Here is a 72,089-nt window from a genome sequence, read left to right as displayed (position 1 = left end):
CAGGATCTGAGCAGATGGAGGATTCCCACACAGAAGCATGCGGATCACTTCTACAGTCCACCACTGAGAGCCACAGAAACATCTGCTTCTTTTTTCTAAGGACCAGCTATCACCATTCTTCACCACTGGAGTAATTTCTTCTGTAAGGAGGGAGTTCAGCCCCCTCAGCCCATCAATCTCAGCTGTGGGATAGGTATGGATACAGACTGCCTGTCCTGAAGTGATGAGTGTTAATAGCTATCAGTAGGACATGAATGTCATATGCTCCTGTGTGTGTTTATGGTGAGGGCTTGGTACATTAGGCAGCTATGTAGCTATGGGGCTGTGCCTAAGGCACATCACACATATGGCAGTAGCCTTTCTGCAACAAGGACACATATTTTTTAGTTTTAGATCAACTCATTGATCCGTTTTTTTCTCAAGATTCAAATTTCCATGTATCAGCTTACTGTATACATAAACAAGACTTGTCATGTATCTCAAAGTTTCAGTCATGGAGGCAGCGGGTCATCTCGAAGTGTATTTCTACAAAGCATGGAAGGCATGGAGGGTACCAGAGGGCCCTCAGAACCTAGATCAGTGGGCTATGCCCACAGCAGGAGACCAGTGTCCGTGGGCTGGTGCAATACCCAAGTGGCTTTGACATCTGCGTGGATGTAGTCGCCACGAGCTTGAACCTGAGTAGCCAATCAGACCCTTCCATTGGCTACCTAAACACTGACTTCTGAACTAAGGAAACCTCCAAGCTGTTTTCACAGAGGGGAGGGAAATGGGCGTCTCTGGGGGGAAATGGTAGATTTCCTGCTTTGTAGGAGGTTACGACATCAGAATTTAGTTACAAAGGAAAAAGAATATGGCCATGTTACAGTGCACAGCAGACCATGAGAACCACACACACACAAACACATACCACATTTCTTTCTTACATATCTAAATGTATACGTGTGTGTGTGTGTGTGTGTGTGTGTCTCTGTGTGTGTGTGTGCATGTTTTTATGTGCATGGGTACTTATGGGGGTAGCGTGTACATGTGTGCCTTGAGGCCTGAGATTGATTTAGAGTCTTCCTTGATCATTCTCTATTGTATTCAACAAGTTATAGTCTCTCACCTTTCCAGTAGAGGTAGCCTAGGTAGTCTGCTTGCTCCAGAGATTCCCCAGTGTCTACCCCCGAGCACTGAAATAAAGGCCAGCTACCACACCCATCAGGCAACCATATGGGCTCTGGAGATCCAAATTCATACCTTCATGCTTATACGGCAAGCATTTTATCCGCTGAGCCATCTTCCCAACCCCTGTTACATTACAAACAAATTAAATACATAGATTTCAGAGGTGGAAATAAAGCACAGTATTTAGAATATGTCTTTTAATAATTTTTACAGTTATTATTTGTGTGTGTGTGTGTGTGTGTGTGTGAGAGAGAGAGAGAGAGAGAGAGAGAGAGAGAGAGAGAGAGGAGAAATTGGAAATTGGGGGAATTGGTTCTTCTACCTACGGTCCTAGGGAATTGAACTCAAATTTCTAGACTGGGCAGCAAGCATCTTTACCCACTGAGCCATTACACTATGACCTTGGAGTATGCCGATTAAAGAGGTTTCTCCTATGGCAGTATACAGCCTGAGGCAGCACAGGCTGGAATCCACATGGATTCTCATTGTTAGCTCCATGCGACTAGGCTTGAGCTTGCTCCCAGGTGATGGTGAATCCTATGTTCATCTTACATCTCAAAAGCGATCTCACACCAGAGCTCAGGGTCCATTTGAACACAGTAGAGTCAGTCTTCATTTTCAAGGACAGAGCTACGTCTCATGTCTGACCTCACTCATGTTGGAGCCAGCCTCTCCTTTACTTCCACCTCCCCATTTCCATGCCAGTGAGGAGTGACTAGATGCCATTGCCTATGGACTGATTGCTGTCTTCAATGAGACCTCACCATGTTCAGGCTCCCACACCAGAGGAAGTTCCCCTGCCCACTTAACCCTGGCGAATGTGGTCACAGTGCTGTCTGGACACTTGCGCCACACATTCAGCTCCTGCTGCTGTGTCTGTCATCCATCAAGGCAATTCTATGAGAAGTGACCCTACATGATGATTTAGCAGCTTTCATGAGGCTCCTTTTAGGCCAGGAAACACTGATATGTCCCTTGCTCCAAAGACTTGTAGGTATGCAAAACCATCCAGGCATGTCTGGGCTTTGCCTGGGCCCACTTCATGTTTCTCAGAATAAGCTGGGCAACAGTCCTCTGAGCTCTGTTTTACTGCTGGAAATACCCTATGTGAGAGACCAGGAATGGGGCTCCCAGGACACCTGTCCCAAGGGAGGAAGGGAAGCATAGGAACCTAAATGGACAAGAACATCTCAAGGAAGCATCTCACGTCCTCTGGATTGGACACAACCCACCAGAACTTTCCAAATGCCTCTCACCAGAATCAGTCACAAAACTGCTTGATCCCCTCTTAGGTCTTCTGTCTGGTTTTGAAGTTCAGGACTCAGAATCCATTTGCAAAGTTCCCACCTACAAAGTTCACATCAATATTTGCCTCCTGTTCATTTCAAATATCTGACATTTACATTCGTGGTTCTTCCATTTTAGAACCAGTCATACACATTAACAATTTTTAACAAGATCTGAACTTATTATTTGAAACCTACATTTATTTCTAAACATATTATCTATTCAGCTTTCGATGAATAATCTCTGTACTTGATGTGATTAAGCCAGAAATTGGTCTAAGTAATAATATAAATTAGCTGGCATTGACTTATTCTATGTATGACTGTGGGTATACATGTGTATGTATGGTCTGTGTGAGTGCGACTGTATGTGATGGATATGATGTGTGTGCTCTGTGTATGTAGATGATATGTGTGCAGGTATAAGTGTGTATGAGCCCAGAGCTCCAGGGACTAAACCACCAAGCAAAGAGTACACATGGAGGGACCCGTGGCTCCAGCTGCATATGTAGCAGAGGATGACCTTGTTGGACATCAGTGGGAGGAGAGGCCCTTGGTCCTGAGAAGGCTCGATTCCCCAGTGTAGGGGAATGCCAGGACAGGGAAGCAGGAGTGGGTGGTTAGGTGAACAGGGGGAGGGGGAATGTGATGGGGGGGGTTGGAGGGGAAACCAGGAAAGGGGATAACATTTGAAATGTAAACAAAGAAAATATCTAATAAAAAAGAAAAAATAAATAAATAAAAAATAAGTGTGTGTGAGTATGGATACATGTATGCCATAATGTGTATGTTATGTGTGATATATGTACATGTGTTTGTGTGAATGCACACTTACCATGATGTGATGTGTACATGCATGTATGTGTAATGTATGCATGTGTATATGAGTATAGATGTATGCATGCCAAGTGTATGTTGTACATGTGTGATGTGTATGTGAGTGTGGATGCACACATACCATGACACACATGTGAAGGTCATAATACAAGCTCAGATGTCAGTCTTTGCTTTCTACTATGTTGTTCTCATTGAGTAAGCCTGACTAATTTCCAGCAGTCCTCCTTTCTCTCTTTCCCAATCCCGACAGGGTCATGATGCTGCAATTACTCATGTGTGTGTGCTGCTGCCTCTGCAACAGAAGTTGTCAGGCTTGTGTGGCAAGTGCTTCACCCACTAAACCATCTTCCCCAGATGACTCCTAGAAGCCACTCTGTGTGCTTCATGGCTTTAAGGAGCACAGTAGACCCAGGACCTGAAAAACATAACCAGTTCACACCCCAGTGGACTACAGTGCTGCCTGCAGAACCTTTGCTGAAGCTCCGACAAACACCATGACTTGTTCAGCCTTGTTGGGGTTGGTGAATAGAGAGATCCAATGCAGAGGTTTGTGATGTGGGCCTTCCCATTATGAAATAGGTATGGAGGTTTATTGTATGAGAAAACATCTAGAAGGTGCTATTTGCAAGGATGTGTACCAATGGTATAAAATAATATTTGCAAGAACATGAATAAGTTATGAAAGTAACATCAAACACCGGCACCTAAGGATTTCATGGAAAGTATAAACAAAAAGAAGTATGAATCAGAGATGCAGTTTGGTGGTTGAGTGCATGCTTATATAGCCCGTGTAAAGTCTTAGGTTCAAGGCTCAATACTAAAAACCAATGAATTAATTAAAATTAAAAGCTACTTTCTAGACTATAATGTATTTTCTTCAAGTCAAATACTCCTAAACAGGATGGGGGAGTAGGGTGTCTCGGTGGTAGGGCTAATGTTTAGTATGCGCAAGACCCTAGGTGCGGTATCATAAACCCACACGGATGGCGTCTGCTTTTATGATTCTAAGTGATCAGGCATGAATGCAGACTCTAGCTAATTGCGTGGGGTAACCGTACAGCTCTAACACAGTTGCCCTGTGTTTAGAAATACTTTAGTTAAAAAGCAGACGTTTAGCCGGGCGGTGGTGGCGCACGCCTTTAATCCCAGCACTTGGGAGGCAGAGACAGGCGGATTTCTGAGTTCGAGGCCAACCTGGTCTACAGAGTGAGTTCCAGGACAGCCAGAGCTACACAGAGAAACCCTGTCTCGAAAAAAAAAAAAAAAAAAAAAAAAAAAAAAAAAAAAAAAAAAGCAGACGTTTTAGAGATGTCTGCATAGCTTTCTGTAAAATTGTACAAAGGAAAACACACACACATAGTTTGCAGTCCAAAGTTCTCCTGAGCCTCAGACAGAAACATAAGCTTCTGCTTGGTGGCGTGTCTCCAAGGCAACAGGAGTGGCCTGTTGTCCTGGAATCAGAAGGAATGCCATCTCCTGGGAAAAACAACAAGGGTGACTCTTGATTCCTAACACCCAGCAACTGTCCATCAAAGAGAGTCAACAATGATATGGCTCCAAAGCTCCTCAGAAAACATATGATAGGCTCAAGCCTCTCTATGCTGTGATTGCTGGAGGTAATCTTGCCTCCATATTTCACAAAATGTCACCAAAGCAACGTATAACAGATTTTCCCACAGTTGACACAATGGCCGCTTTTAATCAGAGCTTTCTGTTTAATCTTGAGGGACTACCCTGTGTGTGTCAGAATGTCCAGCAGCCTTCCTGGCCCCTACTTACTGAATGTTAATAGCAATCACTACCCTCCCCTTCCCCCAATACTTATGACAGCTTAAATGTCTCCAGACATTGCCTAATGTCCCCTGGGAGACCAAATGGCTCCACCTGCGAACCACTGACACATGGGCACCATACAGAACATAGATGTGATTCAACTCAATTCATTTTAACTCATGTTTGCTGTTACCTTGCCAGGGGCCTTCTCATGCAGACACGAGAAGGTAAATGTGAGGCTTGGCCATGATCTCTGCAATCCTGTTGCTCAGCATTGAATTCAGCTGTTGCCTGTACTAGCTGCCTCTCTCCCTGTTCATCTGGGAAGCAAGAACAGTAATAATATCTGCCTCACATGATGGGGATAAGTATTGGCTGTTCATTCTAAGTAAAAAAGCCATTCAAAATACTACTGGCATACACTTTCTCTAAACTTAGCTAGAAAGAAAGGATCATGAACTCACTGCCAAGAACCAAGAGAATGAAATCTTTCAAGTGTGTGTGTGTGTGTGTGTGTGTGTGTGTGTGTGTGTGTGCGTGCATGTGAATCATGTGGATGTGTGGTCATCAGAAGCTTCACACTGCATCATCCATACTGTATTAAGTTGTCAAGTGCATTTTGGGGGCTTCATCTCTAATAAATCAGACAAATTAAATTAGCTTTTTTTTCCAGCTCAGAAACACAGCACACCTCATTGAGCTCTAGATAGCCCCCACACCTGCTACTTCCAAACCTTTTTTTCCTCTTTATTTTGTAGTTTAAGAGGCATTGATGAGCCACATTCTGTTTTTAGATTTTCATTGTCCAAAGACAATCCCTCAGTAAGGATAGGAAGTGAGGTGGGGAGGTGGCTCAGTGGGTAAAGCACTTACAAGCATGAGAGTCTGAGTTTCAAATCCCAGCACCCACATAAAGCCTGGCACAATCCCAGAGCTCTCGGGGCAAGAAGGGAGATAAAGACAGGAGAATCCCTTGATTCTCAAGGGGCCTACTCATTGTGACATTTGAGTGCTCATAGGCACATACAGGAATGTGCGCATGTGCACACACACACACACACACACACACACACATATACACATACACACACTCATTAAAAAGAAAAATATAATAGAAAAAATATTTGTGATTTGAAAACTAAAACATTTTGAGATCTGTTTCCCTCTTAATAACAGATAGATGTGCAGTGGTCACCTAATTTCTCAGTTTGACATAAGTTGTTCCACAAATGCCAAGGCATGGAGACATAACAGGAACCCACTGTTTCTCAAAGGTCAGCTGTGACATCTCTGGTCCAAGGTAACCTGGTATGGTGGTTTGAATGAGTGGCCCCATTTATGGGTTCATGTATTTGAATACTAGGTCACAAGTTGGTAGAATTATTTGGGAAGGACTAGCCTTGTTGAAGAAGGTGTGTCCTTGAGGGTGGGCTTTAAGATTTCAAATTCCACAGCATTCCAGTTAGCTTTTCTTCTGCCTTATAGTGTTTGTCTCAACATGTAAGCTCTCAGCTCTAGGACCATGCCTGCCTGCCCACTGCAATGCTCTCTGCCTTGATGGTTTAGACTCACCCTCTGGAACTGTAGGCAATTCCCCAATTAAATACTACCTTCTATAAGTTGCCTTGGGGATGGTGATTTGTCTTAGCAATAGAAAAGTAATGAAGACACCTGAATCACCGTAAATAGACCTGCTTGGAAAGTATTCAGAAATGGCCCAGCAGGGGTTTGTCTCCATGAGGAGACTACATCTTGGGCCAAGACAGACCTCCTGTGCATGGTACAACCTTGAGTAAATCCATTCAGTTTAATGACTGGACAGCAGTCTGCCCATCAGACAAAGTTACCATCCCTCAGACTTGCTCATTCAGGGCCACTGAGCCTTACAGGTGTGTACCTAGAGGGTCATGTGGCTAGAAGAAAGGATCTGGGCTAAGAGCCAGTGTGCAGGGCCAACTGAGTCAGTTCTTCCATCTTGAGCCCCTAGAAATTCTTCCTGACACCTCCTTCCCACTTGGCTCAGAAGTAGTCTGATGCTGAAGCCATGCCGGCTTCCTCCTTCTCCCTGATTATTTCTCCAACTAGCCATGCAATGTCGTAATGCTTCACTTGGACCTGTGTCCCCACCCCAAGTTCTCGATGATGCACTGAAATAGATAACATAAGTGGCTTGATTGACACCCCCTCTTTATTTTTATTTTAAAGGGGCATATTAACATCACTCTAGGCTAAACCGCTGTTTTGCTCCCAGAGAAATCTGTCAGGTGTTCTGGGTAATTTAATATTTTTCCTGGCAGAAGCATCTAAATGTGAAAATAGTCAATGTCTCTCAGAACGGAGTAATCACTCACTAGAGAGTGGCTGGGTGACTCCCAGCTCTCAGACAGTTGTGGTAACATTTGCCACATATCATGCTAGAAAAAAAAAAATGATGGCGAAGATGCCACACTGGTAAGATACCACAAGAAAGTTGAGGAACCAAGAGGCTAGGAAGCCTCTGAGCCCTACAGATCCCAGAGAGAGGAGCTGTCCACCCCAGCCCACCACTCACTGATCAAGAACACCTTTCTGTCCTGGGCCAAGTGTGGCCATCCTTGAGGGGTGTCTGAATTCGTCCCATTTGAAGCATGGTTATCTGCTGACCAGGACTGACCTCTTCTATGAAGGAAAATGGCTCGGCACTCTCTCCAGGGCTCCCTATGGGATCCTGACTTGCTGTGGCCTCTTCTGAAGCATCTCTACCTAGGAAAGACCACATCTTCAACTCCAACAATGGTGGAGAAGCAACGGTTTCATAACCTCCTTCGGCCTTGTCTCCCTCATCGGTAAGATGGAAATTGTCTAAAAGCAGAGTAGAGAAGCTGGCTGGGGTTCCTTCCTTGCACTGGACCACAAATTCCACAAAGGGAAGAAATCAGAAACTTTCTTTCTCAGAGTATGCATGCTTCTAGAGAGAGAGCTCAGGCTCTGCTTATCTCTAAACTGCTCAGGGCTTCTGGACAGAATCAGGCACTTTGCGAAGAACAGCCTGAACAGAACATTTCAGAGTTAAGTACAAAAAGAAGAGAGAGAATGCATTCATGTATCCTTTCCTTGATTAACCTCTCCCCAGCACACACATACACACACATGCGCACACACACAAGCACACTGTCTATTTTTAGAATATGATCGGTACCTAATTTACAAAGATCATTACTTTTCTCTGACAATCAAAACTGAAGACACAGATTATCCTTAGGAAAGATAAAAATAAGAGGTCTTAGGACTAACAGGAATCTAAGAGGTCTTAGGACTAACAGGAATCAAAGCAAAGATCAAGCAATTGCAATGTGCACACTCATCAGCTTACATATGCATGTGTGCATGCGCGCAAACCCACCTGCACACAGATGTGATGGTTCATATCTGTTAGCAACTTAGGACGGCTTGGGAAACAGCCCTCTGGGCATGTTTATGGGGGATTGCCTAGATTATGTTAACTGAGACAGAAAGACTGCCCACTCTGAGTAGCACCTGTCTCTATGTTAGGATCCCATACTGTACAAAAGGAGGCGAACTAAACAGGAACATCCATTGATCTCAACTGAAGAGGAGGCACGACCAGCTGCTTCATATACTTCTGCTACGACTTCCCCTACCCAAACTGTGAGTTAAAACAAAGCTTTCTCCTGTAAGCTGCTTCTGTTAGGATATTTTATCCCAACAACAGAAAACTAATTAAGACAGCATGTATATGCGTATGACACAGGAGAATCAAAAGTATGTGATTTCTTCTAGTTTATCAGAAGCGTTTGGAGCTGGACATGAAAATAAACTCCCCAACACCACTTTCTCCCTGAAATTCCAAACTACTTTGTTTAATTCCATCTGAGCATTTTACGAGAGGCCCCTAAATAGGCTCGGCTAGCGTGAGCATTCACTGCAAAAATGTGTGGTATTCGGAACAGGAAAAACCAGCAGCAGAGGCTGGCCACAATCCTGCTTACAGCAAAGCCTGACAAAATCATCACTGGCCGAAGGGAACAGTGTAGACAGAGCCAGTGGGCCCCACAGCACGCACTCCCTCTGCATCCCGAGTCAGAAACATCAATCAAAGCAGTTCTACACTAGATCATGATCAAAGACAGACACCGTCCGAGTACTATCCTACTTGGCCTGCCACCTGGTACTGCAAAGAATACACTTAGTGAGCCCGTTTGCTCATTTGCTTGGCTGGTTGATCTACTTGTTTGTGAGTTGATTGGTTGATTAAATAGTTCATTAGTTGGTTGGATAATCTGGATGGTTGATTTTATAAGAGGGTGGAATCAAGAGAGAATATTAAGGTTTCTCTTTTGGACTGCGAATATAGTTTCCTTGGTAGGGTATTTGGATAGAATGTACAAAGCCCTGGTTCAATCCCTTAGCACCAAATAAAACCAGTGGTGATATACTGCTGTTATCCCAGCATTCCAGAGGCAGAGGCAGCAGCTCAGAAGTGTTAGGTCATTCTTAGCTATACAGCTCAAGACCAACCAGGGTAATATAAGATCTTGTCTCAAAAAAGAAAACAAAACTACTTCCTTGCTGTTGTTTTCATTTGTAGTTTGGACTTCCTGTAGAAAAGTTTATTCTCACCTGGTTATTCCTATAAATGTGCCATACTTTCTGGTTATTGTAAATAACCAAAACATCGTTGGAAATAACCTTTCCACAAGATTAAGCTACTGATGAATGGTTGTGCCTAGGTAGAACCCACACACTGGCCCTCACATCCAATCGCTCCTCCTGAAGCTAGTAGAAATGCAATTTTAAAAAATTGTTTTATTTGTTTACATGACAAATGTTCCCCCCCTTCCCAGTCCACCCTCCAAGCGTTCTTCACCCCATCTCTCCTCTCCTTTGCTTCTGAGAAGGTTCTCCTCCATCCACCCACCCATGCCCTGCATCCTCCTTCCCTGGGGTATCAAGTCTCTACAGGATTAAGCACATGCTCTCCCACTGAGACCAGACAAGGCAGTCCTCCACTACATATGTGCCCAGGGCTGCAAACCAGCACATGTATTCTCTCTGGTTGATGGCTTAGTCTCTGGTTGATAGAAGTTCTGAGGGGTCTAGGTTGGTTGATACTGTTGGTCTTCCTATGGTGTTGCCATCCCCTTCAGTTCCTTCAATCCTTCCCCTAACTCTTCCATAGGGGTCCCCAACCTCAGACCAAAGGTTGGCTGTAAGCATCTGTATCTGTCTCAGTCAGCTGCTGGTTAAGCCTCTCAGAGGACAGTCCTACTAGGCTCCTGTCTGCAAGCACAACATAGCATCAGTAATAGTGTCAGGCTTTGGATGTGTCAGTGCCCATGGGATGGGCTGGTCACTGGATGGCCTTTACTTCAATCTTTGCTCCATTTTTGCCCCAGGATAAGAAGTTTAACAAGAAGGAAGGCCCGAGTGAGGATGCTTCAATCCCATTTAGAAGGGGGAACAAAATAATCACAAGAAGCAGAGGGAGAAAGGGACCTGGGTGGGAGGGAGAAAGAGGGCAGGATCAGGTATGGGGAAGACAAGAGAGAAGCCTGGAGGGCCAGAATAATAAATGGAAATAAGTAGGTGTGGAGGGGAGTGAGGGGGGAAACCTCTAGAAAGTCCCAGAGACCTGGGATGAGAGCAGCTCCCAGGACTCAGTAGGGATGACCTTAGCTGAAATGCCCAAAAGTGTGGAGATAGAACCTCAAGGGACCACCTTCAGTAGATAGGACCCCCAGTGGAGGCATGAGGGTCACCAAACTATCTTCAAAATTTTTGACCCAGAATTGTTCCTGACTAAAAGGAAAATGTATTTATTAAAGGTTGTTTTACAAATTAGCAGAGGAAGTAATGGGAGTTTTGTTCATCCTCTCCCTGTGCCCTCTCTCCTCCCAGACCTATCTCACTGGACTCCCTCCTGCTCTAGTAACCATCCAGTAACACCTTCATGTCACGGGTATTGTATTAATCCCCGATTCCCACTCAAAGGCCTCTTCATCCCCTGCCATGGTTCCCAGTCTAGCTTCATAACCCATACCCACACTCCCCCGCTCAGCCAGTTTTCACTAAGAAGCATGACCATTGTTGGAGGAAGAGTAAGAATGCTGAATCAATGGGTCCCACAAAGGTCACCGGTTAGCTACCACAATCCTAATGCTTCCTAGCTCTGTTCTCCAAAGGTTTTCCAAAACACTGACTTATCCAAAGAAAAGCAAAATTCCTGACCATGAAAGTGAACAGGAGGTCCCTATCCTGTCAATTATCAGCACCCTCGAACAAGGGCATGGGGCAATAACCACCATAGAGCTCAGCCATAAGGGAGAGTGGGAGAGGTCAAACTCTACTGTCCACTGAGAGAAGAAAGGATTACCTGATACACAGAAGAGCATCGGCTTGGAGCCTGGAAAGGAGATCATCTGTTTGGTCTGACATGGCTGCTGGGTGGCCCTGAGTCTGGAGGCCTGAAAAAACAAGCAGATTCTTGGGGTGCAGGAAAAGACCCTACTAAGAAGACTAGCGAATGGAGGAGGCAAACAGTAGACCACAGAATGGTACCATGGGAGGACTTTGTAAAGACTCACTCAGGGCAACCTGATGCTCACGGGATGCACTCAATGAAAGGAAGGTTACAAGGAAGAGTATGTAGAATGTGAGGTGGCCATGCTCACAGAGATCCATAAGCAAAGCCCTTTGGGCTAGGAATCCTCAGTCCAATGGGAGTCCCCAGAATGATCTCCTTTAGAGATGCCTGTGAAAGGTCTTTAATTACCCCATACAAAACCCTTGGCTGTGTTTAACTGATAGGGACAGTAGCCTCACCATGTTAATACATTATTGTTCTTTTAGTCTCAGTAACTGTAAGCACCAGACTGCCTAATCTAAACCCTTATACTGCTATAAAGTACTGGCCTCATGTCAGTGGGTAAGCTAAGCAGCTGCTGAGTGTCTCGGTGGCTTAGTTTTATTTTTGCTGCTGTGATAAAACACCATGACAAAAAGCAACATGAGGGAGGAAAGCTTAATTCTCTTAACAATTCTAGGTCTATCATTGTGGAGGAGTCATAGTGGCAGGAGCTTGAAGCAGATGATCACATAACATCCATCCTGTCTGCTCGCTTATACTCAGCAAGTTTTCTTTACTCTTTCAGTGCCTAGCCTAGGGAATGGTACCACCCACAGTTGGCAGAGTTTCCTACATCAATCAACAATCAAGACAATCTTCCATAGGTGTGTCTACAAGCCAACCTAATCTAGATAATTGTCCAACTGAAGCTCTCTCCCCAGCTGATTGTAGGTTGTGTCATGTTGACCTAAGCAGCATACTCGGTATCTACAAAGATGTAGTGGTGATTCTTATCTCCAGAGACATTGCTTTGGAGAAATATGAGAAGGATTAAATGCAGTAAGGAATGTAAAATGCTCAAAATGACATGTATGTGTAATGAGTAGTAGGAAGTGTTATCTAGTACCACTACTGTGGTACTGGTTGTGTTTGTGACTTTGATGAGATGGGGGACGGAGGGGGAGCCTGTGCAAGTCCTTGAGGCTCCTAAGTCTAAGTTTGCTAGTCAGTGGCAGAGCCAGGAATTAAGAGTCTGAATCCAGTACTTGAATGAACACTTATTTAGCACCTATTGTTCATGGCCGCGTGAGGATTTAAAGTGTAAACACAATTTCTGTTCAGGTAGAAAATACAAACCACAGAGTAATGCCATATATGTATTAAGTGAAGGCGATACAATATCATTGATTAGAGTGCAGGTGGACCAGGCATGTTGATATCTATCCGACATCCCAGCTACTATGGAGACTGAGACAGGAGAATGTTAAGCCCAGGAATTCAAAGGTAGTCTGAGCAACACACTAAGATTCCCAATTTGGGAAATGAAGGAAGGGGAAGGGAGAGGAAGAAGGGGGAAAGAGAGAGGAAGAGGAGGACCAAGGGAAGGGGACAGGGAGAGGAAAGAGAAGGGGAGGAGGAGAAAAGGGGAGGGGAGGGGGAAGGGAAAGAAACAACTTGTGAAGATAGGGAGGTGGCTTCCTCCTGTCAGTCTGGGAAAGCCATGGGAGCAGTGACCTCTGTGCTAATAAGCAAATGGACAGGATTGGGTAGGTAGAAAGGAGCAGGGCAGAAAAGGACAGGAATGGGTCACACAGGCAAATAACTCAAAAGCCCGTTGCTCAGCCAGTAAGAAAACTGAAATGTGGAAGCCGCCATCCCCAGACACCGGACAGTGTCACTTCACTATTTACCACCCAAGCCTTTGAATTTGTATACAGATCCCCAAACTGGATGGCCACTCAACCACACAGCTTGCCTGAAGATTAAAAACGCCTCTAATTTGTGGTGTTCACCTTCAAAGGGTTGGTGTCATTGGAGCAAGGGACACCACACCACAGGTGTTTCCTTGCATAAAAAAGAAGAAGGAGAAAAAAAAAGAGAGAAAAAATGGTTCTAACATGTTCGCATAGCTGAAGGATCTTATTTTACAAATTGTGTAACTAGAAAGCACTGGCTTTGCCTTTTGTATGAGAGATGTGGTGGAATTAAAGGATTCAGGAGTGCAAAGCCTTCATGAATAATGTAGAATCCTCTAGTCCTAGCAAATACTAGCTTCACGTTTCATACGCCAATATTGCCCTCTGACATTTGAGGAGAGCTTAACGGTACTGAGTGCTCCTTGAGTCAGAGTCTTCCCCACACACACTTGCACTGAGTGCTCCTTGAGTCAGAGTCCTCCCCACACACACTTGTGCTGAGTGCTCCTTGAGTCAGAGTCCTCCCCACACACACTTGCCTGTTTACAGCTGCCCATGGAACTGTGCATCTAAAAGTCCAGAATCAACTCATTTGTAATATGAGTGTTGTGAATATGAGTTTTGTAGGTGGTACAATTTAAATTAATAAACAGTCCATAGCCATTGACTTACAAACATCCCAAGTAGTAGTTCCTGGGGGCTTTCAGAACAAAATCATGGGGACAGAACAATTATGCTCTTTTTAAGAGTGAGGTCCTAAAGGACAGGTTGCTCTCAGGAAGAAAAGATTTGGCTAGAGATGCCAACTCTCTGACCCAAGGCTTCATAGTTCTCCACAAAGAAGCCTCTCACACTTCTTTAAGATGGTAACATCTGGGATCAGGAGAATAAGTGAAGAACTTTGCACATGAGCATGGGGACCTGAGTTCAAATCTGCAGAATCAGAGTAACAGCTTGGTGCACAAGGCAGGTGCCATCGGCAATCCCAGTGCCGCTACAGCAAGATGGGAAGTGGAGATAGGGGAACCTCAGAAGTTCAAGAGCCAGATAGCCAGCATGTGTGTCAGGAAACAAGAGGCCCTGTCTCAGACATGGTAGAAGGTGAGAACTGACACCACGGGTTATCATGACATTCACAGCCATGCTACACATCCATATGTATATATATGCACACACACACTACCCATCACACCTCTCCCCCCACCTCTCTCTCCCTCTCCCTCTCTCCTGCTCTCCACCCCACCTCTCTCTCCTGCTCTCCTCTCTCTCTCTCTCTCTCTCACACACACACACACAATGTACATGCACTCACCCAGTAGCAGCAACACACAAGGGTTGATACAGCCTTTCTGCCACATGCTCAGGAAAGGACAGGACATGTCCCTGCCCAATTTGAAGACGCCATTCTCAACTTAAATCTAGTGAGAGACTAATGGCTAGCATGCTACCCACCTGCAGAGAAAAGGAGATTCTTCCATCGCCTCAGCCTGCCAACAACAGGACAGACCAACAGAAACTGCCCAGGTGTCGAGGAGGGCCTGGAATCACACACAGGCCTAATGGAAAAGTGGGACAGGCTGTACTCCACGTGGGAGGAATGGTTCCAGAAAATCATGGAAAGAATTCAAATTCAGGGTAGACATTGACCATGTATGAAGTGGCCATCTCATCCTATCGGTCCACAGAGGCTCCCACGCCTCAAAGCAGACCTCGGGGGTAATTACTTTTCTTGGTACTATGGAAATATACCTGCCAAGACACAGGTCCTTCCAGGAGGGAGGATTTATTCTGTATCATGATTTGAGTGCCCAGTCCTTCTCAGTGAGGAAGTTAGGAGTGGCTTAAAGCCATGGGCAGCAGAAGCCTTCTCATTTCAGCAGAGGAGGAAAATTACAGTGAGAGATGTTCTGTTACCTAGCCAGCTGTCTTCCTTTCCCCATATTTACTGAGTCTAGGACCATGCCTCATAGAACGGCGCTGCCCACATCCAGGGTGGGTCTTCCCTTCTCAGTTCATCCTCTCTAGAAATACCTCAGGCATACTCAGAGGTGTGTCTCCTAGGTGACTTCGAGTACAGTCAAGTCCACAATGGAGATGGGCCATCACCCAACATGGAGCACAGAATAAAGGGTGAACTGCATCCATATACAAAGGAGACGATGCATGGAGACCTACAGTGTGAGTGGTGGGTGCTGCTGACCCAGCTCTGGACATCTCTCCCTAGACTGAAGGAGTTTGTACAAACAGCGGTGCAGTGGTGGTGCATGCCTTTAATCTCAGCACTTGGAAGGCAGGGGCAGGTGGATTTCTGAGTTTGAGGCCAGCCTGGTCTACAGAGTGAGTTCCAGGACAGCCAGGGCTGCACAGAGAAAACTTGTCTCGAAAAACCAAAAAAAAAAAAAGAGTCCGTACAAACTGGGGCTACTGGTCACTTGGGGAGAGAGCTGAGCTGGTGCTGGAGGGAAAGCAGAACAAAGGAGTGCACTTCAAACAGAAACCAGTGTCTCACAAGACCAAGGCCACTGGACCACAGGTTTACACAGAAAATAAATTAACTTGATAAACCTATGGATGGATTAAAAATCAACAATCATCTAGTTCTCATCTAATAGCACTTCAAATCATTATTACATTGAAAGCACCCTAAGCCTGAGAAGGGAGGGAATCGCAGCAGAGCACGCTACACTTTATTTTCAAATTCAGCACAATCAAAAAGAGGTTCAATTTTGACAACCCCCCCCACCCTCCACCCCCCACCCCCAGTTAGAGTGTGCTGAGTCAGGACTTCAGAGCACCCACCTGAAGCACTGAAACGGACTGTCTCACACACCCTGCAGACTTCATGTCGAGCACCTGTGAGCAGTGTCTTCTTCAAGTGCTTTCTATGAGATCTGAAAAGTTCTATGTCAATTTTTTTGTTTAACTTCATATAGCCCCACCTCCACACCGAGACTTGAAATTTTGCTTTTCAAATGTTTGCAAACATTCACACGGCAATGCCTGGGGTAGCAAAGACCGAAACAAGGAAGGAAGCAGATCTGTGGAAAAGATTTCTACAGATCCTTGACTATGCTTGTCTCTGCTGACCGATGTGCTTTCTCAGAGTAGAGTTAACACCGAGGGAGCGAGCAATACCTAGAATCTAAGACTCACTGTCAACTCATCTGCAGCACCCAAACCATGCTGTTCTCTAGCCTGGAGTCCAGGTCTTGCATGTGTTCATGGTGTGCCATCCTGAAGGCACCCAGTACAGATGCTCTAGGGAAACTGTAGTCAGACTAGTCAGGCCGAATACCCCTAACAGCCAATAAATGGACTCTGGGACCTCCCACTTTCAGTAACAAAACCAATGGCATTTGTCAAAACCCTCCCAATTACAAAGAAGCACACACAATTAAAACTAACATAGAGAAAGATCCCTTTTAACTCTTTTTATGGTTAACCTTGCAAGAATCTAGAGGAAATGCTGATATCTAAAAATGAAAACATGCATGAACAGAAAGAAGTAACAGCTTAGGCTTCCAGACGTAGTATCTGGCAATGTCTGGGCAGTGTAAGAAAAACAGAGGGCCAAGCCACAGATTTATATATGGTGGCTCAGAGACCACCACATAATGAACACAGGACTCTCGGGAAATAACAGTAGCAAGAAGGAGAGTGTATGAAGAGTCTTAGTATTGATTCTGGGTTTTTTTTTTTAACACTTATTTATTTGTGGAGGACCATGTGCTTGCCAAAGCGGGTGTGTGGAGATCAGAGAACAGCTTTCAGGAGTCCACTCTTCCCATCCGCCATGTTGGTTTTAGGGATCAAAAATCAAGTGTCAGGCGTGACAGTAAGCACCTCACACAATGAGCCATCTTGTTGATGCTTTGTATTGGTCTTAAGAAGGGGGTGGGGGGAACTCATATGGATTTCTAGCTAGATATTGGTCCTCACTGTGTTTAAAGCCATGGTTCACAACACTGTGTAGCCCCCTTAATCCTGGTCCTTTTTATTTACAAGCCCTAGCTAAAAACCTTACACTCAGATCTCAAATAATTTCTCATTATAAATTTAAGAATATATTTCACAATTTTAAAAAATCAGGAAAGAATACTCAGGGATAAAAATTGACATGAGTAAAACTCAACAGAAGCCCTAACATCAAAAGCAGAACCACGAGAGAGTAGTGTAGCCTGCGCGGTCCTCTCGCCGGGAAGAAGACATGCGGACACTAGGTTCCTTCTGCAGCAACTGTTTATTTGTCTCCATCCATAGTGAAAAAAGGGGTCGAACCCAAAATCCGCACTGCTTATATACACCACAGTGCAGGGTATCTGCCCACAGCGTGGTGTGTCTGCTCATGATTGGCTGTTCGCTCATTACCCTACGTAACGCCCCCGGGATGGGCCGTGACATGGCGTCCTTTTCACTCTTCGCACATGCGCCAACAGTTCTCTACGCACATGCGCAAACAGTTGTCCACTAGGAGTTAACAGTGGAAGTAGGCGCCATCTTGCCATGGCGAATGCCTCTCAAGATTCACGGCTCCCCATAGAGTAGCTAGAGTTATCAAGAGCAAAAAACAAAATTCAGGCGTGCATTTAAAGACCCCAGACTGACTCCTGATGCCAAGGTTCTGGGCAACCATGAAACTGTGAAACATATGTGAGTGGGGCTGCTAACGTGGAGAAATGAAAAGAGTGGATAGAAATTTAAAATAAAATTAGATAAAGTCAGGCATGAGTTAGAACCACATGTTAGACTTCACTGAAGAGAGCATTTGTGAGCTGAGGGGTAGATTTCAGTACTAAGGAAGAAAGGAAACGGTAGAAACTGGAAATATTGAGAAGGAATGAGAGGCAGCAGATCTTCCAGGAAGTGTGTGAAGATGAACACAGCAATGAGGAGATAATAGCTTGGAACGTTTACATTAATCTTCACATTCAAGAGGATCAAGGAGTCCAAAATGCAAAGAAAATATGGGTATACTATACACACACACACACACACACACACACACACACACACACACACACATATATATATATATATATATATATATATATATGTGTACACAGATTACTGATTCTGGTTTTGTTTTTGTTTGTGTTTTTTGGGGGGAGGTTGACATTTGTTTATTTGTGGGGAGCATGTGCTTGCCACAGCAGGTGTGTGGAGGCTGGAGAACAACTTTCAGAAGTCCACTCTCCCCATCTATACCATGTTGGTTTCAGGAATCAAACTGTCCTTCTACAGATCCATGACAATGCTCCTCTCTGCTGAAACCAAGTCCATATACAGACGCTAAGGCCCTTCTGTCTGAAGCATCCAAACTGTGCAGTTCTCCAGTTTGAATTCAGGCTCTTACAGGTGTTCACTGTGTCCAGTCATGAAGTCCTCCATATATTATTATATATTATATATTATATATTATATATTATATATTATATTATATATTATATACTATATACTATATACTATATATTATATTATATATTATATACTATGTACTATATATTATATACTATATATTATATTATATTATGTGTTATGTGTTATATTATATTATACATTATATACATATAATATATGTGTATATACATATATATATGAATATGATGTCTATGTCTATAGATGTATAAAACATTGGAGGAGAACAGAATTGATTGTTGGTATTGAGCCTCCTAGGGCATAGGAGATGACTCATTCAGTAGAGTATATGCCTTGCAATCATGAGAACCCAAATTTTGTCCCCTAGAACTCACATGAGAAAAAGCTGGTTGTGGGCTGACAAGATGACCTATGAGGTAAAATGCTTTCTGTACAAATCCATTTTTCTAAATATATAGAAGCATGTTAGAAAGAGAGAACCCAGTCCTGCAGTAGTCCTCTGAAACACACACACACACACACACACACACACACACACACAGCACCACCAATAATGATGATGATGATAATATAAATTAATATTTAAAAAGAAAGAAAAGGAAAGTCAGGTGTGGCAAAGCACACCTACAATCCCAATCCTGGGAGGCCAAGATAGGCAGTGGAGCTGGCTGGCCAGCCAGCCTAGCCTTCTTGGTGAGTTCCAGACCAATGACAGACCTTGTTTCAAAACAATAAAGCATATTACATCTGAGAAAAGGCATCTGAGATTGTCTTCTGGCTTCGGCATAAACACACACACATTTAACACACATCCACACAGTGCACTTACCCACACATGAACATATACATGTATGCGTGCACACACATGCACAGGTCATTTTAAGGTTTTAAATTATTTTAAAGAAAAAAAAGTTTGAATTTTGTTAAGTATATTTATGTTTTTGAGGAAATTACTATAAGATAATACAGAAATTCACAAATGAAGTGGGCAGATAATATGATTGCATAAGATATAAACTATCTGCAAATATTAAATTTCAATAAATGTAAAGCCATGAGTGTTACATGATACATAGTGTGTAGTAGTAAAGCAGCACTCCCCTTCATAACAACAACAATAACAACAAAGCTGGGAGGAGAAGCCCAAGAGTAGAGTCAGTTTACCAAAATGTCCTCCACTTTAATCCAGAATAGTGCCTTGACTTGCCCAAGTCTGAAGTCCACAGTTAAGAGTTGGTATCCAAAAACATTCTCTAATCAATTGCACACTTATCCCTATGCCAGCTGTCTGCTAACCTCATGACGAGGCATCTCCATCTGTGACAACATTTCACTTCGACCTTGTTCATTTCCTTCTTTTGAAGACCACTCTACCCTTTTGGATGGCATTGGCCTTAGCATGAGGCCATTCTCCAAGGATACTCGAAGCTCTGATAGCTCAAAGTCACTTTCTGATCCCACCCAACAGTGTAACGGCACTTCCATAAGACTTAGAGGTGCCTGTGGCGGCAGTCACACTTGGAACACTGTGTTTAATTTGAACAGCACTGTTGTTAATCCCAGTCCAGGGTTTCTACCCCACTTTAAGCATTTAGTTCCCAGGTAAAAGACATACATACAACCTTTATAATAAGCCTTAATCAGCACTAGAGGTAGGCAGATACCTACTCTCTATGCTGTTAGGATCTGCTTTCCTATCAATGACCCTGAGCTATTACTATGTTTCATCTGGGCTGCTCTTAACTCCAATTGGTCAGCCCGCAGAGCCATGTTTTCTTGACTCCTAACCCATGGCAACTTTCTCTTCCTCCTTACCTTCTTTTCCCGCTCTTGGTTCTCCTCCAGTCCCCAAGACCTGGGAACCCTAAAACTTGCCTATGTCTCTCCCATATGTCTTGCCTATGTCTGCCCAGCTATTAGCTGTCGGTGTCTTTATTCACCAATTAGAAATAACTTGGGGTTAAGATCACATCGTGTCACTTGGATCTGCATGCAAACTCTCTCATCTCTGAGGCAACCAACCAGGTCTTCATGAACCAGTGTTAGCATTAGAATACAAGCCACATCAGGTCAACCCACTCCACACCAAATCCTAAGAACTGGGAATGCTGGAAGACCCAACGCCACTGTAGAGTCCCAGCTTCCCTCCCAAGTCTCCAGTTCTCTTTTTCTTCCTTCACCAATGTCCTCCTTTCTCCCTCACCCAGTGAAGGACAAATAGACAGACAGACAGACAGACAGACAGACGCATGGATGAACACTCCCATGTGGCACACACAAAACCTACTTTTCAACTGACTGAGCCAGTGAGCTGGCTCTGCACACCCGTGAGAGTTGGTTGCCACAGGTATAGCAAGAGCGCATGTGTAAGAAGCATTGCATTTGGGTGAGAACATGGGGTTTTACAAGCCTACTGATACGTTAATTATTTACAAAAAGCGAGTCAGTCACACCTGCAGTCAAAACAGAACCACGTTAAGTACAATTTATGATGTGCATATGATTTCCACTCTTTTATCACCTATTTGTTTTCTTAAAATAATTATGTTAAAAGCTGCTCCCTCAGGTAATAAATCCTTGCATTTAACTTAACTCCCATTCCCATCCTAACCCGGCTCCTCTGCAATAAAACCCAAACTCATCTGACATGTTTGCAGAGCACTTTATCCAAAGAGTCCCAAAGGCTTTCCTGCTTTCACTCTATCTGAGGGAATGGAGTAAATTATTCACGTTACAGAGAGCTGTGAATAATGCTTCCTGGCTACTCCAGTCAGCTACTTTAACCAGCATGAACTAAGCCAGGCTCTTGCGGCTCTTCTTTAGGCCCAGATCCATTTGTAAGCTTGCCAGGATCCAGAGAGGCTGGACTTGCTTTCCCACGTGATCTCTGGCCCATCTTCCCTTCTCCACTCCTAAGCCACCTCTCTCTCTACATTTGATTTTTACTCAACAAGTCAAAGTGTGGAGACAGACAATTTCTAAAACTCAAGAAATAATGGATCCTGTGGTCCCCTGTTACCCTCAAAGGTTAAAGTCACCTGGGGAAATAGTCTCCACTCTACATTGAGAGCCCCTTCTTGCCATTCAGCTCCAGAACCATTAACTCACCTGCAGGTATCCTCTGGCCATCACCAGGGAATGCAAAACAACCAAATAAACAAAAACAACCAGGAAGGAAAAAGAATGAGTCCAAAAAAAGAGTGTCTAAAGATAGCCACGTTTGCATATGCAAATTATAGTGGTGGCGGTGGGGGTAATTAAAAACCTAAGAAAATTATAGCAGACAGGCAAACAGGATGGACAAAAGAGAGATCTCTAGCAAGGACCCAGTAAGGCAGCCGATAAGCACCTCTTTCTAGTGGGTGATATTTCTGAGAAGCAACCAGAATATCCCACTACTAATAAATTACTTCTTTTTCATCAGTCTATACTAACTGTAGACAACCATGTGTTCCAAGTATATGGGTAATGTGCTTTGACCAAGGAGTATTCCCTGCTTCTCTGTCCCTTCCTCTTCCCTGATTGTCTACTTTCTATTTTATGTCATTTTCCAGTATTCTGAATACAAGTACACAATGTGACCTAATGTAACATTATAATTTTCTGTGTGCCCATTTCCTCTCACATATCATCATTTTACTCATCATGGCTGAGTAGTACTCCATTGTGTAGACATACCACATTTTCCTAACCATTTTTCAGTGTGCAGGTACCTAAGCTCATCTACACCGGGGCTTTGTGCACAGTGTCATAATAAACCCAAGTGGGAAGCTATCAGTACTGTGTGCTGTGTTTGAAGACACAATTGCCAGAGTAAAGAGACAGCCTACAAAATGTGTGAGCAATTTTTGCCTACTATTAACTCTTAAATAACTACAAAAATGAATAGAGTTGAAATGAATGAATCTAGAGTTGGGAAAGTGAACTAAATAGGTGTGTGTGTGTGTGTGTGTGTGTGCACATGTGTGCACGTATGCCTGTTGTATGTGTGATATATAATCATTAATGTGGCTATTGTGCATACAGGTGCATGCAGGTGGAAGCCGGAGGTTGATAACGACTATCTTTCCTTAGTTGCTTTCAATCTTTAGTTTTTGAACAGGGTCTCTTACTAAAACTGAACCTCATCAATTTAGCTACACTGTCCAGTGAGTTTCAGGGATCTACCTGTCTTTCTTTCCCACTTCCCCTACAATACCTCTCTCCTCCCCACTGCCAAGTGCTAGAGTAACAGGCATACCATTGTACTGATATTTTAAACATGATTTTTCTGATCCAAACTCAGGTCTTCGATGCTTGCACAGTAGGTTTCTTCCGCCTGAGCCAATGGCCAGTCCAACACTTCCCAAGAAGGGGATGTCCAATAAATATTGAATCATTCCATTTTGCTCAAGGAAAATAAAAGTGGAGGAAGTATGTCATTTATCTGCATTTGTTTCTAAAAGCTTTGACATCCATCTCCCCAGAACCATCTAACCAGCCAACAGCAACACTTGCGAGTGCAAGCCCTGAGCAAAGGTGTATAATAGCTTGGTTGCCAATTCCACGCACCTTGATTGAAGAATTGCCCCTGTTAGACTGGCCTGTGGGCATGTCTGTGGGACCTGTTCTTGACTGCTAATTAATGTAGCTGGCACTGTGAGGGGTGCCATCCCTGGGCACACGGGCTTGGGTAGAATAGGAAGAAGAAGCTGAGCCTGAGCCTGACAAAAGCCTGTGATCAGCATTCACTTTTGGTTTCTGTTTCAAGCCTTCCCCTTGCCCTGGCTTCCTTAGATGGTGACTGTAACGGACTGCAACCTATAAGCTGAAGTAAACCCTATTTCCCTCAAGTTGCTATAAGTCATGGTGTTTACCTAGAGCAAGTTGCTATATGTCACAGCAACCAGAAAGGAACTCAAGCAATTTGGGAAACAGGACAGTTCTTCAAGAAGGCAATCCATCAGGTGGAGCTTCCCTGGGCCTCCCTACCCACAGGCTGTGTCCTGCGAGCAAACAGCAATCCCTTCATTCATCATTTGGGACATGCGCTCACCTCAAATATTCTCTTTACTGTTAACATTGCTTACAGTCTAGTAACACATACATGCAGAACTGCAGGGAGGCCCTTCACAGACTCCAAATCGATGCACCAAGCACCTTCATGTTACTCCCATGCCCATCAATCCAGCACATTTACTGCTGTATAGACACCAAATCGATAAAAATATACACCTCCAAATACCTATAAAATAGAGTGCTGTAGAGCAGACACTGTGGGCCTCCAAGAAGCAATTATACTGTACAATTACAGAGTGCAATACAAACAGCAAATAGTTATCTTAACTGCTCATGAAAAATGATGGGATGTTTCAAGCTACCTTGATTCCCCTTGTCTCCTGAAGGAAAGCCAGTATCGGGAAAGATGTCACAACCTTTATTCCCACATTCTGCCACTGTCACCCACACGGAAATGCTCAGCACTAAATAGGATGAACGACTGGCTCAGAGATGTGGTTAAAGCTGGGACCACGTGGGATGAGGCCAAGCTTCTAAGACCAAGCCAGAATCCTCTCCCCAAGGCCCACATAATAGGTTCTGCTACAAGACCCTAATGCCCCTCTGGGTCTCTGGGTGTCTATTTAACGCACACATGAGGAAAGCATGTCTCTCTGTACCTCACACGACTACGACTAATCCCAGGCACTCTTCTCAGTCCCTGCAACTTCAGCACTGTGAGGAAAGTCAGGGATGCGCTAATAACAATTCCTATGAACAAAACGAAGGGACAGGAAATTGAAAAGAGAAAAGAGAGAGCTCAAGATCATAGGAGGATTGGGTGGGGACAGGAGGCAACGACCTGAGAAGAAAGGAAAGAAATAAGAGGACAGGACAGGAAGAGAGAGGAGGGGAGAAAAGACAGGAGGGAGGTGGAGGGGAGGGAGAGGGGCACGGCCCACTAACTTAGAAATCATTTTTATCTGTACCAGGAATTTTGGCCACATTAACATTAGAAAGTATTTCCACATTGTAAGTCACACCTCCATCCTGATGAGGTACTCAGTGGCTTAAGTCAAGTTCTGCAGGCTGAGTCCTGAAAAGAGCCATAGCCAGATGTAAAAGTGAATGAATGATAGTAAAGATGCCATGCTCTGTTGTATTCAGGACCAGCGAGCATGTTCTGAGGAATATAACTCTTGGAAGACAAGGGTCCCTGTGTTCAAACATTCAAGCAGATGCCACAGAAGGGGGGAGGGGATGAGACAGACATCCTAAGGTTCTGCAGCCAATAAGGGGAGTGGAGTTGCTGATAAGAATTCTGTGTCAATGGAAAGAAAGACTACAGAGCCCTGGAGGACACTATTCAGGTCTCAGAGTGGAGACATTGTTAACCAGGCAAGGCAGCTCTCTGGTAGGTAAGTAGATTTTACCCTCATATCTGCCTCTGAGAGAAAGATAGAGAGGTGGGGGTGGAAGGGAGATGGACAAAGGGAGAGAGAGAGGGAGAAGGGGAGAGGGGGAGAGGGGAAGAGAGAGAGAGAGACAGAGAGAGAGAGAGAGAGAATATAGTGCCCTGCACAAGGACCATGACCAGCAGAGCACTAGACAGGGAAAGAATGCTGCCTGAGCTGCCAGTGAGAAGTCTGTAGATCCCAACAGCTATCTGCTCAGAACATCAAAGTAGAATCAGAATATGAATGAAGATTAGCTGGTGAGGGGCTTGTCCAACACAACTGAGCCCTGGGCTCACCTCAGCACCACATAAACTGTGTGTGTAACCACTCACCTGTAATCTCAATTCTTGGGAGGTGGAGACAAGAGAATCACAAGTTGGGGGTCATGCTTGCTGCTTAAGTGAGTTCGAGGACAGCCTGGGCTCTATGACTGCCTGTTTCAAAAAAAGAAAAAAAGAAAAGAAAGAGGAAAGGAGAGAAGAGAGGAGAGGAGAGGAAAGGAGAGGAAAAGAAAGGAAAGAAAAGAAAAATTACCAGAACAGAGAAATCCAAGACATTGGGTCCTTAATGACTTACTACCCAGAACAAGAAGTAAGGTGTTGGCCACCAAGACAGTGGGTAACTCAGACTACAAAACAGCTGAGAAAATCCTGAGCAGGAGACATCACACTTAAACCCTTTAGTGAACAGTTTTCTTTTATGGCTTAGTCCACAGTGTGTGTGTGTGTGTGTGTATGTGTGTGTGTGTGTGTGTGTGTGTGTGTGTTGTATGTGTTTTTGTGTCTGTGCATGTCTGTGTGATGCATGTATGTCTATCTGGACATGTTATGTTTTAACTTTGCTCCATAAGTTATGACATTATTTTTGAAGCTAAATTACATATTTTACATTTTCCTACACATCTTAGTCCATTGTATTACAATAGTCCATCATTGGTAAGGAAAAGAAATTTATTTCTAACAGTTCCAGGACATGGGAAGTCCAACATCAAGAACTTTGCACTGTGCCATTCAAGCCGAAGTTGGATGAGTAAGAGAGCCCAAGCAAGCCAGCAGTTGGCTCAACTTGCTTTTGTGACAAGCTGACTCTGTTAGGGACTAATGTGGTCTAAAGATGAGGACATTAGTCTGATAAGAAAGGGGGGAACCCTCATGATCTAGTCATTTCTTGATGTTCCTCCTGTCAACTACTGCATCTGGGATTAAGTTTCTAACATGGGAACTTTTCAGGGAATAGTCAGACCAGAGAGCCAGGACTGAGTTACTATGTCTTGGGGACACAGTGATGGCACTCCACTTCTTTTCTTCATGGAAGGTGGCCATCCATAGCCTCTTTGGGCTCTGACTCCAGACCACAAATATCATAGGCTATAGTGACCTTGGGGCTGATACTCAGGCTCACACCATAACCTTGGGTTTTCATATTCTGCACATGTATTTCTGTTTCCTTTAGGGTCCACCCATCACCACGAAGATACAAGTTCTGCCAAGGACTAGGTTTAGACAGGAGAGGACATGTCCTACACATGACACTTACCCACACCAGGTCAGCTGTGGGCTCCATTGCACTCAGGATCCAGGTCTTCCAGTGATACACAGAAAGGGATCATGACATGACAAAGCACGGATAGGCTCCTAACTCAGAAGTTATGAGCTCCCAAAGGTGGTAGAAAGATCATCCCTTCCTTGGAGTGTGAACCAAAGCAGAAATGAGCACCCTCAGTAACATCCCCAAGATGGAGTGAGCATCTCATCTGGGCACAGTCTGTATGACACTAACTGCTCCTCGCCACCTGAATTCCGCCAAAGAGTCTACAATCTAGAGAAGCCCTCAATGTGACTTTGTGTGCTGTGGCACTGTGCACACATGTGTGAGCAGGTGCAAACACTCAGGCACATGCACGTGAAGGCCATCAGGAGTCTTTCTCTCACACTTGTTTCTCTTCTTATCTACTAAGCCATCTTCCCAACTCCCTTGGGTATAATTTGTGAGAATTACCAAGCCACTGATTCCTGGGGCCTTCCCCACCCCTTCCCACCCAGGCTTTCCATCCCAGTGTTCCACTGTGAGACTTCCTGTGGCCAACATCTGTTCAGCACCTCACTCCCAGGACAGAGTTCATCCCATCATTATTTTATCCCTGCCCTGGGCAGTGCTCGTCAACATTTCAATGTCAACTGAGCCCTTGGCAGTGTCAAGAGGTGAAAGCTTCCAGACAAGATGGAGACTGGCCTTCTAACCCTTTGGTTCTCAGGCATGGCTGTCACTCGGAGCACAAACATCTGTCCCCAGATGTAATGTCTTCCTCATTAGGCTCATTATTGTGAGAAAAGACAGAAGAACTTAAAGTTTTGTTTTGTTTTTTTGTTTTTTTGTTTTTTGTCCCTGAAGGTTGGTGGAATTTCAATTTCCTCCAAGACCCCTTGGGCTGTTTTATAAATGGATGCTTTGTCTCCACAGTTTGCACTCCAGCGAAGCCTGTCGTTCAGGGTTCATCTCAACCCCTTTGTCCTGGAGGTTCCCTCGAGAAGGACTTATTAGATACACGAGGAGGATCTCTCGCCCTCCCATTCAGCTTCCCTCTCATGGCATCAGGGGCAAGATATTATTTGCAAGCAGCCAAGGTAATTACCATCCAGCAGGGTCCAATTGTTTTCAATTAAAAGCTTTACTGCAGTCTTTAGTTTTAATACCACTGTGGCCATCTGCTCTCGCTGAAGATCTTCCAGCCAAAAGCCCAGGCCACATCTTAATGCCATTAACTCCAGAGACGAGTTTCCCCACAATGTGGAAAAAAATCTGACAGTTCCAGGAAACTATGGGAATGTCCCCACATATCTCTAGTGACCTGGGACTCAAGAAGATTTTCCCACATCGACCAGCACTTGCCAAGAGTCCTGGGCTACTTTCCTAATTCTCTTCATCACTTTGGCAAAGGAGGCTCAGCTTGTGCCTTGGCCTATTTTCTACTGAGCCTTGATATTCTTCAGCATTGCTCTGAAAGTCCTCTGAACCATAGTTTCACCAGCTGGATCACTTGGGTATGGACATTTCTCATCACTGATAACCAATATTGTCATCCTCTTAGCTCACTCTGACCTAATATCTAAGCATCTGTGCATTCATTGTAAGGAGCCATCCAGTTACCTAGTAGACTCACAAACTGTGGAGTCAATGTAACAGATGTCAGGCTAAGAGCCTTCAGCTCACCTCATAGTTCACACGGTTTTGTTTTGTTTGGAAATTCTGAGACACGGTCTTGCTGGGTACCTGAGTTGACCTTGAACTCCTATATAATCCAGAGTCTTCTGGAACTCTCAATCCTCCTGCCTCTACCTACCAAGTGTTAGGATGAACATCTATGCATGGTTGGTCCCAGTGTTTTTAATAACCAGCTCAAATGTCCATTTCTAATAACTTTTCCTTTATGCCTCCTGTTCTTCAGGAATAAGAGACTCTTGAAGAAAAAAGACATCGAGTCCTTCCATCAGTTCTAGTGCTATTTGGAAGGGATTCTGCAGGAAGCCTTAACTTCTTACAACTCCCCACCCACTGTACCTCTGCCTCCCAGCTACCAGTATTCCCACTACCCCATTCATAAGCTTTTGGAAGCATACTGCACCCAAAGAAAAAGATAGAGTGGAGGCAAAAAAAAAAATGAAAGAAAAAGAAAAAAGAACTGTGTTTAAATATTGAGATTCTTTGGTCTTTTCTTGATGTATAGAGGCATGCTCAAAAACATGTCACATCAGAAGCAGGAGGAATGACTGTTAGTGAAGAAGATGATAAGGGATACAGCTTATTATTACACTTTGAGAAGTGAGCTGAAGGGCCAGTCCAATCCTTGGATGCTCGTGGACATCAGCAAGGTTACAGCCAACATCATTGCCACTCTCTCAACAAAGAAGACTTGACCATCCTATCACTTCTTTGTGGTTGCTGGCATCTGGTACAGGGCTTCTGTGGCTCTGAACTACAGACTGATCCAGTTTCCTTTCCCTAAGGTAATGGTAAAGTCAACTCATTGCAAACTAAGTGACTGCAGAGTAGCAGGCTCCTTAGCAGCACCCAAGTGAGCAGACCAGCTCTCCACTGAGGGGAGTGGGTGTCCTTGACAATGTGCTCCCTGATCACGGTGTGCTCCCTGATCACGGGGGGATGCTCAGGAGGAGCAGCCTGGCTTCATAACCCCTGACTTTGGCCCTGGAGGGAATGCAAGCACCCTGGACTCCCATGAGGAAGAACAGCATTTGACAAGCTCAATAGCACTTCGAAGTCACACCTGAATTTAGAACTCAGCCTGGAAGTCAATGGCAGGACCCTGGGGAACCGAACCAGGCCTGAGGACAGGATGGTAGGTATCACATACCAAATGAAGCATACTTCAGAGGGGTAGGGAAAGGACATCAAACTTTCTGGGAAAGGACAAAGCCTGGAATTTGCCTGGAAGAAGACAAATCACAGATCAGGAGTGACTCAGAGCTGGTTGGCTTGGGCTGTGGAGAATGTGCACACACTTAACTGCCCTGTGTCATCCATGCTGCAGGTCCATTGGTGAGCATCCTTCCTCATCTTCCTTCCTCATCCATGAGTGTGTTCCTGTTGTTTTTGCTATATGAATTAATTTTATTGAATTTTAAGTCAGCATATAAAATAATGGGCTACGGGTGCATGACATTCACACACACACACACACACACACACACACACACACACAGGTCATTTGTTGTGGATTTGGCTTAATGCTTCCATTAGGGGTTCCCAAATTACACAGGAATTCGCACATCGGCATGTTCGACACCAAGGGTCTCTGCCCGGAATTGGCTCTAATTGGTAAATAATGTTGCCTGCAGCCAAAGGCTGGGCAGAGAGACAGAGGTGGGACTTTGAAGTTCCTGGGTAAGGAATGTGAGGGAAGAGAAGAATCTCCTTATGCAGAGGAAGGAGAAGGTCCTGGCCTGAGAAGCGTAGAACAGAGAGACAGAGAGACTGCCAACATGTAGAGTCAGGGATCGCAGCCCAGGAGGTCTACAGGCCTGGGTCCATGGCAGCCAGGAAAATATAGGCTTTAGCAAGTAAGTAATTTAGGAATATTGGAGGGGAGAGTATGTTAGCCACAGGGAGATTTGGAAGTGCCCAGCCACTGTGAGGTTTAAGGCATATTAAATTTAAGGCCACACATATGTGTCTATCTTTCAGGAATCCAGAACATTGGGTAGCTGGTGAGGAACACATGCTGCAGCTGGTGGGGCAATTTGAATAGCAATAATAATTAATGCAGCAGTCATTATACGTTGTTCTTATTTGCTCTCCACTGCCTTGCCCTACCCTCTTGACCTCTAACCCCTCTTCCCTTCTTCCTAGTCTTTCTGTCTAAATAATCCTTCCTGTTTTCACATCATACAGAGTTCATTACTTTTTCCTGTGCTCTCTAACATCCCTGTGGCCTCTTCCTCCAGGCTCACAGCCCCTGTCCACTCCCATGGCATTTGATATGTGTACATATATAAATACATACAGACTTAAATCTAGATTTCACATGAAAGAAAATAGGTCGTGTTAGTCTTTCTGGATTTGACTTGCCTTCCATAATAATCTCTAGTTCTATCCATGTTTCTGCAAATGTCATAACTCCATTCTTTTCACAGATGAACAAAACTCTAGAACGTGCATCTGTGTTCTAGGCTGAGCCCACGTCTGGGCCTCTGGGAGTAGTGTAGCAAATGCATGACTAGGTAAGGGCCTCTCCTGTTCTGTTTCAATCTCACTCCCAGGAATTGGAAATGGAGATAAAATAAGAGCAAAATACATTGTGTGGATTTCTCAAATATTAATTAAAAATAAACTAACTAAAGATTTTAAAATAAATAGATCTAATAGTTCAATCTTTAGGGATAAAAAATGTCCAATAAAGCAACAACCACAAAAATATGTTGGGTATTTGGCTTGATTTTGTTATTGTTGTTATTGTTGTTGTTTTGAAAGTGCCGCTCTGACTGTACCCTTCCTCAGCTGGCTATAGGCCAAGGTGTTTAGCAGTTCTGTCCATTGGTATTAGATCTGCTGTGCAAAACCTTACAACCTTAGACAAGTTCCTAAGATGTTAGTGAACAACATCCTACTCTAACTCTTCTATAATGTAATTCGTTGGTGGTCTAGACTGTAAGATTGTATTCTTATGTTGATGTAACCATCTGGGTAGGTCTCTGTGTCCCAACAAAGTGCTGTGCTCTCATAGCAACTCCACAAGCATGTCCCTTGAGGGAAGCATTCAACACACCTTCCAGCCAATTTTAAGTAGAGATTTTCTTCATTGAGATTCTATGACTACTTTCCTAGCACAGCACATGGCTACTAACTATTTGGGTAATTAGGAAAAGGAACATAAAAACCAGAATCTATTGTTTTGAAAAGCTAAATAAATGCTTATTCAAAAAATTTGCACAGTCCAATGCAAGGTTTTTAAATGAGCCAAAGGGTCGCCAACACCACTGCTGCACCCTCCTCTTGATAGTGAAAATAGAGCTTCGCTAAGGATGTTTTAGAATGGGGAAAACAAAAATCTCTTCATATCGAAGGAACAGATTGCTCCTCTTGATTTTGTCACGTGCACAGACCTCTTGGACCTTTCTGGACGATATTGACATGAAATCAACTCGCCATGGAACAGCCTTTCAGGCTGCTTCTCCAGTCCTCCTCATCTGCACCATAAGGGAAAACCCCACAGCCAATGGTTCTTTCCTGATCTCTTAGCCATGCCATCTTGAGTAACAACGTTTATGCTATGGCAGGGCTCAGGAACATCTCTGGAAACAGCTTCTTTATGCTCCTTTACCTCAGGATCCTCCTCTACCATAAACTGGTTATCATCACACTATACCGCTGTTGACACTCACCGATTAGAGATAAATTGTATTTTACAAAACAAACCAACAAACAAAACCAAAGAACATCCACAAAAAAGCCCTTCTGCCCCTTTCAGTGCCTTTGTCCTTGACTCTTCTGTTCCTCCCTGGACTTAGAAGTTAAAGGAGTAGCTACTAGCTTGGAGCGCAAGTCCATTCTGCATGCAGACAGAAGTAAATGCTCAGAATAGGAGACAAGAAATAACAAGTATAAATCGGAGGCCCAGACAACATCGGACAGCCCTGGGCTAGTTGGCTCTCAGACCCGAGACTCAAGGCATGAGATCACCAGCTATTTCAGATCAACCATGGGATTTACTGTTACTTGAGAAAGAAAAGTTAAGAACTTTCCAACCACTGGGATAATCAAAACCAAGAAACTGTCAGAAAAGAGTCTGAGAGCCCCAGAGGTGCCCCATGCTCTGATTCCAGGCCAAGTAAGTGTTCCTATCTTAAAACAGCCACACTGGTCTCTAAGTTCCATAACTGTGAGGAACCAGCCAGACTACCAGAATCTTGTGTAAAGTGTGAATAAAGCCATTCCCCACTGAGCCATAGCTGTGGCTGCACTCCTGTAATTTCTACCTTTCCATCTTCTAGGAACTTGTTAGGATTGTGCCTTGCTGTCCCTCCAACATAGCATGTGGGGGCTGCTTTCATAGCAACAAAACCTCTTTGCCTGCCCCACTGTGTTGATGTGCCAGTCTATGCAAATGCAGAAACTGCATGTAAGAGGTAAGGTATGGAGAATCAAAAAGCTTGACAAGGAGCATGCATTTAAGTAGATACACCAAGTGCCAACCCTTTGGAGAGCTACAAAAAAGTCCTGATGTCAAGGTCCACATCCCGCATACACTTCACTGAAGAGTCTATGCTGAGAGCCAGGTCAGGGGTGTTAGAGAGATCCCCAAGTGTCAATAACATGCAAAGAAGATTCAGAAATATACAAGTCTTTGCAGATGCTTTTGTAATGAGCGTAAAAACACCTATGCCAAAGGACTTAGAAAGCAATGGCTAGCCATCTTGAGTAGGATGCACAGGTGCTAGAGAGTCTCCTGCCATCTCAGCTCGGGGCATCATCCTTCAGAGACCATGTCAGTCACCTCATACCTTCTCAGACAGCTTTTCATCAAAAGGTGGTCCATCTCTCAAAGGTTCACATTGCCCCTACCTTGAGATCATGCATGAGCTACAGAGGCACAGAGCACACATCTACCATTGCCCTTCCTAGATCCTTAGCTCAGGTGAATTTCCCCATGCGGACAGTCCTGGGAGCTTCCATACTGACCCAAGTTGGCTCTGAAGTTCAGAAAGCTAAGGGACAGGTCACACCTTGCAGGCAGTAGTTAGTCTCATCCGAACCTGTAGTTGGCCTCAGCCCTCATACAGAAACAATCAACAGGAAACCTTAGTGTATTGAACTGCCCTGACTAGCAAAGAGTAAAGTAAGAAATGAGATATTTATAAGTTCTTTGCTCCTGTGCCTGAAACTATTTTTCTTCAGCAGCTTCAGCATACCTCTGCAAGATTAAACCAGCCTGGACCAATCCCAGGGAAACCTGAGGCGAGCAAGCTTTCCCTACACCTCAAGCATCTGTTTGTAGAGTGAGTGCATGCACATGCTCACACACTCTCTGTCTTTGGGGTGTTTGGGACACACTGAAGCCTTTCCTTTCTCAGCCTGGGGGACTATTTAGGAAACTGTGTGTGTCGTACATTGCTCAGACATGCTCTCAGAGGCTAGGCTAATGGCCACTTCCTGTGCCTGTCAAATACAAAAAGAAAAAGTAGCCCATCCCTCTGACTTATTGTATTTCTTCCCGTATGCGACTATCTGGCGGCAGCATAATTTAACATCTCTCGTAAATTAAAAGCCTCTGGCGAGGGTACCACAGCCGAGTCCTCCAACCCCTGTTTCGCTGATTAGAAAGAAACCTTTGCCAAGACTTCCATTATGAATAGTCATTTTCTAAGATGTAACAGTGACGCACAGCCATATATTAAATGAATGGACAGAGGTTATATGTTCACCCTCGATACCTCTGAGCTCATTCTGGAGATTAAAGTGACTTCCTGTAGCACTCTCCAGCCAGCTCTGCACTCATGATGTCAAGTTCCCCCACGAGCCCACCCTTGGTCTTCTTCCTTTCATTCCCCCACCAGGCCTGCAGTCTCCCAGCTCTTTGTCCTGTCTCAGCTCTCTTGGGGAGAACAGTCAGATGGACTCAAGCAAAGATGCTGTGTTGTTCTGGATTCTCAAATCTACTCAGGTTCAGCAGCTGGACAGTTCCGAGAGCCGCCTCTGAGTAGAACCCTGTTTCCAAACCAAGCCCAACCACCATCAGACAGCAGAGGCCATGATGGCTAGCCCGCATGCCTCGGCTTCCTCCCGGGCAGGAGTGTGGGGTGGGGAGTCAGGACTGTGGGAGCATTAGATAGCTGTGTCCATAGGGTCAGTGGGAATTCTCCTTGGTCTTTCTCAGGGTCCTTTCTCACCTGCTTCATGCTTGGCAGAAAGGCCATTATGACGATCTCATTGGTCCTGTGTCCAGTTGGTCTGCTTTTCCCTGCAATTTATACACAGGCCTTACCCATTCCCAGTGTGGCCCCTAGTAGTTATATTCGGGGAAGTAAAAAATCTTTCTGAACCTCAAGTTTCCCATGTGTAAAGCAGGACAATACTGAAGCCCATGCTCAGCACTGTTGTGAGAATCCAGGAGCCAACACAGATAAAAAAAAAAAAAAAAAAAAAAAAAAAAACCATAGCAGATGAAAATGAAACACTTTCATTGTTGCTAAAAATAATGATCCACTAACTTCGCTCTAATGGTGACTACTGTGACAGCCCTGTGTCTCTGTGTATCTCTGAATGGACAATGGACATGATGCAAAACATGAACAACTTGACTCGGGTGGGGGGGGTGGTAGCAGATGCTCGGTGTTTTGAGGATTGACCATCTACACATCTGTGCTGTCCCCAGGGCAAGCTTCCTCTCACAAGCTACAAAATGCATGCATGCAAAACTGGGAGGCCCAACAGGAAAAGCATCTTACACCTTCACTGAGATGTAAAGCAGATCAGATGCGAAGCAGAATTGCTTCCTGGTAGAGTTAATCGCCTTGCCAATATACCCCTGTTGATTAACTGATGAATTCAATGTAGCCATTTTGTCAATTTCCATTCCTATTGGGTAGTTTCTCTCCTTCAAGACAAATTTGTCAGAGCATTAGAGGCCATGTACCTGAAATCCACTACTTAATTTATTTTTAATCCCACGAAAAAACCAAGACTGATAAAAGAGCTGATGAGCCTTAAGCAATTGACTGTTCAAGTTAAGGGGAGAGTGATCTGTGCCCAGTGGACATGTAGGGGTCCACACCATCAGGCCAAGGTCCGGTCTGCTTGTTTAAGTTACAACTGGCTAGTTGACCTTTAACCTTTGCCTCTGTAGTTGATGGGAGGCTCCATTGTATGATTTACCTTATGGACTATTTCCTTGGGTCACCCAGAAGGTCATTGGCCCACATCAGAGGCCACAAAACTTCATATACAGAACAAAGAAACCACAATCCAACTCAGAACACCTGTATCTCTGGTCACTGGGACACCGTTCTTAATCAGACTGCCTGCCCCCTCTGGAGACTCTGATCTACTCCCAGGATGGCCTAATAAGGATTCATCTTCTCTCTGGAACCTGATTACCAGCTATCTGTGACCTACCTAGGATGAGAGGACCCTCTGACTGTGTATTCCAAATACTGTTCTCCAAAATTTATGTCCTGAGCTCTAGGGGCCTTGTTTTCAAGGTTTAGAAGTAGTCTAAGCCAGCAGTGCTGACCATTAGCACCTTTCTGGGAAGCTCAGTGACTATTATACAGACTGTATAATGTGTACCCATGGCCCATCCTTCCTGACACCGGAGAAGAACAAGTGATTATTCCAAGAGGGCATACAGGTCAGCAGAGTCTAAGGGAGGAGGTCAGAAGATACAGGTTGGAGCCTAATGGAGGAGGCCAGGGGTGATGGGTTATGGGCCACTGTGCAGAGCTCATCAAATGCTGTCCTCACAGAGAAGGGAGGAGCACTCAATGCTTGTCTCCATTCCAAAGGGAAGGCCACTCCCTCCAGAGAAAGAGGGCACCATCTCAAACCGATCATAAGGGCTTCAGATACAACAGAACTAAAGAGACACACCCAGAGCCTCGGCAACGGGAAGAGACACTACTGAACCGGACTGCTGGAATCCTGACAAACAGAGATTGCCCCAAAGAGCTACTTCTAAACAGGTCCACACCTCCGTGTCCTACTTAGCGTCTGCCCTCCCCTGCCTTTGGATGGTAGGCTACATTTGAGAACCCTTATTAAATGTAGATTTTGAAGAATCTAAGCCTATCTATTTTTCAGTCTCTACGGGTTTGTTCTTAGGATTCATCCAGTCAAGCCTCTTACCCAGAGGGTAAAAGCAGAGCTTAGCACATCACCTCAAGCCCACTGTAGAGTAAGCAGGCTCTCTAGCTCCCTGACTCCTTGTTGGGCTAGGCAGTTTCTGCCATAGGAACACCCTCCCTTGTTCTTTCTCTCAACCCTCTCCCAAGTCCTGGCTTAGCCCCTGCTTCACACATACAGCCTTCTCTGTGCAGCCTGCCCAGATAGGCAGACATAGCTCTGACTATTCGGTAAAAAGGACCCGTAGTTCCCAATATCAGAGAATCACTGTGTGAGTCGCATGCTCTGCCAAGCTGTATATCTTCTTAGTTTCCATTCACAGTTGGGAATGTTGAGGACAATGCACACTCTGAAGGTCACTGTTAGCATCAGGACATCCAAAGCCTGTGGCGATGCATGGGCGGGTCCACAGACCTGTTGCCAGGGCAACAGCCACCATATTCCCAGAATCCATTGGGTTCACCTCCCACCTTTACCTGTGGCTGCTACGTCACAACCCATATATATATGGGAACATTCCTCCAGCTCGCTCTTTCCCTCTCCTCTCTTTCCGAGCCACTACCCCCCGCCCACTTAAACCTCTTACACGTGGAACTGTTTGGGCCTAGTGTGGTATGTTCTGACGCAACCCGCCGCTCCAACACATCAGTCACCTCTAACATATAGCTTGTCTGGCATTCACATACGTCATGTGCATAGTAGGATTATTAGAGAGTATGGGCTTCTGTTTTTCACTTGACACCTCTCCTCTGACCTGGAGCATCATCAGCCTTTATCTTCACTCCCATCAGACCACCAAGTCCACCGGCAGAGGCCACAACTTGGCTCCTTAGGATAACGCTTGCAGAGGTCAAGGAAGACTCCAAGGTTGGCACTCTCCTGTCATGATGGGACATTTAGACTTTGGCTAAGCTGCTTCTTGGTTTTGCTTTAAATCTACAGGTTAATCAATAGTTCTGCTTTGAGGTCCCTTGATATTCTGCTCCTGAGCCTGGGGGTAGAAAGGGAAAATTCTCAGTGACCTTAACCCTGTGTCATTGAACCTGCGTGTCTGTGGAGAAGACAGAACAGGCAACAGCGGGTTTTATCCCTTTTATATGTGGCAACAGGCCTTCCACGTAAGCAGAAGGGATACCGCTGAGGCCAGGAGACATTATTAGATTGAGAGAAAAATCAGCTTGCACAAGAAGAAAGACTCTGCCGGATTCATTCTAAAGCCCACCTGTCAGATACAAGAAGTCAGCAAATAAAATTACCTCCCTCCACCTTCTCCCCGCCCCCACCCTGCTCATTCCCAAGTCTCTGGGGATGGAGGTTCAGGACAGATAGATTATTTGTGCTGAAGCATGATCCCTAAGCAGAATCGAGCAAGGCCAGGAGCTGCAGTCGGCCCAGGTATGATGGGAAAGGAATCTCAGCTAATGCTCGGGATTGTAAACACATCCAAGACAAGCCACAAACAGTGAAGACCCATGTAGATGGCAATGGCCCATGGTGAGGAGACAGAGTGCAGGCTTCCGTGCTGCCACTGATCCCACAAATCCTTTCAGTGTAGCTGCTTCCCTTTACCAGTTTGCTTTGATCCCATCAGAAGCCCGACAGGAAGTGCTCCCAGGGACTCTCAGAGCATCTCCACCGCAGGCCTGACCTCTACTTCGACCTCTACTTGACATTTGCTTCATGATTTAATTTACCTTTTCCTGCTCACCTTTTCCTCTCTTGTTTACCTGGATCTCAATTGGATTTAGCAGCTGAATTTTCATTACACAAGTCAGAGGTCTGAGGAGTTTATGAGATTTGAATTCCTGCCAGCAGAATTCTGTGTGTGCTAGTTCCATTCCCCTCTATATCCAAATTAGCTTGAGTGCCCTGGCTCACTCCAGACCTGCAGATTCAGGAAGGACTTGGTGTTTCTCCCAAGGTCCTTCACTCTCAAGGACAAAAATGAGGGCTGAGTAGATAGGCCTGGAAGGAGCTTTGCCTGGCAGGCATGAGGGTCTGAGTTTGCATTCCTCAACGCCCATGCAAAAGCCAAGCACAGCAGGGTACTGCAGAGACAGAGGGCTAGCTAGGCTACCTAGAGTTGATGAGCTCTAGATGTAGTGAGAGGCCCTGCCTGTCTCAAAAAATAAACTGGACAGCAATTTTAAAAAGTTTCCTGGGCAAGGGTGGCGTATGTATACCTTTAATCCCAGCAGTTGGTCCGATCTCTGAGTTCAAGGCCAGCCTGGTCTACAGAGTGACTTCCAAGGCAGCCAGGGCTATACAGAGAAGCCCTGTCTCAAAGCCTCCAACTTCCACCCCAGCCTGCAAAGAACGAAAAAGAAAAGATACCTGACTCTGACTTCTGCTAGCCTCTGCACATGTGTTCATACACGTACCTAACAAACATACACACACCCACATGAATACATACACATACCACACTCACAAAAGGGCAAAAGCTTACAGTTTCTCTTGTTGGGTGTCCAGCTAGGGACAAAATGTCGGACAAAATGTGAGTATGGGCCTCATCCTCTGCTTCTGACAGCTTCCTCTAGGGAAACGCACCGTTCCAGATCTTTGTTACCACTGAGGAGGGGACATAGCTGGCAAGATTTGAGGGAGAGGAGGGAGAAGGAGAGAGGAGGGGGACAGGGAGGGGAGAGAAGGGGAAGGAGAAGAGAGGGGGAGGGCTTAAATTCCCCCACAATCTACAACAGCTACTCTCTATTCCCCTGAAACCAATACTGATCCTACAGGCATGCTCAGGGACTCTATGGGAAGGACCACCCAACAAGCCCTCCAGCCTTTCCCCATCCGCATCCCCCAGCTAATCACAACTGTGGGAGCTGTGGGTGGGCGATGCTTTTCCACTCAGGTGACTGTGGAGAGAAAATAAAAAGAAGGGACAGCAGCTTTGCCTAAGAGCCTCCTCTGCCTGCAGCCTGCAGCTCAGCCAGCTAGAGTCCCAGCATGTACAGCCACGCAGAGGTGAAAATGCCAAGTGCTCCCGTGGCCCAAGAGGAAGCCGTGATTAGACTGGACTATAAAGAGACAGCGCCCCGGCAGGAGGAAAGGCTGACCCCAATCCATCTTCAATCACCTCTCAGAAGAGTTCTTGGGCAGAACAGACGAGTCAGCTCAGCAGGCAAAAATCAGAATAAGGGCAGTGCCTTCTACCCATGCCATTTTTTTTTTTTTAGATGCCCTCAAAGCTGCCACTGCCCCACTAAAAGCAACAATGGGCGGGGTCAGAGAAACTTGGTTGGTAAGGTGGGGGTTGGGCACAGACAGACCTCACCATGAAACTCTCCAGGTGAGAGCACTGGCTGATATCTTACAGCATGGAACTGGCCAGAAAAAATAGACTGGACGACTCATCTTCCTTTCTTTTCCTTTTTCCTCCTTTTTCCTTTCCTCTTTCTTTCCTTCCCTTGTGGACTGAATTGCCAAGGAAACACAGACTGGCCCGTAGAGGAAGGGTGAAAGAGCTGTCATCTCTTGATTTCCTAGGCCTACAGGAGGAGACATAAAGGCTGTCAGGCAAAGCACATGAGCTCCAGTGACCAAGTCACACATGGCTAAATGGGGAGGGGCCAAGAACAGCCCCCTGGGGACAGTCCAATCCTGTGGTTCTCAACCTGTAGGTTGTGACCCTTTCGGCAAACCTCTACCTACCAAAATATTTACATTACAATTCGTAACAGTAGCAAAATCACGGTTTTGAAGTAGCAACAAAATCATTTTATGGTTGGGGTCACCACAACATGAGGGACTATATTAAAGGGTGGCAGTGTTAGGAAGGCTGAGAACCTCTGAAAAACCCACAGAGCCCATGGACTAGGGGGGCTAGTTACTCCCGGAAGGAAGGGAGCTGGCGGCTGAGCCTGGTCTGTCACAGCAGCGCAGGACTAGAACTCTGTGATGGGTCTGCACATCCTGCGGCTTGCCCAGCAGGACTAGAACTCTGTGATGGGTCTGCACATCCTGCGGCTTGCCCAGCAGGACTAGAACTCTGTGATGGGTCTGCACATCCTGCGGCTTGCCCAGCAAGCACTTTCCTGTAACTTTTATTTTTTTCAAACCTTATTTTTAATGATGGCTCTTAGATGCTTTAACCTCCCTTTTAGCTCACCAAGCCCTAGTGGAAAAGAAAGAATATGGGGGCGGGAAGGTGGGGAGAGGACCTGTTTAGGAAGGTTCTTTGGAGCAACTCCCATCTGTGTTGTCTGGAAATAGGCAATTCACAGGAGTTAACAGTGGCAGCTCGATCCACTCGCAAACACTTCACAGATAGACCAGCAGTCCAGCTCGGTAGAGTAGGGATAGCAAACACGAATCAGCAGCAGTGGTGGCACTACCAAGTACAACCAGGCCTCAGCCTCAGGACAAGTCAGCAGGAAGGACCAGAGGGACTCCAGGAGAAGTTCTCAGCTGTGCCTCTCTCAGCGAAGATCAGCAAAGATGGGAGACCAACAAGCATTGCACAGCTAGTTCTATAAGCAAGCCTAGCCCAGCCCCATCACTGTTCCTTGAGTCCTATTTATACCCTCCAAACATCACATTCCCTCCATGAGTCTTGCCTCAGCATGTGTACCTGTCTCAGTTGACATCACTCTGACAATCCCAAGTCTGTGGAAGTGACAAGAAACTGCAGCACACCACCGGAAGTTTTTTGGTGCATTTCTCTTTATGGACTTCTGACAAATGCAGCTCAACTACCCAATGTAAAGCAAACCGATGCATGTGTGTTGTTAGCAAGAAATCCTTCATCATGTGTCTTTTCATGTGCTTGCTTTAGCAGAACAGTCTCTCTCCTGTGTCTGCTTCAGTGAAACGTTCTTTCACAAGTCGGCCTGAGCCTTTCACACCTGTGTCCACTTTAACAAAACATTCCCTCACATGTTTGCGCCAGCAAAACATCATCCAAACGAATTTGCAAAGAACCTTTAAGTTTCTACTTCACTTTCCTGGGGTTATCTATACTGCTAGTGTTTTCTCCACAGTCTCTGTGTCCAGCAAAGGCGTTCCTGAAGTTCTACCAGAGATGCTTAGTAGAACAAAGCATTGGAGGCAGGTTGGGTTAGTACATGGGACTTCAACCTGGAGGCAGTAAACAGATTAAACCCAGGGCCTTGCTTTCTTCAGAAGTATTTAAAGGGAAGGGGAAAAGAACAAAGGGACCTATAGGTTTCCATGGGTGAGTGTGATTGAAACTCTATCTCCTGATATCTATGCATTGCTGCAAAAACAGACGCCATGTTTAAAATGGAAATATACCTCCAAGAATAAAGAGCTCATTTGGCGACTCCTCCTGTGACATGCACCAGTTAGATGCGGCCACATGACTACTATAAACTCAGGGAGAGCATGGAAACAGTAAGTTGTGTCCTTTCATTAAACAAGAACTGGGATCTGGCCATGGGACTGGGCCTCCTAGACCACAGAGCTGGTACAGCTGCTGGGTCCCTGATACCTCAAAGCCATGTGAGCCCCTTGTGCCTCAGGAACTTGGAAGGAGAGGAGTGCTTAGTGAGGGTCAAAGTGACCCTACCTGATAGAAGACTGGAGATAAAACTTGAGTGTATCTCCAGTGAGTGGAGGGAAAGATGAAGGGAGAGAAGGATTCAGGAAGGAATGAAAGCAGGAGAGAGGGAAGGAAGGAAAGAAGAAGATAGAGAATGTAAGAGAAGAGCACAAAAATTAATTAGGCCATGGGCTATAAGGTCCAATATTCACATAACAAGAATCCATAAGGAAAGAAGAGAGAAAATGGAGAAGAAATCACCAATAAAATTATTCAAGAAAAATTTTTCAAGAGTGAAAGATTTATAACTTGGAAGAACATACAGAAAGACCAACACCACAGGGGAAATAGATTCATCCCAATGAAAATGAAATGAAATGAAAGTGAAATGAAAGCATTTTAATGGCTACATATCACTATTTTAACCAAAAAGTCTTCTCATTTACTTTGGAAGAAATTTCTAGAAGCCCCATTCTTTACAGTGGCATCTGTGTTGTAGCAGTTCCTCCTTACTAAACATTTTATGTAAGTATGAATTCTGGGTTCATACCCATCCTCAGATGAGGGATCCAGGATATTTTTTAAAAGATCATTACATATTGGCACATATGGCAAGCAATTACCCTAGAAAGTGTGCATGTCCTTTGTAACACACCTGAATCTCCTGGGCCAGGCAGACGTGTAACAAGGAGCAGTAACTAACTGAATTGAAAGCAAATAGTGGGGCTTGGGTGTACCTCATGCCAAAGACAGATAACCAAAGCAGGAAGGATGCCCCATCTATTGTGCTTCCTAGGCTGTCAATCACATAGTCCCTTGTGCAGAAAATCACTGGTTAAGCAACGTGTATTGGAAGAAAGAGAAGGTAGGTTCTCATGGACCTGCACTCCCTCACACTGGTTAGTTCCAAAGTGGCAACGTCAATGCCGTGCTGAAATCTCAAACAGACCTTGAACTTAGGTTTATAATTCAATTGAATTTTTGTCCCTGATGTACTAGGAGTACTTAAAGAAAAACATCAAGAAAGGCCTTTAAATGATATAAAGTATCCTAGTAGAATATAATTATGTGGTTATTCCTTTTGGCTTGCTAAGAAAATAAATTATATTAATAGGTCCTTTAAGGTTAAATCATTTTGTATTCTTAGAACAAACATTCTTTCATAATGATTACCCTGCAAAGAGACTCTGAGGAAATGACCCAGTGAGTGGTGTTCCTCTTCATAAGCAAGACTCACCTGGACATGTCTTTGTAGCTGTTGTCATCATAATAATGATGATGTCCAAGTTGGGGCACATTTAGGTATCAAGGTAACACTTCCTTTGATATAATAGAGCTGGAATTTTTCATCCCACTGCATGCTCTGAAGATAAGTAGGACAAGAATTTTACCCATTTGAACATAGAATCAGTTCATAAAATCATACCTGCACTTGAGAAGGTAAGAATTTGTTATGTTATTTCAGTGTTTTTCTTCTTATTCCTTTCTCAATATTTTAACTTCATTACTTTACTGATTTAAGTTTTTTGTATTTTTTGTAGGAAGTTATCTATTGCCTATAGCCAGTTTTCCCCGATTCTCTACTATAAAATGTACATATCATTTAAACCGTGTAGACCCCCCAAAGAAAAACAAATCAATAGTGCATATTATATGTGATATAGTATATATTATCTGTAATATGTAACATGCTAATCCACATTATGCAAAATGCATGCATTGTATATATATATATGCATAAAGAGAAACAGAGACAAAGAGAGACAAAGGCTACAGAGAGGTAGGATACCCACTAGATGCAATTCACACATGCAGAATTGGGATAAGCAATGTCTAAAATCCACAGACAGGCATGGCAGAAGGGTAAAATGTGAACAGGATAGACAAGATTCATAAGATAGTGTTAAAGCCTTCAATAAGTTGAGCGAAGCCCACCCACATTATAGAAGGTCATTCATTACTCTCAAAGTCTACTGTTGAAGACTGGTGTCTGGTCAAACAACTGGGAAACATGGTTTAGTCAAGTTGACACATCATGTTAACCACCACACTGAGTGTTTTCTTTTCTTGTTTTCACATGATGAAAAAATAGGGTATCATTTCTGCCTATTATATATTGCTCATGGGATGCTCTGACAGCTTCATGCAGAACTGAGGCAAGAAAGATCTCCAGACACAGCTGTAATGGATTTTTTGATCTGGTAGAGTCTACTCTGTTGGAGCTGTTCTTCAGTAGTGAGAACACAGAGCACACAGAGATTGGGGCAAAACAAATAGGAAAATCACACTGTACCCCCTGAGAGTCTGCAGAAGGACTCACCATCTTAAGCAAAGAATAGCTTGACTTTTGAAAAGTTTTTATCAACTAACTAAACCACTCCCAACTGCCTGTGATGTTCCACTAAGGCCTGAGAGAAACATAATTCCTGCCCCTGACCACATGACCAAAGATGCCTATGATAAGCTTGCACCTTTTATACCCACCAAGGCATAAGTCAAGACAGATTTACAACAACCCATTATTAAATGGTAGTAGTTCATCTAGGTTCTAGATGGCAAGAGTGAGACCACAGAGCACACCAGAACAACAATCCAGACCTCAGGGGACCCAGTGTCTCTCCTTCTCTTGCATCCATCCAGATAGAGTTGAATCAACGCACTGGGGAAGAAGAGAAGGCTGAGGCTTGGGGCTATAGGTGAGTCATGTGAGTATGTTAATGTATGGCCATATTCAGGGTGTCTTTGAAAAGTAGTATCGCAGAACAGCTCTCTCTTTGGACAGAACTTGGGACAATTTGTGGTCATTAATTTTGAGTGACAGACAAATTTGCTCCAGATTAGACTATAAATAAATTGGCAGGTAGTTTTGTGTGGTCTAGTTAGTTGATACGAAGCCCTGGAGAAGAAAATATTAGAGGATGAGAGATAGAGAATGTTGGGTTGGGACATATGAACACATGGGAGGTAGTGAACAGAGAGGAAAAAAAATCATGTGCTATTATCTTCTAGAAGCTGCCCATATTTAGAAGGCATTATATAACAAATAAGTAAGCAAACATACATACTAGTTTATCCTTGGCCCATTCATAGGTATAACATATTCACAGTGGCAGAGATGAAGAGTATGTGCACCCTATCCAAAGACCTGCCTCCCTGTAACTGACCAAGTCACTGCTGTGATTGAATTCCTGAATTCCCAACCTGAGCTCTCAGTGTAGTGCCATCTCTGGTAGACCAGTTGTCTATCTGGGGCATGCTGATAAATCAAATCCTTTCTATTTTGTAAGAGTCATTGATTATCTCACAGAAACAAATGTGCCTGTAGTTGGATTGGCTGCCTGCTGCTTTCAGGGTCTCAGACAGATCCCCTGTTTAAGTGCATACCATAGCTCTTCATTTTCCAAGACCCCACAGAATACAGCAATGTAATGAAAGGCTGGAGAATCTTAGAATTTAAAATGAGGGCATTTAATAGAAATGTATGTATAATGTGTAGCTTTTACCTAAAAGGGGACATGGAAAACCTCTGTATCAAGCCAAAAATGTGGAGTAGCCAGTTCTAGGAACTTGGCTAACTCAGAGCCTCAGGGCTCTGGTTCTCGATACCTGCCCCTCCTGAATGATCCACAATGAGGGCGGAACTAAGAATGAAGGTCTACTGGTTTATGAGACTCTCCACCCTGTTGACTGGTAGATGAAGATTACATTCTTTTTTTTTTTTTTGGTTTTTTGCGAGACAGGGTTTCTCTGTGTAGCCTTGGCTGTCCTGGAATTCACTCTGTAGACCAGGCTGGCCTCGAACTCAGAAATCCACCTGCCTCTGCCTCCCAAGCACTGGGATTAAAGGCGTGCGCCACCACCGCCCGGCTGAAGATTACATTCTTAAAATGAATATATTTCCCTCCCTATCTGAATACCTTGGGTTGGGTCCCTCTAAATGTTTCCTTGGTAACCCTCTCCCCGCCCCCAGCTTGTGGGTTAAATACCCCACACTTCTTGTGTTCGGTGTCGAACTCTGGCCAGCATGGTCACGAGATCGACCCCGGTACCGGTATCCCCAATAAACCTCATGTGATTGCAGCAAGTTCGGTCTCTCATGAGTCATTGGGTGGTTGTGTCATCCTGAGACTTGAGTAAGGATCGCCCCAGTTCTGGGGGTCTTTCAGTAACACCAGCCCAGCTCTACAGCAAAGGAAGTGTAAGACAGTAGGTCCACTGTCTAAGTCACCATATTGCACTCACCTATTCAGAAGGAGCTGTGACAGGTGCAATGTCAGCTTGGGGTGGACATCACCAGGGATGTGAACATTAATGAGAGGCCTGCATCAAAGCCACCTGCCCGGCATTTTACCTCTACTAGAAATACAGGAAACTGGAAAGAAAGGGGAAGACAAGTGGCCACCGTTGTCACTGAAAAGGAGGTTCTCCAGAAACCATTAGTAGTCCATGGGAATGTTCCAGGGACAAATGAGGCCATTGAAACCCCATAGAAACGCCCATTAGGCCTGCCATGCTTCCCTCCAGAGGCAGCTCTGTGGACAAGACAGCTCTTTATAAAGTAAACCTGGGAGACCAAACCTTCCATACTGAAACAGGTACATGTCTCGTCTGACCTCTAATAGAGAAAATCCCCTCATTTTCCTTTGTCTTTGAATATTAAGAAAGTAAAGATATGAATAATTTAGTGAATACTTTCATTCTCTTTGCCAAAATTGAGAGCAATGCTTAAAATAACCAACTTAATCCTTGCATGGAAAGCCTCAAAGGTTGTGGGGGCCTTCCCTCAACAGTCCTGACTCAGTTCTTGTGAGAAATCCAGGGTGGTAAGAACTTTGGGGGGGGGGGGTTGGTGAGATGACTCAGCGGGTAAGAGCACTGACTGCTTTACCGAAGGTCCTGAGTTCAAATCCCAGCAACCACATGGTGGCTCACAACCATCCGTAATGAGATCTGACGCCCTCTTCTGGTGCATCTGAAGACAGCTACAGTGTACTTACAGATAATAATAAATAAAAAAATATTTAAAAAAAAAAAAAAGAACTTTGGAACTTGGATTTCTTTAAAAACACAGAAATATTATAAGACTATGTTGTATTTTAATCCCAGGTGTGAGAATATGGGGCTGCTTCTAACTATCCACAGCAGCTGACTATAATTAGCCTCTTGCTTTAGCAGAGGCATAGTTTTGTCAGCTGCAGATAGTTTCTGCAATTGTGTGAAGTTTGGAATTCTGGGAACTTTTCAGAGGGTGTATAAATGCTAGGGCCCTGAGAGGCAGGGTTGGTGGTGGTTGGTTCATTCAGGGGGGTTGCTTGTGGTTTGTTAGTAGTTGTGCTCAAAGAAGAAACAAAAAGAAAGAAATTAGAGTCTGAATCCCCCCCTCTTTCTCTCTCTCTCTCTCTCTCTCTCTCTCTCTCTCTATCTCTCTCTATCTCATCTATCTCTATCTCTCTCTATCTCTATCTCTCTATATCTCTCTCTATCTATCTCTATCTCTATCTCTCCCACCCCTTCTTACTCTCCTACCTACTGATAGGGGATGAAACCAGGGAGATAAAAGGTGGGAAAAAGAAGAACCCACAAAGTAGCAAAGACCAGCTACAGCCCAGAATCAGCATTTGTGACAAGGTCCCAGGGGTGTATCTAGTCCAGGGTCCACTTTGAGAAGAGCTGCCCCAATCATTCCTCATGGCTCTTATTTTCCACATTTAGACACCTCTGTGACCTTCTTCTGACCCCTACCATGAACTCTTTCATGAAAGGCTCGTCTCTGCAAAGCATGCTTTCAGCAGACTGCCCAGCACTGAGCATAAAAGAAGGATTACTCTGCGGTGTGCTGCGTCAGCCACTCTGAACAGCCCTGGACGCTTTGGCAGCTGAGCTTCGCCTGTGCAGATGATCCGTGAACAGTATCCATCTACCATGACCATGGGTCTCTGCACACAGCATCCTCTTCATCTTGCATTAGAGACCCACGGGTAAGTGCAAACAAATGCTTCAAAGTTTTCCTGCAAGGGGAAGAATTACCACACACTTTCCAGTGGAGGGACTTCCTTTATTCATAACCACAATGGGAAATGTGAAAGAGACAGCATTTCAGAATGAGTCAGGACAGAACTTTAAATGAACAGAACTGGAATGGATTGTTTGAAGCCCCATTGTTGGCTTTCATGCACTCCTGTTTCCATCTTTCTTTGCACACTCAGGGAGAGCCTTTGTTTTCAGAGAGCCAAACCCTAACTATCTTCCAAGTGGCCAGGCTTTCCTATGGCCTCAGCAATGGAGTGTCAGGGTGGCCCTGTCTCTTATTTGAATTAAACATAATCTATTCTCAGCGATCCATTTCGAACCTTGTTCCTCTTCTGGACCTCAGGCTTTTAGCTGCTAGGCAAGCTGTTTTCTCCCATTGGACTGCCAACATCAGCACCTGTTTTAATACCTTCAGAGAACCCCTTCAACCTGACCCACCTTCACCACCAGACATTTTGCTGCTCAGCGCTATGGCTCCCATTAGAATAGCAGACATCTCCCTTGGGCAGATCTTATGAGAAGAGCTGAGTGAGGCATACTGGCCTCTGCTCATCTGAAGCTCCCATGTATTCTGTGTATTAATTATGACTGGCAGCTCTCTGGCCTAGTGCAGAGAGGCATAGTTCAGGAGAGCAGTGAGAACAGGTCATGTAAATGGCTCTCCCCAACCCCCACCCACAGAGGGCGAGGTGTGACTCCCTCCAATGGATTTAAAACTCTAAATGGATGGTTTAGGCCAACAGAGTACCCTAAAGTAAGTCTGAGAGCTGAAGGTGCCAAGTAAGTGGAATGTCCCTGGAAGTGCTCCTTGTCAATCAGTCTTCCTCCCTCAGGACTGGCTGTTTCTGGAGACATGCAAACACAGGTTCCTGGTGTAATCTGGTACATAGCTTTGGACTTAGCTGACAAAAGCTGGATAGGTGGTCCATGCTTACTTATTTCAGTCTAGATGCTACTCTGTAACTCTTAAGCTACAAAGATGTAATAAAAGTATGTTATATGTGTGTTACCAAAAGCCAAGGAGAAAGCTAAATAAAATGGGAGTCCACTGTGACATAGTGCTGACTAGTAGGATTGTTCCAATCCAGGTATGTCCACTCACAGCCCACAGGCCACATACTATGGAGGATCACCGTGATCATAGTACAACACAAAGTCATAAACATATTCAAAGCATATGAGATTCTGTTATGATTTTGTTAAAGATTTATTTATTTAATGTATGTGAGCATCCTGTTGCTGACACACCAGAAGAGGGCATCCGATCCAATTACAGATGGTTATGAGCCACCATGTGGTTGCTGGAAATTGAACTCATGATCTCTGGAAGAGCAGACAGTGCTCTTAACCACTGAGCCATCTCTCCAGCCCCTCTACTATGATTTTTATTTTCAGTTTACAGCATGGTTCTCCAGGGTGAACTTTGTAGACAATGTTGTGTGTTATCTTAGGGTTTCTATTGCTGTGAAGAGACACCATGACCACCATGGCAACTCTTATAAAGGACAACATTTAACTGGGGGTAGCTTACAGGTTCAGAGGTTTGGTCTATAATCATCCTGGTAGGAAGCATGATGGCACACAAGTAGACAAGGTGTTGGAGAGGTAGCGAAGAGTTCTATTGTAAGACCCTGTCGAGCCTTAGCTTACGGGAGACCCCCTAAGTGAACCACGTGGAGCCTGATCGATGCAAAAGGCAAGAAGATTTTTATTGTTCCAGTGCACTGGGGCCGTCCCAGACCCTAAGGAGAGGAGGCGATCCTGCACAACTTGCTCAGTGAGCTTTTATACAATTTTCAGGGCAGCAACCATTAGATACAACGTGATTGGCAAGGCAGTGTGACTTTTTAAACTGACTGGTCTTCAGTGAATGAGGTGGCAAGGACTTCCCTTGTCTGAAGGTGGGCAAAGGTCCACCCTGAGGAATGTGTCCCCACCGGCAGGTTGGTTCTCACCCTATGGTCTAAGGAATGTTAATTAGCCTCTCCCTTCTGGAGAGTTCTGCCACCTTCCCAAAGTTCCTGAGCTTATCTTATTAAGCTCTACGGAAATTCCTGGTCTCCCAGTAATTTTCTGAGATGTCCCTGTTTACTCGGTTCTCACAGTACACCTGGATCAGCAGGCTACAGGAAGGAACAGTGAGCCACAAGGCCTGGCTTCTGCTTCTGAGACCTCAAAGCCCACCTCCAGTGACACACTTACTCCGACAAGGCCACACCTCCTAATATTCCCTGGTGACTAAGCATTCAAACACATGAGTCAATGAGGGTCATTCTTATTTAAGCCACCACATGGGTCTATGGAAGAGGGCCTTTAAACTCAGCCTTGTCAGCCATGGCTACCATTAAAATGTTGGCAACTGACCTAAGAATGTTAAAAGCTTAAAGAGAAAAACAACACAAGTCTGATGACCAATCTGTCACTCGAGCCCCCATCCTGCACCTCCTAACATCTTATTTATGTTGCCCTGGGCAAGCTGGACATCAGCACTCCTTCCTCCAGAAGATGAAAGTATAGGTCAGATGGGCAGAGACTTCCTAAAGCCCCATGGCTAACAACCAAGCACGTTCAGACTGCGGAGGGCTGTTTTTGCCTAGGGTCCATAGTTGGCCCTCACTATCCTTCGGCTTGTTGTGTTCAAAGGGTAAGAAGTTTCCCTCTGCTCCTTAATCCCCGCCCCCCCTCCCCACCATCCCACATTGCTCCTTCACTAAGGAGACTGACTCTGCCATCTTCAACACAAGCTTCTGGAAGTCTCCAGCCAGCAGAGGAAGCAGAGTGGTTAGGGTGATTTGTGAAGGCCTTCTTAAGGAGAAGTCGTATTTTCTAATATTGTCCTTGTCTGGGATAGAAGTATATCTTCTTTGTGTTGAGTCATCAAAATTTCAAAATATGATAAAGGCTAGAACCACAAGAAGATAGATTGACAAGTTTAGCTGATAAAATACCAAACTGGTACACGAAGATCATTCCTGGGACAATCCTATGCACACAAGCAAACAAGCAGAAATGGTTTGTTTAAGGGCAAGAGGCTCCACTTTCACTTCAGCTGGCAGAGTCCTTGTTTGTGTTTACTCTTGGAGCTGTAGTGGGGCTCAAAAAGCTTACCAGGCAGATGCAGGTTCAGTGCCTTGCTGAGTTGTAAGGAGCCCTGAGAAACTACGTCATCGTCACCAGTGACTTAGCCACCAGCAGTAGAATGGAGATTACACTCCCACAGTACACTTCACAGACTTGTCAAGGCATCACGTCAAAAGAGACAGGCAATAGCCAGGACCAAGGCTCCAGGAATGTGAAGCCACCTTTGCTGCTTGAGAAGCTACAAAGGACCAGGCTTAAGAATGGGTCATTAGCGTCTCTATAGAAGTGCTCCCATACTTCCCACACAAATGGAGTTGAATCCTTGAACAGTTACCCCAAGGGCAGGGCAGGGCAGAGCAGGGCAGGGAGGGGTAGGGCAGGGCTCTTAGTGATCTGGAGCACAGGTCTGCAGGAATGTACTGACCCAATGGCTCTTGTGCGGCTGCTAGGGTACATAGTTGGCCCTAAAACAACCTTAGGCTGCTCGTCATTGTAGAAACACCTCCCTCCTCTCCTAGAGAACAAATAGGAAATACTGTCCGTTTTCCAGCATAACAATGGTTTTCTCCTCAGAGTCCAGTTCACCTCACCATCTAAAAAAGAGACTTCAGTTTCTGGGAATAGAGATAAGAAGAACAAAGAACAAGCCAGCTTAAACTAGTTTAAAGCTCAGTAGCCTCTGGGTGAGGGCTTTCAGAGTAAGGTGGTTCTGACAGGAAAAAATGGCCCAAGTGAGGCCCTGAAAGGGATGTGGGGCCACCAATATATGTCCATAAAATCCAGTTAAATTGAATATCAAGGGTATTTTTAAAATGGAAAATAAACTCTTTCTCAGCCTGAGCAGGAAATAGAGGAAGCAGGTGTGAAGGTCGCAGGTGCGAAGGTTGCAGGTGCGAAGGTCACAGGTGCGAAGGTTGCAGGTGCGAAGGTCACAGGTGCGAAGGTTGCAGGTGTGAAGGTCACAGGTGTGAAGAGGGTTTGTCTTCCTCAGACTGGACTTACATCCCAGAGCCACAGACTTGTTTTTGGTTTTTGGGGGGTGGGGGGTTATTTATTTGTTTGTTTTTATTTTTGTTTTGATTTTGGCAGCGGCAGGGTAGAGGGGGAGAACTTTATAGGGATCACTCCTTTAGAAAAGTTAGGTGTGCACAACAGAGTCTCAAGGAACAAAGGGGTCTAACATTTATAACATCCCTCCACTTCTGGGAGGAGACAAGAATAGCATGCAATGTGGCCACAGGGCGTTAGGAGATTCACATAGCTCAGCCAGGGTCTTCAGGGACAGGGAGAATGTTGTTAGCCCGCCATTCTTGCTGTCTGCTAGGAAACCGGGGCTTGAGGGGAAATTGTGGCTGTGTCTTGTCTACACCCACCGGCACCTCCAGAGACTTACCTGTCAGTTTACTTTCCAAACTAGGGCCTGTCATATCTAGGAGAGAAGGTGTCCTGATTCTTTAGCCTATGAGCTCCAGGCTTAAAGCAGCAAATCTGAAATCTAAGATGCCCCTGCTTGAAGCCGCCTTGGGCCACTCTCATTGTATGGACCCCCCTCGCCAGGGTTGCTGCAGCTTCTCACCTCAGCAGACACTGCCACTGGTAATTACCCTCTCGAATGGCATGCAGTGGATGGCCTGGCCTGGCCTGACCTTGACGCATCTCACTGGAAAGTCTGCTTACACACTAACAAACCCACGTGCCCTGGTGATGCTGACACTGAAGGTTCAGAATCACTCAGGACCTACTGGGACCCTGAGCTTTGGGACCAGGTTGCACAGCGTCATCAGGTTGTCTCCTGCACAGCAGAATGTTCAGCAGCATCTCTGACCTCTATCATAGATGTCAGCAGTACTTTGTCCTGTCACATCCCAAGCTACCTGCACAGGTCACCAAATGCACACTTGCTTCACTTGGGAACTGTTTTAGGGGAGCCAGAGACCATCCCAATGTTGCCAACACTGTCAGATGGTTCCTGGGTCAACCGTTTCTCTCTCTCCAAATTTACCCTGTTACAGTCCCTCTGATGGCTTCCATACGTTCCTGCCTTGGTTTACCCCAAGTGTGGAAACAGCATTCCCTCATTCCCATAAAGAATTATTCTCCCAGACTCACCTGGGCACCAGCCTCCACTGATGCTCTCATTAACCTCTAGATTCAGCACGCCATCTCCCCCAGTTCTATCCAAAGGGCCTCCATGGCTCCTGAAATCTGAATAGTGACAAAATGTCCCTAGAGGTAGCTCAGGGATTAAAAACACTTGATGTTCCTGCAGGATGGGGTCCCATTCCCAGCACCCACATCACGAAGCTCACACCAATGGTATCTCCAGCTCCCAGGGCTCCCTAGGTGATGTGCTTATAAAAAAATAAAGAGGCTTGGCAGTGGTGTCACCCGCCTTTAATCCCAGCACTTGGGAGGCAGAGGTAGGCGGATTTCTGAGTTTGAGGCCAGTCTGGTCTACAGAGTGAGTTCCAGGAAAGCCAGGGGCTATACAGAGAAACCCTGTTTCAGAAAAACCAAAAAAAAGAAAAAGAAAGCATCCCTAGCAATGTTCACACCTTGGAAAGTCTGCCTTACATCATGCTGTTCATGTGCTGGCTGGAGGGAACTCTCTATGGACCCTGCTAAAGCCCAACTCGGGTTCAGCATGGAGGCTGGGAGCAGAAATGGCTTCTTAGAAGCTCAGGGGAGTATCAGCGTGCTACAGGCAAGTGGTCAGACCCTCAAGCCAGCCAGCTTCTATCATACATGTCAGGCCTTCCACAAATGACAGGGCAGGGGAGGAACAAGCGCAGCTCAGGGAAACCAGCCTGAGCACCAGCTGCTGACCGTTTCTGGGAGTTCATTGGCTCTTCTTGACCTCAGCCAACCTCTTTGTCACCACATCTATTCTCAGTCTGATGTCACCATTACAGTGACCTCATCTTTATCCTTTCACCTCCTCCTGCCGTTCATGATCCTGCTCTGTCTGCAACAGTTCACCCCCCTGTTTCATTGCATCTGCTTGCCCTTCCCCTGCTACTCTAGGGGCTGTCCTTTGGAATCTGAACCAGCTTAAGTGGGAGTCAAATCTATCCATAGAGAGGCCCCATGGTGGCATTTACCGAAAGAGGAGCCGAACCTTTCCCATGAGGAGTCCTTTGTCTTCTAGAAAAGCGCATCTGGAGGTATAATCAGCACGTGTGGGCAAAGCCAGATCACAGACTGACAGTGGTTCACAGACTCTGGGGTAGGACTGGGGAGCCCAGCATCTGCTGCAACTCTCCACAATGCCCCCTCATCTACAAAGTTCACACTCTATGACCATGCAACTGAGCTATCAAAAATACTGGGCTGCGAGATGGTTTATTTGGCAAAGGGCTTGCCATACAGGTAGGCAGACTGGAGTTCAGAACCCTTGTTAAAGGCTGAGAGAAGAAGCTTGTATCAGTGATCCTAACAGGGTGAGACAGAGACAAGCATAGCCCTAGAGCTCACAGACTGGCCAGTCTAGCTGAATCACTGAACTCCCGGGGCAGTAAGAGATCCTGGAGACCCTGTCCCACACAAAATTATGTGACGAGCAATTGAAAATGACATCAGACACTGACCTCCAGCTTCCACATGAAAGCACATATATGTGCATGATGCACACACACACACACACACACACACACCCCTCACAATGTTTTAAACAAATTTAAAATGTTATGTTGCATCACATTTGTAGCTATTCTCAATAGCCTGTTGCCATGTGTAGCCCGAAAGTCATGTGTTGGACATGCCTGTGAGTATGACCAGCATTTAAATTAGATTCCCTCCCGCTTCTGCACAGTAAACAGTATGTCTTCTTAAAGCCGGTCAGTGAAGGCAACGCTTCTCATTGCTGATGCCTCCTAGCAGCTAGAGAGATTCAAATCATTTGAATAGTTCTTCAGGTCACGGACTTCCTCCGGAAACATAATATAAATTTCCAAACACTTGCAAATTCGGAAGCATACATTGTCCTTTTGATTTACACCCGTAATGACACTCGTGCCTAAATTATTTATGTAATATGATAATGTTCCCTCCGTCGTAGACTCTGAGGTGAGCCAACAGATAACCACTTTCCTACCTGAAAACAAAATATGTCAGGCTAGAATAATGTGATATTTTTGTAAGACTGAAAGGACGGGGTGATTTGCAAATGTCATGTTTTCAGGGCATGAGTAAAATTCTCATTATTCATAACCTGGGATCCAAGAGGCTGTTGTAAAGGCAAACGAGGTGAAACGTTACAGCCAAACATGCCAAGCACATCAGCCTTGTCCGCTGCTCTCTGGGTATGCTTGCCCACACACATTGATTGTTTTAGGTTTGACATTAACGACCTCCTGGAATTACCTCTTTGCCTCAGCTGCAGAAACCTGTCAGTGATTGCTTCTGAGTCAGCTGTGCCCCAAACAAGCACAGCACACACAAGAACAAAGGAAAACCGGATGCATCTGTCACCCGGAGACCCAGGAAGCGTCTAACAAGATGTAAACCCACAAATGCTCACTTTTCTGAGTTGGTGTTGCCTAGGATTGCCATGCAGCAGGGGTGCCAGACTGATGTCTCCCTGAGGCCAGGGTGGCATGAACGATGGGTGTTTGTCTGAAGTACACAGTCTTTGTGACCACTCTCCGTGATGGATGGCCCTTTCCTGTGCCTTAAAGGATGGCTTCTGAATACAGAGCACTGACAGGTTATTTTCCAGGCCTCTCATATGTCCTCCAGTTCTTTGCTCTCAACCTCATGGAATTAAGCCAATTCCATACAATTTAAGAAGAGAGAAAATATTTGGTATAGGGAAGGGATGCCACTGAAGTCAGAGGAGTTGCCTGACTTTGAGCCACCAAAACCCTCCAAGAAAGGACAACAGTACTAGCCATCCAGTCTTACTGACGCGTAGGTCCTGAGAAGGCTGGATACTAGAACTCAGGGTGGAATGACATCTGTGTGGTAAGAAGGTGTCCTTCTTTCCCATGGTCATATGCTGACAATTAACCACCAATGTGATGGCATTATTAAGAGGGATCTTAATATTATTAAGAACATGATGATTAAGTCCTGGGAGCTTTGGCTTCATGGATGAATTAGTACAGTGGTTCTCAAACTTCCCTAGTGCTGCAATCATTTAATACAGTTAGTTATGTTGTGGTGATCCCCAACCATAAAATGACTTCATTGCTACTTCATAACTGTAATTTTGTTACTATTATGAATTGCAGTGTAAATGTCTGATATGCAGGATATCTGATAGGTAGGTTGAGAACCATTGGATTCATAGCTAAAGGGTTACAGGGAATGGCTGCATGTCCTTTCTATAAGGTCAAAAAAAGAAATTCATCACCACATACCAAATACAGGCTCCTTGATCACAGTAGAATCCGGCCTTCAGCACTGGGGGAAATAAAATTCTGTCTACAGTAAGTTACCCAGTCTAAAGTATTTTATTATATCACTATAAGTAAACAGATACAATGTCTTTCCAAGAACTAAGAACGAATTACACTCTGAAGCCATGGGAGGCATGATTCAAGGTGGTGTCTAAGACTTCTGAGCATTAAGACCCCTGTGAGTAGGTTAGTAACGCATCATCATTGGTAATTAAAAGGCCTGGCTGGATCCAAGAAGACCTTGAAGAAGGTGAATGTCCATGATGATCATCCCAAGGGGCTACCTGCATGTGGCTTCAGGAGTCAAGGCAGCACCAGCCAACAGCCACAGCAAATAGATTCAACCAACCCAGAGAAAACCTGAGCCTCACATAAGATTCCAGTCCCAAAGACACCTTCATTTCAACATGCCAGGACTCTGAGCAGGGAAACCAGGAAGCTGTCCCCTGTGGACTCTCAGAAAATGCCACATGCTGGTCTAAGCTTCTAAGTTTGTAGTATTTGTTGTATAGGACAGAAAGCTGATGCAAACACCTGGTATTCCTGAAAGGAATATTAACTTGGGGTTTATTTACCTAATGAGTGCCTGTGTTCATAAAAAGGAATGGATGGACTCTGACGAACTGAATCAATTGGAAAAACTATTATAAATTCTAGAATCGTCGGACTAACACTATTGCCCAGTTACTTTTCACTCAGCTGAGTGACATATGTTCAATGACTTCTGGTTTCTGGCTTTCTCAGTGTACCTTTGTCTCCCATGTTCTTCATCAACACCATGTTTAGAATCAAGGTCATATTTGTGGGACTGTCTTTGTATATCATCTTCTGATAATGGTTCTCAGCTTCCCACATGAGCTGCACTTGCAAGCAGCTGTGGTGACCTCCAGAGGTGTCACATAAGTGCTGACAAGTACCATGCCCTGGGGGGTCTGACCACCTGCTAACAAGGCTTCTGGTACCCTCTTGGCTTTGAGTGCCAGGAGAATAAGCTGTCTCTTCAATGACATTACCAACTCAGTAAAATACCAGACACTCCGTATCCTTAACACATCAAAACTGTCTTCCCCAGTTAACCCTTGCTATGGTTTGTATATGCTTGGCACTATAGTGCCCAGGGTGTGGCACTATTAGAAGGTGTAGCCCTGTTGAAGTAGGATACGGCCTTGTTGGAGTAGGTGTGGCACTGTGGGTGTGGGCTTTAAGACCCTCATCCTAGTTGCCTGGAAGCCAGTCTTCCACTAGCAACCTTCAGATGAAGATATAGAACTCTCAGCTCCTCCTGCACCATGCCTGCTTGGATGCTGCCATGCTCCCGCCTTGATGATAATGAACTGAACCTCTGAACCTGTAAGCCAGCCCCAATTAAATGTTGTCCTTATAAGAGTTGCCTTGGTCATGGTGTCTGTTCAGAGCAGTAAAACCCTAAAACACCCCTTAGGTGCTCAAGTATAACTGGGGCATTTACATCAATCAACTCATCACAAGTCAGCACCCCCGGCCCCTGCAAGGGTGCTCTGGCCTCCCCCCTTACCAAGACCCTGTGGAGTTTTCATTGATAGAACTTTGGTTACCTTGTGGCCATTTGGTTTTTCTGCCGCAACACCACTCTTAAAGCATCATGCATTCTGTCCCAATAGAGTAGCCATTATAATGTCTCCTTAAGAGGGGTTCTCTTGCTGAGTGGCTAGTACATTCTCAGAACATGTTGCAGATGTACTGTGTTCTCTTGTGTTACAAATGATAAATCTCCAGACATAGCAATTTTAGTAGAGCAGCTTTGATAACAGCTAGTGTTTGCTGCATAACAAACATCCCCATAGCTCAGTAACTAAGTCGCTGAGGTAGGCTGTGTTTTGAACTTGTCGGGTACACTGCTGGTTTCTCCGATGGCTTTTGCTGGGCTTTTTCCAAAACTGCAGAGTTGGACTGTGGACCTGAAGGCTTACCAGTGCGCCTAATGGTTCATGCTGGATACCACTGGGCACATCAGTTGTCTTGCACAGAGCCCCTTACTCTCTCCCAGGTTAGCCTTGGGTCTTCCACAGCCTTCTCAGGTCAGCACTCCCAGGAACAAAAACGGAAGCCACACACCATTAAAGGCCTGCTTCCGAAGTCACGAGATGATGCTTCCTCCACATTCTGTTGCTCAAAGAGTATTACCATGTGACCAGCCCAGATTGGAGGGGCTGAGAGGGTAACCTGAGAACAATGGTCCCACCAAAAAGATGGCCACACTCAGTTGGGGACAACCTGAGAGCATGTTTTACAATCTACTTACTGGCTCTGTTTGTTTGTTTGTTTTTCTCACTTAAGTTCATGTGAGCATCGTCTCTGTCCTCCTCCTCCTCCTTTGTTTCCTCCTTGCCTCTCCCTCTTCCTCTCTCTCCCTCTGTCCTCCATTCTCTTACACACACACCTCCTTTTTGACCTTGGCCAAGCTTGCCTCCCTGGCTCTTCCTTAAAAATAAATTCTCCTCAACAGCATGTCCAATCCCTTAAACATATCAGATTGGCCCAGTGTGACCAGACAAGTCTGAATCCAAGGAGGAGGCCTTTCTCAAACCTACAGTACCTTTCCACCCCCACCCTGAGCTGCTTCTCCAAACCAGGAAGACCAATGCAACTGAAGTTCCATGTCCCAAGGGGTTCTTTTTCTAACTATGTGTGTATATTCATGTAAGTGTGGGGGTCTGAGCATTGTGAATGGAATTGCCCACAGTGGCCAGAAAAGGGAATTAGATCCCCTGGAGCTGGACTTCAGGTGGTTATAAGTCACATGACATGGATGCTGGAAACCAAACTTGCATCTTCTACAAAAGCAGTATGGGCTCTTAACCATTGAGCTAGCTCTCCAGCACCACCCAGTCATTCTGTGTGCCTGTAACCTTTTACTACAAAGAGAAGTGACAGATTATCAGAGGTGAGGGGGAGTAAAGACCGGTCTGGCTTCAGAAATCAGGGAATAAACAAGATGTCATGACAAGGGATGGATGCGTAGATGACGTGGACAAAGGATTTGTTCCACAGACAACAAAAACTGATTGGACAAGAAAAGAGCCCAGAAACAAGGAACACAGCTGCAGAGCAGCTGGCCAATCAGAGCCCCGAATCTCAGAGTAGGTGTTCCTGGAGAGCCTTGGAAGTGATTCTAGAAGAAATGTAGATCACTGGATTGCAGATGCATCTCACTGCTGTGAGGTGCATTCATTCCCATGAGGAGAGGAAGAGGGCTAAAATCAGACCCCAGCCTGAGGAGCTCTGGCTACATACCCTTCACACTGTCTCCTTGAGAGAAGATGAGCCCCTCATAAAGGGCACAGCAGAATCTGATTACTCGGTAGAAATGGCCAAGTTAATTAACTTGATAAATTTCAGCTTTCCTGTGTGTGGTATAGACACGGGCATATTCTGAGAAAATATAGGATTACTTCTCCCTAGAGAAAAGTCCACCAATAAAAAGCCATTAACCTATGTTCTTTCAAAGTCTAAAATCACTGAGGAAGCAAGCCGTGTCCTCCTCTTGTGGGAGCATTCTGGGCATCCTCTTGAACCCTTGTGGCCACTCAAATTGCCACTATCTAACAGAAAACAAGCAAATAAACTCAGAGGCTTATCTGCTACATTAAGACTTAGGGGTGGCGAGACACATGGTATGAGAAGAGGGAAAGAGGCGTGTTTTCAAAGGCACAACGTAGAAATTATGTTTTTTAAGGATTGGGTTTTTTTTTAAAAAACAGCTTAGTACATTTCTATTTTAAAATTAATGGCATATACTTCATCAAACATGCTATTTCCAGCAAACTGCACAGATAATTAAGTCTAATTTCAATGATGTTTGAAATAAGGGCAATAAATCTTTATGGTCTTACAAGCAATCTATACTGAAAGTTCATTTAAATTTCATCTTCATAGAGAGTTTTCTCAACTTTGGAATGTTTTATAAGTTCTTTTAGCCAATGCAATGGCTGCATGGCCCAATTTAGGGAGAGAGGAAAAGGAGAAGTTTCCTAGAGTTGTCCCATTTTTACAGAGGGTAGCTTCAATCCCTCACTGCCTGTCCTTCCTGGCTTCCGTCTGCATATTGTCAACTGATGTCCCCAGACTTTAAGAATTAGAGGGCTCTCATTTTCACCTGTCCTCGTGACATGGCAACCTGTCACAATTATGTTGTTAAAGCAAAGTATGCGAAAGTCTTAAGTGAGCTCAGCTCTGCAAGTGAAGAGAGCACCTCTTGATAATGGCTCCCTGGACAAACTGCTGATAGACGAGGCAAGGCTTAGCACAGCTCTGAACCCTCATTTCTCACCAAAATGGTACTTTATGGAGAAATTCCTTCTGTGACTTTTGTTTTTAACCTTTCGAGCCAGGCCAGCAGGCAGGGCAAGTGTTGAGGTGAGGAGAAATGAGGTGAATTTTCCCGTAGCTTCGATATGGTGAAGGACATGGCCCTTCTCTTGTAGACCCATTCCTATTACACCCAGTGTGGAGAGCGAGAAGACATCCTGTACATTCACGCACCAGCCCCTGGGTCTCTGCCTTGTTGCCTGTGTGTCTCTATTATCTGGCTAGCTCTGCTGGATTATCTTTAGAACATTTCTAGAACATTGACAAGTTTTTATATCTTCCTTTAGTGGTCAGCAAGTGTTTTCTGTAAAGGGTGACTGGACTGCTTTATGTGGTACCTGTAGACAAGAATTGTTATTGTGGATTGGCCCGTGTGACAAAACATTATGTCGGGGAAGGCTGTGTGATGAGAGGAAACTTTGTGTACTTAGGTTTCTGTTTAATAGCCTTATCTGCATATTTCCAAGACAACACTTATAAAGGCTTACCCTAAGTCTCCATTTTCAAATGCATAAAACATACTTGAAATGATCTGAAACTATCCAGGGACACTCTGTGACCAACTGAGAATCTTCTCCACCCAAAGTAAACAGAGAGAGAGTCAGCTCAGGGTGAATTAAGCACAAGGTTTGGCCCTAAGCTACTTGGCCTTCTGGCTAATCAGAAAGATTATATAACTATTCTTTTCTCCATCTACTTCTTTTGTAATTGTAGCCCAGGCTGGTCCTGACCCCACTGTGTAGTCCAGGCTGAATTTGGCAACCCTCTTACTGTCCCCAGCAGAATAACTGAGGTTGTTCTTAAGAGCCACTGGAGAACTGCACACTGAGCCAGACTGTGATTATTCATCTCCTCTGGCTTACACCAGCAGAGATGATACAAAAAATGGTTAAATATCACACTTGACATTTTTAAAAGATGCAATCAGATCTGAATTGTTTTCCGTGTTGAAGGAGAAATTAAATAATTCATAACACTGAACCACAGTTGTCTGAACAAACACTCTTTGTCAGAAGTCTGTTGTTGTCTTCAGTGGGTCATGAATTTATATTCCTAGCAAGTAGACCATCTCTTGCTTCCTTACAAAACCAGGGTTTAACCAAACACCAAAGCTAAAATCAGACTCCTAGTCACAGTACAAAACCACCTTTTTCAGATTCAGATACTACATCACTGGATTCAATCCTAATTATCTATTCAACCCAAACATTGTTGATTGACTACCATGTTCACGGTCCCTATCTACCTTGTGAGGAGTGTGCAGATGGCCATCCTGGCAGAGGTTTGCATAACACAGATGACGAGGACACCAACTCTCTACCCTCCTCATGAGGCTATGTGGTCTTGAGAATCCTCCTGTGATGGTTTATATATGCTTGGGTCTAGGGAGTGGCACTATTAGAAGGTGTGGCCCTATTGGAGTAAGTGTGTCACTGTGGGTGTGGGCTTTAAGATCCTCATCCTAGCTGCCTGGAAGCCAGTATTCTGCTAGCAGCCTTCAGATGACATAGAACTCTTAGCTCAGACTGCATCATGCCTCCCTGGAGGCTACCATGCTCCCACCTTGATGATAATGGACTGAATCTCTGAACCTGTAAGCCAGCCCCAATTAAATGTTGTCCTTTTAAGATTTGCTTTAATCATGGTGTCTGTTCACAGCGGTAAAACCCTAAGACACCTCCCTAAGCTCGACAATATTCACATGGAAAGCCAAGCATGGTGCAGCCACATGGGCCTGGAGGTGATGGAGATCACATTCAGCCAAGTACTCAATGGTCTAGGTTAATGGAAATCAATGGAAGACTTAAAGTAGGAAGCAAAGCTCATAATTCACACACAGTCTAAGAGTACCTTCCGTGAGAACCGTAAGCATTAACCCGCTTACCCAAATTCAAGAATGAATTCTAGTTTTAAGTAGAGCATCAGTTATGTAAAGGTCTGTAACATAGCTCAGGAGTAGAACATCTGCAGTATCTCAGGTTCCATCCCTAATCCTGAAAGACAGACCGACAGACAGACAGGCCAACAGACAGACAGACAGACCAACAGTGAAAGGCAGAGATTTGATTACAGCATTTTATTTATAAATCTTCAATAGCGGTTCCTCTTTAAGTGCCACTGTGAAGGGGCCGATTACCTCAGAGTTCAGTCCAACATCCACAAACTCCAGGACTTCAAACACCACCCTTCAGGCAAGAGAAAAGCAGTGAGCAGAGCATAGGACAGCTATGGGGGATCATTCAGCTGCACAGATGCCTGGGGATAGTAGGAGCCTACATACTCCCAGGCTTTCCAGCCTTTTCTCCTTTGACGGCCATCTTCCTCCTGATGGGCCACTGCCTGATGGCTACACACAGTTGTGAGCACCATGTATGGCCTGTCTACTCTTATTCCTCTCGATTCTGTGAGAACTGTTCCTGTTAATCATACTTCAGCCCTAGTTTTAGCCTCTGGGACTGTGAAAACACAGACTTTATCTCAGGGATTTCTATCCAACCCCTGCTGAAATCTGAAGAACCATGAAGTCTTTATGTAGCAAGAAATGTCCATCAGATGCTCCCAAGAACACTATCTTATGTGTAAGTCACATTCCCTGTCACATGGTCCTTGCTCAATACTTCTGCAGTACATACTCATACACAAACACCCATAATCACACACATTCTCTCTCTCTCCTCTCTCTCTCTCTCTCTCTCTCTCTCTCTCTCTCTCTCTCTCTCTCTCTCTCTCTCTCTCTCTCTCTCTCTCTCTCTCTCACACACACACACACACACACATTCACATGGCCACATACATACATACTATACCACAAGGCCACTGCAACCTCCACTTCCAAAGACGCCAGCCACCTGAGGAGGCAGAGAACCAGAGGTTCCTTTGCCTGTTGGCTTCTAGCAATGGCCTAAGGGACACAGAAATGCTTAAAGCCAAGCACAGAAGCTGGGGGGGGGGGGATATCTGTGAGGTCTCATAGCAATGCTTTCCATACCATCTAGAAAATAACTCTCATAAAAGGAAACTTGAGTTGAAGCAGAGACATACACAGGACAAGAAAAGAGAAATAGTACAGAGACTCGAGTTTGATATCCAGAGAGGCCAGGTAGGCCCCACCATCCCCAGATGAGAAGACCTGCATGCTCTGCCATAGGATCCCTGAGAGGGTGGTTGGTGTCCATAGAGAACAGACAGCCCCACAGGAAATCAAGATGAGTATCCCTGGGCAGCCTCAGGCTTCAGAGAATCTTTGCAAACTTCAGGGCAAGCAGGATATGTCACACGTGGCCTCTAATCTTAGGAGGAGGCCTGTAAATGAAAGCTAACCTCCTACAGCAAGAACTGGAGACTGTCCCTTAGGCCCCAAGGGCCCAGCCACCCACTGACCCTTTGTCACTGGGAGACCCCACAGGTACCTTCCTGAAACTCCACTGCAGTCTAACAAGCCATGGGTACAACTAACTGAGATGTAGATAAAGCAGTAATTCTCAACCTTCCTAATGCTGAGACCCTTTAATACAGGTCCTTATGGGGGCTGGCTCACAACCATAAAATCATTTTTGTTGCTACTTCAGAACTCCAATTTTGCTACTGTTATGAATTGTCATGTATTCTGTGGGGTTTTTTTGTTTTGTTTTTAAGATTCATTTGTTATTATAAATAAATACACTGCAGCTGTCTTCAGGCACACCAGAAGAGGGTGTCAGATCTCATTACGGATGGTTGTAACCTACTATGTGGTTGCTGGGATTTGAACTCAGGACTTTCAGAAGAGCAATCAGTGCTCTTAACAGCTGAGCCATCTCTCTTATCTCTCTGTGTTTTCCAATAGTCTGCCGCTACCTCTGTGAAAGTTGTCTGACCTCCAAAGGGGTCTCAGATCACAGGTTCAGACCCTCTGCTATAGAGATTAACTGTCTTCAAAAAAAAATAGACCCTTGCCCTTTTTGTCACCCCAGTGGGCACCTGAGATTCTGAGGCAATACTCTATACCTACTCCTTGGTTACTCCTTCCCATCTCTGAAAGCAGCAAATGGTGTAGGGCATACAGAACAGGTGCCTCCCAGGGAAGCAGGAAACAGCAATATTTCCTACAGACCCTGGACTAAGGGAAGACACAGTGCCCTGGACCAAAGCCAGCCAGGGACAGAGTGCCCTGTTCCAGGTGACTGTTGTCGGGAATTCATCCAATGTATTATTGGATCAAACAATCTCACCCTTCCTTTCTTTCTTCTCTCACATCAAAGACGTGTTTTTACTCAAAACATCCTTTTGGTCCTTCTCTAAAATGATACAGCATCAGTTCAAATTTCTTTTCTCAGGCAGCACAACCAGGCAGAGAATAGTGGCTTCCAGTCCCAAAGACAGATACAGGTGCTAGATAGACACTGCCTATGGTTGGCAGCCTATAAGATTCTTTTTTTTTTTATTAGATATTTTCTTTATTTACATGTAAATTTCTCCTTTCCCAGTTTCCCCTCCAAAAAACAAACAAAGAAACAAACAAAAACAACAAAAACAAACCCCTGTTGCCTCCCCCCTCCCCATGCCTGCCACCCCACCCTCTCCCACTTATCGGCCCTGGCATTCCCCTACACTGGGGCACAGAACCTTCACAGGGCCAAGGTCCTCTCCTCCTCTTGATGATTGAATTTGCAATCCTCTACTATACACATGCTGCCAGAACAATCAGACCTATCCATGTGTAGTCCTTGGTTGGTGGTTGAGACCCTGGGAGCTCTGAGGGTACTAGTTCTTGATGATCCTACCCTCTCCCCTTAAGTATGGCCTTCATCCTAGTAGCTGGCATCTAATGATTGGAATACATAAAAAACAAACAACAAACAAACAAACAAACAAAAAAACCTGTGGGAATTTCAGTTCTGAGGCTAATTTCCAGAATGATCATGGCTGCCCTTCTCTGTGTTCTTCTCAGTCAGGCTGCAAATGCCAGGTGCCCCATTCTCTGTTGCTCTTCAAGAGGTCCACAGGACAAAGAACTGGCTGGCAGCCATTGGCTGGCAGCCATCAGAATCGAGCCCCATCGGTCTTACACATCAGTGACTTGGAGATGATTCTCTACTCAGCCAGGTTTCAGATGAATCCACAGCCCAGGTCTTATTTCACTAACAGATGTTTGAGAGACTCGAAGACAGGGGCCAGCCAAGCCACAACACACAGATCCACACAAACAGAAAGAACCTCTAAGGTTGGGGGGATGGGGAGTGTAGCTGGGTAGCAAAATGGCTTATTAGGTATGTGTGACACACTGGATACTGACACAGAAGGAAAAGAAAAAGCAACAATAAAATAAACTGCATGGCTTTGTTTGTTTGTTTTGATTTGGTTCTGATTGGTTCTGTTGTTATTTTAATGTGTGGGCCTTTGGCTCTATTTTCAAATATTTTGTCTCAGTGGGTTTTTGTTTGTCTTGAGAGAAAGAAAGAATATAGAGTTGGGTGAGTAGGGAGTTAGAAAAAAATCTGGGAAGAGTTGGGGGAGGGAAAATCAAAATATAGGCAAGGAAACTACAGAAGGCATAAAACTCTGAGATCCCAAATTCAATTATTTAAATATTTTTGTGGGGTAACCTACCATATAATAGATAACTAACACACACCACCCACAAGTTGTTTTCTTTCAGAATAGAAATTTGAATTTTCTTGGATTGGAGGATTAATTGCCTTTTCTTGGCTCATGTAATTTTTACCTTGAGCACATTGTATGAACTGCCCATTTTTACTTCAAAGAAGAGAAAGAGCCCTCTGGTTTAAACTCTCCCTCCCCTATCCTGCCCTGTTTAGATTCCTTGCATTCTATCTTCTTACAGTTTTTTAATCATTGAAATAGAAGGGCAGGGAAGAGGACCCAGAGACTAGTTCTCTGCACGCATTGCTCAGCTCTCAGCAGAGAGCAACATTCTCCCTCAATCTCAGTGTCTGGCCTCCTGCTCTATCAAGGGTTTCGAGATTACATTCTTCCCCACGTTACCTGGAAGAATTGTTCCTTTTCATATCTTATGCACTCGCTGTTCTGACAGAAAAATCTTTGTGCAAAATATAAAGAACTCATTATCTGGCCAATGAATGCTTCAGTTGACGGGCTGTATTACGGGATTGTGACATTTCTCTCATTTCCCGCCCTACTGTGGAGGCTACATTGCTCATTACCAAACATCTCAACTGGTTTTGATTGAGTCCAAATGCTGCTCTGATCATCTTGAATGTTGGCTGCCCTACTGTGGCTGCCTCCTGCTATGCAAGTTCTAAGTCACGTTTGTGTAAGAACATTCGGAATCACACTTTGTCCCCATGTGCAAAATAGCACAGAAGACAGAAGCCACCATATGATTGTCTTAAGCACCCCTAAATCTATTCTTGCTGGAAATCCCTTGAGTATACAAAAATATAACAGAGGGGATCCTGGGTGTGAAGCATCCTGTGGTCCTAAGCCTTCTGCAGGCTGGATGAGAGACCCTTCCCTGTAGAAGGGGATCATCTGGGCTTTAGGACTTTAAGAGATCTGAAAAGGAACATATCCCCCGCAACCCCAAGTCCAACAGGGATACCTAGTTCCCCTCTCCTCCCCTTCCCTCTCTCCAGCACGCAGAGGCACCACAGACCCCTAGGCAAGACTGGGTCACATCTCTGCTGCCTGCTTTTCTTTCCCTTGGCGTACCCTGGTGCCCTGAAGTCACACATGTGCCAGCTCATGTGTTTGATGGTAAATCTTAACAGTCAACTTGATTGGATCTAGAGTCAACCTCAAGACACACCTATGGATGGGCCTATGAGGCATTTCCAGGAAGGAGTACCTGAGGGGACGCACCATCCTTGCAGAGTGGACCGTACCTTCAAGCTGAGGCCCAGATATATGGAGGTCTAAGGAAAGACAGAGCTCCCTGCCACCTGTCTCTGATTCTAGCTGGTGAGAGCAAGCTTCTGTCTTATTGCTGGTGAGGCTGTCCTCCTTCTGCTGAGAGGACCTGACTTCTTTGCCCTTCCAATATGAACTGATGATTAGTGACTCCCCAGGAATCCTTAGGCCTTCAGAATTTGATTAAGATCTCAGAAGCAGTCTTGCTGGCTATGTAGCTACCTCTGCAGCATGCAGACAGCCACCATTGAACTACCCAGCTCCTGTTATATAAGCTGTTCTAATAAATATCATTTGTAATATATACTCATATAAGTACTGCTCATATATAATCATATAGCCAATTACACCACTGGACTCCTGTAATACATATTCATTCTATCCGTTCCATTCTAGAGAACACTGGCTGAAATAGGCTATTTCCCTCTCATAGAAACACCAAGCAGAAACCTGTCAGGAATTGGTAATGATTGAATAAATGAAGGGATGCATTTCATCACATCACTGAGAGATAAACAGGCAAGTGTCTAAAAACGAGAAACACACACAGTCTAGGCCCCAACTACCCAAGTGACTGCAATATGAGAGGGTAAGACTTGCTTTTCAGGAGTTGGGACATGACAAACACGCTGTAGAGCAGTGGTCCTCAACTTTCTAATGCCGCAGCCCTGCAATACAGTTCCTCATCCTATGCTGACCCTCAGCCATACAATTATTTCCATTGTGACTTCATAACTGTAATGTTATGTACTGTTATGAATCATAACATAAATAAGTTGGAGATACAGGTTTGCCAAAGGGGTCATTACCCACAGACTGGGAAGAGCTGCTGTAGAGCAAGGGCCTAGGTGGGGCTAGCTTCTGGACTCTGTGTCTTGTAGCTTCTTCACACACCTGAGTGTGATGAACAAAGGGAGTTCCAGGTGCCTGTCATTTCATTTACCTCTGCTTGGCTAAACATTTGCAGGCCCGTGGCCTGCTAACGTGTGTGTGATGGACTCATGACACAATGTGGCCCTGCAGCCACCTGACCTGAGGAGATGGGGACGGGTGGATGGCTTGACCTTGAGATCAGCCTGCAGAGTGGTTGCAGTCTAACCAAGTAAAAAACCACCCTTTCCTGGTTGCTCTGGCTCATGCCTGCTTGCAAGATACAGGAGGCACTGTGGCCCTCCTTGTCCACAGCTCTGTCCTGCATGGCCAACCAATGATCTCTCCGTCCTCTATGTGATGCAGATCTTTGTTCTAGTTCCCTGCCTGTCCACTTTCCCAAAGGTCAGCCTGTCCTCCTCGGCCCTTGTCAAATCTGCACCTCCCTTTTTCTCCTATTCCTTCCACGGATGTCATGAAGAAACACTGAAGGGAACACCAGGAGTGTCATTCACTACTAAACTGAGGACACTCAGGACCCCTCTGGCCCAGAGCCTAGATGACCCAGCCTGGATAATGGAGCCTTTTGGATATTATCTAACCTCACAGCTGAGCATACTGATCCAAAGCGAGTCCTAAGAGCCGGTTAATAAGGAAGGGGTTAAACTGTCTGAAATCCACCACACACATTTTTGATACCATGATGGGAGTGAGCACCTTGAGAAGACAGGAGCCATCTCCCACAAGCCATCTCCTTACTGCATCGCCAGCCCTGCTTCCTCCTTCTGGGTAGCGTTGACATGCCGCCCAACACTGTGTATACAGCAACTGAGATGAGAAGGTCTTGGGGGTCTCAGGAGCACCCTACATGCTTCACGGTCGTCCTTGCTTCCTCTCCTGGGAGACGGCAAGTCTAACATGCAAAGATATCTCAGTCCCACCTCTGTTCCCAGGTTTAACTCAGAACCTGGAAAGTAGAAGGCACTTAAGTTAGTTCCTGACACTACTGTAACAAGCACAGTATCCAGGGTAGCTTTATAAAGCACGGGTTAAGGATCTAACAATGCTTGAGGTCAGAAGCCCATTCACACAGGGCTGAAGTCGAGGTTGCCAGGGCTGCCAGGGCTGCCTCTTTCAAGTGGATCTATCTTCAGAGCCGAGGGATGACAGTCAGGTCTTCACACCTCAAACCTCACATCTCACCTGCTTGCCCCTTCCACTCCTGGGGGGCCCTATGATCATATTGGGCCTATCCAGACACCCAACGATAATCTTATTTTCAACTCAACTGACTCAGATGCCAACCATGCCCGCATCTGTAACTTGAATTTCTCTTTACCATTTTTTTTTAATGCCAAGGCGTTCAGCTGGTGTTTCCGTGAGGGCTGATTTGCTGATTCTAGATATAAGCTCCATCACAGCGCATCAGGGTTTGTTGTCTGTTGCCATGGCAAAATACCTGAGGTGGGTACGTTATAGATAAGTTTATTTAGCTTGTAGCTCAAGATTGTGTGGCTCCGCTTGCTTGGCATTTGGAGAATGCCTCTTAGGGCATCACAGGGGTGATTGAATAGAAGGGATGGCAAGATGAAAGCCCAGAGCCAGGTTTTCCTTTTTCATAAAAGCGTGGTCTCCAGAGAACTCACTCTAAGGGTCCAGCATTAGTCCTTTCTGAGGGCAATGCCCCTAGATCTTTCTACCTTGCCCTTATTCCTTATGGTGTCATGGCTTCACTACCTCAACAGCACTACATTGAGGACCAAGCTTCCAGACCCGGACTTTTTGAGGGACACCCAGCAATGCCACACCCTAGCATGGAACCTTCAAGTTCCACTTTCTTTCTTTTTTTGATTTGTTAATAATGCAATTTTTTCTTAATTCGAATATTTTATTACCTGTTTTGTTTATATTTTCTTTATTTACACATAAATTTCTCCTTTCCCAGTTTCCCCTCCAAAAACAAACAAACAAACAAACAAACAAAAACAACAAGAACAAACCCCTGTTGCCTCTCCCCTCCCCATGCCTGCCACCCCACCTCTCCCACTTATTGGCCCTGGCATTCCCCTACACTGGGGCACAGAACCTTCATAGGACCGAGGTCCTCTCCTCCTATTGAAGGTTGAATTTGCAATCCTCTACTATACACATGCTGCCAGAACAATCAGACCCACCATGTGCAGTCCTTGGTTGGTGGTTGAGACCCTGGGAGCTCTGAGGGTACTAGTTAGTTCATATTGTTGTTCGTCCTATGGGGCTGCAAATCTCTCAGCCCATAGGTCCTTTCTCTAACTCCTTCATTGGGGACCCTGTACTCAGTTCAATGGATGGCTGTGAGCCCATCTGTACTAGTCAGGTACTGTCAGAGCCTCTCAGGAGATAGATATATTTAGGCTGGCTTGTTCTTCCTTCAGTCTCTGCTCCATAGCTAATCTCTGCAACTCCTTCCATGGGTATTTGGTTCCCCCTTTTAAGAAGGAATGAAATGTCCACCTTTTGGTCTTCCTTCTTCTTGAGTTCCTTGTGGTTTGTGGGTTGTTCTTCCTACAATGGGTATTTTGATCCCCCTTCTGAGAAGGACCGAAGTATCTACACTGTGGTCTTCCTCCTTCTTGAGTTTCATATGATCTGTGAATTGTATCTTGGGTATTCCAAACTTCTGGGCTAATAACCACTTATCAGAGAGTGCATACCATGTGTGTTTTTTTGTGATTGGGTTACCTCACTCAGGATGACCTTCTCCAGAACCATCCATTTCCCTAAGAATTTCATAAATTCGTTGTTTTTAATAGCTGAGTAGTACTCCATTGTGTAGATGTACCACAATTTCTGTATCCACTCCTCTGTTGAGGGACATCTGGGTTGTTTCCAGTTTCTGGCTATTATAAATAAGGCTGCTATGAACATGATGGAGCATGTGTCCTTATTGCATGTTGGAGCATCTTCTGGATATATGCCCAGGAGTGGTATAGCTCCAGTAGAACTATGTCCAATTTCTGGAGGAACCGCCAAACTGATTTCCAGAGTGGTTGTACCAGTTTGCAATCTCACCAGCAATGAAGTAATGTTCCTCTTTCTCCACAACCTCTCCAGCATCTGCTGCCCCCTGAGTCTTTGATCCTAGCCAATCTGACTGGTGTGAGGTGGAATCTCAGAGTTGTTTTGATTTGCATTTCCCTGATGACTAAGGATGTTGAACATTTCTTTAGGTGCTTCTCAGCCATTCAGTGTTCATCAATTGAGAATTCTCTGTTTAGCGCTGTACTCCATTTTTAATGGGGTTATTTGGTTCCCTGGAGTCTAACTTCTTGAGTTCTTTGTATACCTTGGATATTAGCCCTCTATCAGATATAGGGTTGGTAAAGATCTTTTCCCAATTTGTTGGTTGCCATTTTGTCCTATTGACAGTGTCTTTTGCCTTACAGAAGCTTTGCAACTTTATGAGGTCCCATTTGTCAATTCTTGATCTTAGAGCAGAAGCTATTGGTGTCCT

Source organism: Mastomys coucha, unplaced genomic scaffold (genome assembly GCF_008632895.1).
Source record: "Mastomys coucha isolate ucsf_1 unplaced genomic scaffold, UCSF_Mcou_1 pScaffold5, whole genome shotgun sequence".
Lineage (NCBI taxonomy): Eukaryota > Metazoa > Chordata > Mammalia > Rodentia > Muridae > Mastomys > Mastomys coucha.
This window is presented reverse-complemented; position numbering follows the sequence as displayed.